We start from the raw sequence: 72,089 nt of genomic DNA on the forward strand, positions 1-72,089 counted from the left end.
GGGTAGTTGTAAATTTGTTGTGTCCATGGGAGGATGTTAGTTCAGAGTCGTCCTATACCACCATCTTCCCAGAAATCTAGTATTTTAATGCAAGCTTTTTCAGGGAATTTTCTCTACTTGTCTTGCTGAGATGTGAAGGTACCCTTCATTTTAGGGAAAGAAGCTGTTCATGGTGTCAAGCTGAGAAGTATTTTCTTGAACACCTTCGTGAGATGAGCATTCTGTTGAGAATAAGAAAGCAATGTTTATTCAGATTTTACTATGTATCTGATCCCATTCTAGGGCTTTACACTTGTCCATTTCTTTGATGATCACTATGAGGTGGGGGCCATTATTCTCTCCTGTTTGTAGATAGGATCCTAAGGCACAGAGGGTTTAGGTACTTTCTGAGGTTATAGAAATGGGAAGAAGCAGAACCAGATTTTGAATCCCAGCTGATGGGTTCTTGGGCCCAGTCCTTGACCACTAGGTTCCACTAACTTACAGACTTTGCAGCAACTGGTTCTATCATTTAGCTGAATGTATTTTTTCATGCAGCTTTTGTGGTAATTAAGTCAATGGGCATAAAAGCACTTTGCAAAACACAAAAGTTATACAATTTTATGTTCATATTATTATTTATTGAGTTTATGTTATAGCAAGTGATTTTTTTTGTACCCTTTAGCTGTTTTTGAGAAAGGCATTAAAGCATTAATTCAGAAATTGTAAGTCAGAAATGAGTGGATCTAAGTATTCATTGAATGCTGTGTGCCAGGCATAATAATCAAAAACATGTCTTCAAAGAGCTAACAATCCAGAAAGAGAGATGGACAAGCAAACTAGTCATTATAATCTCCTGTAATAATTACTGTGGTGGATGTAAGAGGATGCTGCAGGAAAAAAAGAGGGAGTACATCAAAAATGCTCAAGAGGGAGACCATAAGGTCAGGGTTGTGGAAGGATATCAGTTCACCTATGTGGTTCACTGGGAAAACTTTCTGGGAGGGCCTTTTTAGAGAGGCACGGGCAGGGTTAAGGGAGCCAAAAAGAGATGTTGAGGCACCTATAGTCCATCAATCGTGGGAAGTTCTTAATACCCTAGGCTGAAAGGTCAAGAAAAGGACACATGAGCCCATGAGAGCTGGAGCCAGCTAGGGGAAGGGAAGCAGCTATTGCTAGATATCAGATATGAGGTGCTAAAGCAGGGAAGAAATACGTCAGTTTCTTTGTACTTCCACCTTCCAATCTTCTGCTGGTATCTTCCATCAGCAAAACCCAAACGAAAGTCAGCTGTCAAAGGAGCCTATGTGATGCTCTCTGTAGGGTCAGCCACCAGGCACTGAGCAGAGCAGAGGTCAGAAAATGGATCCAGAATGAGGGCAAGTAGAGGATAATCTGCATATCATGGATGGCTTCCCAGAAGAGGTGATTTCTTAATTAGGTTTGAAGTATAAAAAAGAGTTTCCTAGGTAAAGATGGAGGGGGAAGGAAGGGAAGTAATGCCAGGCAGAGTTTCTCTGGTTTAAAGGTGTGATTCAGTCAGGAAACTGCAGTATCTTCGTGAGGAATGGAGTGGGAGGGAGGTGTAAGAAGGGTGGAGTGCTAGATGCCACTGGAAAATTTCTACATCCATAGCTTTTGCTCCAATCGGATCTTCTCCTCACCAGCCTTCTTTCTCTACTTTTAAACTATATGAAAGGATATTTGTTACTGAAAATAAAATCATCTTACTCTTTGAAGGGATCTCAAAAGTGTCCACTCCTGGATTAGACTGACAACTTTCCTAAGCCATCCAGGACAGGTGGCATCTAGAGTTACACATCTCACTCAGTTCTTTCTTTCATTGCAGAACTTATATCACCTTCACTAGCGCGACTTCTTCTACCCAGACTCTAACCTTACAGTTGTCTTAATTCAGTCTTGTGGAAGGCTAAGGTCTCCTAAGAGGAAGGTCAAACTAGACTATCTCTAAGGGCAACTTTCAGCTTAAAGAGTCTATGGATTTGGCACCAACTCTTCCCTAATGCCTTGCAGTTCCTTCCCCTTGCAAATACCAAACCTTGTCCCATCATTCCACTTCTGTGGCAAGAACTTGTCTAGGCCATAACTATTGCAGCCTATGCATGGCCTGGACCAGTACAGCCTCCTGGCCATTCTCTTTCTTTCCACTCAAACTGCTCCCCATCCATTCTAAACCCAGAGCACTGATTATCTTCCTTGAGTATTTTCTTTCCGCCATTTGCCTTTTTAGAATCCTAATGACTCTCAATTACCTCTAACAAATCTAAGTACGTTGCATATATTAATCGTTTAACCATCGCAATAACCTTTCAAGATACTTTCATTATCCCTATTATGCAGACAAGGAAATCTAGGCATAGACTCCTTACATCACACACTCAGGAAGCGTGGAGCTGGTGTGCAACGTCAGGTAGTCCAGTGCATGCACTCTCACAGTCTCGACATCTATGCTGTACCTCTTCTCCACATCGATCACCTCCCACAGTGATCCACTTTTCTGACTTCCCCAGTTTTCCTCCCACATAGGACTGTACATTTCCTTTAGTAGTCCTTCTGAATCATTCAGTACTGCTTCTTGCTTGGGGTACCTTCTTTTCTTCTTCTTTAATGCTACGTCTTGTTGTCTGTACTTCCCCAAGCTCAGGTTAAGCCGTACGTCTCCCCTTATTGTTACCAACTCTGACTCCATTCTAAGTCTTCCCTCTAGCCCTCACTCTGGTTGTCACCAGTGGTGTTTGATTTTCTTGATAAAAGCCTGCAGTGCTGAGTGCCTTCATCTGAATCAGCTGTTTAGGGCTCCCAAGCCGGAAGACCTACTCCTAATTCAAGGGGACACAGCACCAGAGATGAGATGGTCTGGGACCCTGATACCAAGTCCAGGTTACCATGCTCCTTCCCCACCTTCTACTTCAACTGAATGAGGCCTTTGGCACCTGTGGGTCCCAATGGACTAGGTAGCCAACATCCTGGTTTGCCTGGAGCAGTTCTGGTTTATGCTTGTTGTTCTGCTGTAATAATTAGAGGTGTCTTATTTCTCCCAAAAGTGTCCTAGTTTGGAGAATAATCTATGTGGTCATTCTACCTACTAGTACCTCTGTATGAAATAAACAAGTCTATGCTAGGCATAAGAAGGCCTGAGGTTTTGACAACAGAATTATAGATCTAGTGTCAGGCAGCATGTGCTGGCAACAACTGCTTGGCTGTCCTTAAAACTCAGAATGGAGGCAACTCCTGCTCCTCTCTTTTTAGAACCAGATCCAGGTAGTATGATTAAAGACTCAGTCAACTAACAATGACAGAGCCTGGTAATGAATAGATCTATTTAGAGTAGTAGACCAACCAGACACATCTGGTGATGAAAAAGCCTTCCCTCGGTCACTAGTCAGAGGCTGACTAATGGACACAGTGGTGGAATCTGTGCAGTCTCTGACCCTTCATGCTCTATGCATGTGAAGCGTGTGCAGAGCTTCCCTGGAGGGTCAGCGGTACAGCTGTGTTGGGCCTGGACTGTGAAGGACTCCAGGATGCGGCTCAGAAGAAAGGCTCCATTGATTCGCCAGAGCCAAGAGCACATGTGCCATTTGGCTTGGCAGTTCCTGGTTCCTTCTAGGTGAGAATCCTAGGCCTCGCTCTTCTACTCAGAAGCTCACCCTGTGGTCTACCCATCTGTCTAGAACAAAGTCCTGGGGAGCCAGGCCAGAAAACAGAACCAAGAAGGTCCTGCTGGGGGAAATGCTGTAAAGATGCATTTCAGAGACAGCCCTTCCTGGTCTGGTTTACTGACGTATCCCTTAGTGGTTACTAAAAAATTAATTCTTGAAATTGAATTGACTGAAAGGACAGTGAATAAAACTGGAAGCCACGTGTCATTAAGTCTCTGGGGAGAAAATAAAAACAGTGACCCTGTCTCAAAAGCGATTTTAAAGGCTGGATATCCTGAACATGTTGACCTTGTCCCTGATGATTAGAATTATAAAAAATTTTCCTAAGCACAAAAAATTTTTCCTAAGGGGCATAAAACAATAGCCCTTTTTTAAGACAAAAGGATATTGTGCAAGGACTAAGGGAGGGAATGGAGAACGGAAGAAAAGATGAGAATGTTGGTAAAAGGTGACCTGAAAGAGTGAGAACTGGAAATAGATCATTTGGACATTTGGACAAGTGGGCAGCAGGCGAAGCGGGTAGAGGAAGATGAGGGCACATGGGCCGCACCTGTTACTGGAGGGAGAGCCCAGAACTGACCCTGCATGGGGGCAGGCAGTGGCTGGGCCAGGGTAGGGGGCAAGGGGCGACTCCCGACCCTAATCATTGTCCATAAATCTCTAGCCTGGCCAAAACATCCAGACCATTTGCCAGCTTTGGCCATGGTATCAAAAGTGTCTGTTAAAATAAAAATTCAGTTGTTAGCTATGAAGAGTTTAGTGTGAAGTAATGTCTCAAACGGCTTAGTCCCCTTTGTGTAACCTGAGGACCATTTTGGGAAGGAGAGACCTCAGAAGAGATGCAGGGATGGGCACTATCTGAATGTGGTTGAAGGCTCTGGGAACCTGGCATAGAATGGGACTAGGGCCTCCAGCTGTAGGAATGCTGAGGATAAATTTTACCTGCTTCAGCATTTTATGTAGGGTTGACTTAGAGTAGGTGCCACTCATTTCTACTTAGTTTATTTACTTGTTTATTGTGTTCCGCCTGCGTGGCAGACTTGCATGTGCTGTGGGGGTCGAGCGGGGTGTGACCCCTGCAATGGGCTACAAGGAAAGGTCAGAAACACTCTGAGAAGGTCAGAGAACGAGTGAGAGCGAGTGTGCTTCTTCTTTGTTCATTGGTGAGCCAAGGAAGAAAGTGGGCAGTGTCCTGGCTCCATGGTGAAGGTCCATTGGCACAGCCAGCACTGACCAGAGACAGTAAGGCTAATAGTGGTTTAGGCCAAGACCAGGTGTAGTCGATTGAAGAGTGTCCCCCCAAATTCATGTCCATCCAGAACCATAGAATGTGACCTTATTTGGAAAGAGGGTCTTTGCAGATGTAATTAGTTAAAATGAGATTATGCTAGATTAAGATGAACCCTAAGTCTAATGACTAGTATCTTAATAAGAGAAAGGAGAGGGAGATTCAGACACAGAGACACAGAGGAGACACAGGGAAGAAGGCCATGTGACCAGGGAGGCAGGTGTAGGAGTGATGCAGCTAGAAACTAAAGAACGCCGAGGATTGCTGGCCACCACTGAAAACCAGGAGAGCAGCAAGAGACAGTTTCTCCCTCAGAGTCTCCAGAAAGAACCAACCCTGCTGCCAGCTTGATCTTGGAGTTCCAACCTTCGGAAATATGTGAGAATAAATGTCTGTTGTTTTCAGCCACTCAGTTTGTGGTCCTTCGTTATGTCAGCCCTAGAAAACTAGCACATCAGGTTCTGGGGATGCTCTTTACTCCCCGAGATTGGCTCAGGGAGAGCAAGGGGCTACAGAGACAGTTGAGGGCTGAATGCCAGAGCTCAGGACCAAGAGAGCCTCTGAGATCAGGCGGGGCTCACGGCTCCCACGGCATTCTCCAGCAGTGGAGCAGCTGCTTGTGAAGATCCTGCCTGTCTGTGGGGGCTCCAGCCAGTCTTAAGGACATTGGGCTCTCGGATGAATTGCAAGCATGATTCAACTGATTTTGACTATCCTCTTTCTTTGAAAAGTTCCCCTCTCCTTAAAAGAGTCTCTCTTGCTGGCAATCTCCACAGTCACACTTTTTCAGACGCTTTGTGTTGGTGAGAAACCTGTCTATAAGTAAACTAATGGCCTAGAACTTTCCCCAGGATTGGGTCAGTTTCAGGGCTCCCAGGGGGCCAGATTTAGGAGGGCTAACAATTGAGCTTAATTTCTTCAGGTGAAAAGGAAAATCACAGGAAGATGAATTTATAGTTTGTTAAGGCAAAGTAATCTATGGACTAGATCCCTTCTACTCTTTACAAACTCAGGAGTCTTAGGTTATGATACAGAGGTCGACATGGCTGCTGAGGGAACAAGTCTGGTTACCAGGTTGGTGATTGGTGGTCTAATGCCTCATGGAGACTGTGTTAAATTTTCTTTAGAAGAATCTCTCTAAGGAGAACCTGAGCCTCTTTGCATGTGAGTCTTTGCCAATGAATTATTGGAGTCGTGAGCTCTCAGAGAGGCACAGGCATACAGATGGGAAATGTTTAAACTCTCAAAGGGCACTGGAAAAGCCTATTCAAACCTAAGTGACTTTGAATGTGGTGCCCTGATTATCTGCTAGAGGGAATTAGAAGAAGTAAACGGTAAGGCATATAGGGGAGTTTGGAATGGGAATCATCAGAAAGCCCCATTAAGCCTGAGAGGCTTATTAGAGATGCTAACCAATGCTTGGATTCAAAGGTACGCTTAACTAGGCTTCCTCACCTCCTCTTTCTGAGCCTTTACTTGAGCCCTGGAGGTGGAGAGCATTTCATAGCAGGATAGAGTTGTATTTGCTAATTCTCAAGGATTAGTAGAAAGAGTATTAATGAGGTCTTGACCAGTGCCTGCTGTGGTTATGGGGCCCAATTTGGATTTTATTGCCTTTAACAATATTTCTTAAGACTCAGGATTCTATCTAATTTGAAAAATATATATTCAGTGTCTACTGTAGGGCCAGGAACAGGCTTAATATGTTACATTCAAGACACAGTTTGGAGAGGCAAAACTTAAATGCAGACAGTCCTGCTCAGACGGCACTGCCTTCAGACCCAGGTCAGTAGGGCTGTTGCCCGAGACCTTGCGGTCAGGGGACCGCATAGTTTGGAGTGCCCTCCTTGACATTTTCTAAGTCCCTCTCTGATGCCTGGGATAAGCTGGGTCTGGCAGTGTGGTCCAAGCAGAGCCCAGAGAGGGACCCTGCTTACCTGGGTCTGAGGGCAGTCTGAGCAGCTCTTTCTGCATTTAACTTTTGCCTCTCCAAACTGAGTCTTGAAAATTCATTCCAATTGTGTTTTTGGGTTGACCAGATGTCCAGGGAACATTTGTAATTGTCCCACAGTCCTGCGGCTGGGCCTCAGTTTCGGGAGGACGGTATAGCACAGGGATAGCTCCTGCTGGCTGGTGTAGTATTTCTTTCACAGAATCAAGTGAGATTAGGCTGCCAAAATAGTGCTGATCTCAGGTGACCCTCAATCACATCAGACACAAGACGAGTTCAGTGTTCTGGGCTATCAGCAGTCCACCACCAATTTTTTGTTGAGTCATGTGTGTAGGTCAATGCGTTCACCCCATTCGTGTTTTGTCCATAGTGACACCTTTGTTCTACAGGACCCCAGGGCAGTGGGAGTGATGGCAATGGAGAATGCCTACATTTCCCTTCACCCTGAGTTAGAAGATATGACTGGAGACGCTCTTCTTACATTTTTTTATCTTATGACAGTGTGCCCAGATGTAGAGAGGAGTGAGAGAGTGGGAGCTTGGCTGCAACCCTTAGTAGGGGTGATCCTTGTAGGGAGATGTGTGATCTGATGGGTGATGCATAGAAGAATGACTTAATAAGACACAGCTTTGGACTAGTCAGGCAAGTTAGCTTTTGGGAACTCTGAGGACAAGGACTAGGGTCACCAGATGTAGTGCTTAGTTCCAAAGAAAGAAGTACGGTCTTGGAGAAGTTGGGTAAAGCAAGGAAGCGCCCCCAGCAGGGAGCTTGAGTTCTTTGTAGACCATCACAAGTAAGAATTAAAACACATGTAGTAAAAGTAGGTGAAGGAAATATTGGGACTGGGGTGCCTGGTGCATTTTCTGGGCTTAATCTCTTTGGCAAAGTCATGGCTGAATTAGACACGAAGTTGGCTTTTGCTAAACTGCCATTCTGGGACTCTCGTGGAGTAGAGCTATGGAGGCATATGGAGGCTATTTCAGTTACTGGAATGGAGAATGGTGGTTGGAAAGAGCAATGTCTATGGTTCTTTTGCAGCACAAGCTGTTGCCAAGGAGGAAAGGCTTTAGACACAGAAGTGCTCCTGCCACTAGTGATGCAGCCTTCAGGCAAGTCTATTTCATCATGACTCTTGCTGTGCTCAAGTACATCCGGGGAGACAGTGAGCTTTGGAACCAGTCAGGTCTGAGGGCACCTTAACACCTTAGACAATCTCTCCAAACCTCAGTTTATTCATCTAATAAAATGAGGGGGGCAAAACACCTTCCACGGCTGTGGTTATGGAAGGAGCTGATGCATAAAGAAGTGCTTTGCGATCTATGAGCCTCCCTCCACATGCTGGTGCTCCTTGGTTCTTCTCTAAATCTCACTTCCACGTTCTGAGGGCATGTTTCAGCTGCGGGATCTACAAGACCTCTCCCCAGAGCCCTCTCCCTTCAGCACAGACATGTTCCTTCTCTTTTTCTGTTATACAGATCAGTGGAGTCCTTGGCCCTGAGCTGTAGCTCCGATGTGAGCCCTTTGATTTCCTCTTTCCTTTAATGTTCTCAAAGATCAGGAAAATTTCCTCCCCCTTGTGAATGCAGCTCAGCTGCTAGCAGAGAACACAGAAGCAAGTAGAAGCCAGGACCAGTTAGAGCCTAGGCTGACCTAAAGACCTGATTCCCCACAGGGGCCTGGGGAATCTCAAAGTTGGAAGTCTAGGGTGGCCGAGGGCTCTTCAGGACATTTCTTGAGGATGTGGACTGAGGCAAATGGCCTCTTGGGAGAAGTCAGAAGCTGGTCGTCGGCATCTGGTGCCCCCAGATAACCACGGCCAGATCCCACCTGTCCTTGCGTCAGCCCTTGAACACCATTTATGAACAAATCCCCTTGCCTCCTCTGAGTGCCAGTGAGAAAAGACTGGTCCCGAGAGCTTGCAGAGCACTGCGAGCTGGGTGAGAGGTCAGCCCTGGCACCTGGAGCAAGGAAGATGTGGGCTGGCTGCTTGGCGGATAGGTCTCCTGCTCCTTTGGGAGCTTGTACAGCATCCCCTCCCATCTGTGAGAGTTCTATGACGCTATATGACCTAAGGTCAGTGTCAAGGTTAGGTCTGCACTCCTTCCTGTGCATGTTTTCTAGGGTCTCCATGGGCTTCCCTTAGCCTCTGGCATCTGGCACAACTTTGCTTTGTTAAACCTGAACTTAGACTTGAGATGAGAGGTTTTTTTGACTTATGCACCTACAGGTAAAATATATTATTATCCTGCCAAATAATAATATATTGTTAGAATTATATAATGATAATAAAATATATAAATTATTCTGTAGTCTCTGCATTTTTTATCCTTTGAAAGTACCAGTATCTTCTACCAACTTGCAACTAAAAATGTCGCATAATAAAGAAATAAACATACATGCTATGTGTAAACTGCATCAATGTATTATATCTACAAAAAATATACAATAGAGACAGGGACCAAGTTAGAAATGTGTATATCCATGGTATAATTTGCGTGAATATCTGTACGCTTCTATTTTCAACCCACGTGCAAAGAATTAGAAACACTTCTCTATCCTCCTCTCCCCTCCCAGTAGGTATATAGAATTGGGCTGAAGGTCAACTAGAGGACCTAGTGTAGACTCTGACATTGTGATGCCCTTCCTGTCCTCTCGCATGGACTCCTATAGGCTCGGGGGGCATTAGTGCCCCATGTGTGGGTGGATGGGGCTGGTTCTCCAGTGCCTCGTTTGCCGGTACTCGGTCCTGCTAATCAGTCAGGAGGGCTGTGGGGTCCAGGAGAGTGCGGAGAGCTCTCCGGGGGAGATGGATGAACCGCCCAGATGTTGGCAGGGAGGGAGCCCATGGCAGGCTTCCTGATGCTTCCAACTATTTCCTAATGCGGAGTGGGGCAGAGGAGGAGGAGCAGGGGGTCATAGAAGTTGCCCCTTATTGGTCAGCACATGTGATTGGAAATAGAAGGTTTTCCCACCCCTTCAAATTGCATTGTGCCTGACAAGTTACTGGTGCTTTTCTCACTGATATTTTGTCTAAGTGCTTCTTCAATTCATTTGTTTTGCAACTGAAAAGAAAACAAATCTTTAGAAAATTTCCATAACTTCTTATATTTCTATCTATAGAGAAAGCAAAATATGAAAAGCCTTTCAAATTGTGCTTGTAAAATATTTCTCTACTTTGTTACTTATCCATTCCACTTTGTGGCCCAAGAAATGCATCATCAGCAATTGTTTCCTGAGTTTGGACATTTCTACTCTCTCTACGAGAAGCTTCTGTGCATGTTTTCGTTGTATACAGAAGACTTCTTGTTCTATGTTGGATATATGCAATGTTTTTGAAAATAGAGAGCATCGCTCTAATACACTGTAGGTGGCAGTGGAAATTGGCACAAACCCTCTTGTAAAGCAATTTAAACTCAACGTATCAAGAGCCTTAAAATGTTCATTGGTACCCTTTAAACTGACAGTTTCACTTCTTAGCATTTACACTAAAGAAACTCTAAAACAAAAAATGCACGTAAACAAAGATGTTCATGATAGTGTTACCTATGTATATTTGAAAACTGTAAACAACTTAAATGGTCAAGAAGTGAAGAATGCTTCTATAAACTGGTAAATCCATTTAACAGAATGTTATGTAGCAATTAAAATGGTATTTACGGGGCCGGCCCGGTGGTGTAGTGGTTAGGTTCATGCACTCCTCATGGGCCATCAGGGTTTGTGGGTTCAGACCTCAGGCGTGGACCTACACTGCACTCATCAAGCCATGCTGTGGCAGCATCCCATACACAAAATAGAGGAAGATTGGCACAGATGTTAGCTCAGTGACAATCTTCCTCACCAAAATGAATAAATAAATAAATAAATAAATAAATAAATAAATAAATAATAAATAAAATGGTATTCATGAAGACTAGAACAGGGAAACAAGAAAAATGTGACATAATCTAAACGACAACAGCAAGATGTACAATGCTAGTATGTATATGACTATGTGCAAATATGCACAATAAAAAAAAGATGGGGAGGGACCATCCAGCTTGTTAATGGTAATTAGATTTTGATGCTGGTATAATGGATGGCTTCTATATCTTTTATTTTTTCTGCTTTTATGTTTCCTTTTCCCAAAAGCTTCTTTTTAAAGAGCATGGCTACTTTCAGTTGAAAACAAACAAACAAAACCACATAGTGTTCATGTGTTTCTTAGTCAGCGTATAGATAAATCTCTAAAGACTCATAGTAAGCACAGACTTTTGTGGATTACACCTAGATAAGCAATTGCATTTATATAGAAAGTAATGGAAAGAACACTGGCTAGGAATTAAGAGGATGGGCCCAACTCCTGGCTTTATAACTGATGTTGTGACACTGGACGAGTCATTGTTAACCTCTGGTCTGCTGTGTCCTATCTATAAAATGAAGGGGTTGCTCTAAAAGTCTCTATGGTTCCAGGAGCACTCTAAATTTTTGTGATGTAGAAACTAAACGTGTAGAGATTTGAGACCATAACTACAGTAGAACTTAATTGGATGGATCTTTTGCAATCCCATCCAGTGATTTGGGTACCACTTGATATTAAGAATGCCTCTCTTTACATCCTGATCTTACAGTGTCATCTGGTGACAAATTTATCATGGCAATTAAAACATGACTCTTGTATATAATATGCAAACAAAGAAGAATGGAAAGTTGCAAAAATTTCAGTCTGAGCTATGCTGACAAGTTGAATTGAGCTCCCAAACTGGATATTAGATACCAAACAAATATCTGATCCCAGTATTTTACAGACAAGGAAACAAACCCAGAGATGAGAAGTGATTTGACACAGTCACATGGATGGGGAGGAACCAAGACAAGTCTCAGACCTGGGTCTTCTGTCTCTTAGTTCCACGTTTTCCTTCCTGTGGGTATGGTTGTTTGCAGCAAAATCAGATTGCATTCAATTTGTAACTATTGAAGACATGAATAATCAGAAATAAGCATGCTACTTTACATGTATATGGAGCTTTAAAGTTTCTGCAGTGCCCAGCACAAAACTGGTCATCATGATGTGAAATTTGTTTTCTATACAACTAAACTCATTTCACACATTTGATTCTGCAAAGGCCATTGAATATTCCAAAATTCTGTTACTTAAATGATATTCTCCACATTCAAACCTTGAAATAGTGTCAAGTTCCTTTGTCATTCTTTCATTCAACAAATATTTCTTGAGCACAGCTCTCAGGGCTGGAGACACCAGCTGAGCCTGATCCATATACTCATGGTGTTGGAGTTCCCTATTGGACCATGTCTGCCAGTGGAGGGTGCTTCTGGACTTTCCCTGGGGAGGTCAAAGATACATGTATGAAGCAACAAGAGTGTGATAAAAAAGGATCCACCGTCACACGCTGAATGGTGTTTGTAACTCCAGATGCTACATGATTCCAAAGAAAGCAAAACTAAAACAGGCTGAAACAATCCAAATGCAGGTTGAGCTCAGGATGAAGGAATCAGAGGGTCCCATGCAAACGCATGCAAACCAGAACTCAACTGCCAATGAAAGCAAGAGAAAGGGAAAGAAACACTAAGTTTATTAAACACTGACGAGGCTCATGAATCTTACTGTGCATATGTTTTCTAGAGTTAGGTATTATTATCCTCGTTTTATAAAGGCAAGGATGCCAAAACTCAGCAAGGGTATATGAATGCTGAAAAAACCCCACGAAACCTGACATCTCCTCTCCTTCTTTAACAAGCTAGTTCAGGTCTAGCCATTAGACCACTGGGGAAATGTCGAATCTCTAAGAGCAATGGGCGGTGTGGACCATGGCGCGGAGGGAGGGCGTGGGCGAGATGCTGGAAGAAGGAAGACCTGCTGTCAGCATCCTCATGCTACAGGCTCCATCTGTCTCTCAATCCTCAAGCACTAGACTTTCACTTCCCCACCCCACCTCAAAAATATATATTTTATGTTGTCTTTAATAGAGAACTCATGTCATATTGATCCTAGTCTGCATGCTGGCCCTGCAGCATGCAGACTCAAGTGAGACAGAGAAAAAATCAATTTGGATCCCAGAGTGCAGTGCTATTTCCAAGTTTACTGGATTATCTCCTTTTTTCTCTTTCTTTTAAACTATGAAAGGACTGCCCTGTGTCCTAAATTTGAACAAGGGTCATGTGGCCACGGCAGCACTTCCTGCAGGGGGCAGCTATGTCAGTCAACAAGGAAGTCAGGCGCAACTCGTTTCCTGGGTCAGATAGCTCAGGCAGCTCACCATCAGCCATATCAAACGCCATCACATCGTAGGCCAGGAGGTAGTGATTGATGCTGGTGGGCCACCTTCCGTGGAAAGTGTCTCCTGCTTGGACTGCTTCTTCCAAATGCCACAGCCTCCACATCCGAGTGTTTCCTGCCATAATCAACTTAGAAAGAACTCTTTGAGCCCTCAGTGTTCATCACCGCACATGACGTGAAACATAGAGTTATGAGATAAGGCCCTAGTTTTTAAGGAGTCACGCATGAAAAAATTAGAACTTGGTGTAAGACTGTAGTACATTGGCCTACGCAAAATAGGGTGGTATCATTGTGAAATTTTCTAAGAGGCAAGAAAAGGAATAGATCAGTGAGAAATGGAACAGTTAAAGAACAGACCAGTTGAGCTTGCATTTAACAGATGATTAGCATTTGGGGGGTGTCAGTACCTAGATTTCTTCTCTATCCAATTCAGAATTTCCATTGACAAATGCCTCCAATTCAGCTTCCATGCCCATTACTCACTACATACAGTGTGGAGTTACATTCAGCCATTTATTGAGCACCTGCTGTGTGTCAGGGACTGTGCTTTGCACCACAGATACAGAAATGTATAAGACACCATCTCTGATCTAAGGAGATGCTTTTCCGTCAACTAAAGAGGAAATCATTCATTGTGCTGTAGTTATTTGTGTCTAAGTCTTATAAATTGTGATTATATAAAGCATAATGGGGGCACAAATGAGGGACTATTTCTGTAGGAGAAGAAGAGATGGATCAGCAAAAACTACAGAAAGTAGTTGACATTTGAACTTGAACTTGAAAGATGCACAAGTATTCACATGTGGAGAAAAGTATTCCTAGCAGAGGAACTAGACCAAGTAGAAGAGCCGACGTGTGAAAACTCTTCCTGGGATATTGGAGATGGAGAGACGCAGACAGATTAAAATCACATTTAGGAGATAAAGCAATAGTCATTAAAGAGTAGTTGAGTATGGGAAGTGTCGTGTTTGCTGTTGGTACCTCACCAGATCCCCTTTACTTGGCAGGTGCACCTGTCCCCCAGCTGCTGTGAGTGTTGGCTACTAATTCCTCACCATTTCCTCTTCTCTGGAGCATTGACTGTCTGAGCAGGAGCTGTCTCATCTAGGAGATTATGCACCCCTCTCCCCACTGGCAGCTTGTAGCCACTGAACAACTGAGGTGAGGGTACAGAAGGCTGGCCTCCTGGCCTGGGGGGTGAGGCCAGCACTGGGTTGCCGTCTGTGCTGCAGAGCTCCCTGTGGGACCAGGGTGAGGCTGGTCTCCTTGCTTCGCTCACTCCTCTTCTCTGAGAGTACTCTCTCAATAAATCACTTGCAAAACAACCCCCCCTCAGCCTCTGCATTTAGGGAACCCAATCTCAGATGGGAGAGGATAAGAAGGGGCAGTTCAGTATGATTCCCAGGTTATTTGGGGTAAGCAGGTAACTGGAGAAGCAAAGCACTGAGGGAAGGAGTGTGAGAGCAGGATCAAGTTTCTGAGAGGAGGTGAGTTCAGTTTTGTTTACTTGAGAAGCAAGTGAAACATCTGGGAGGCATCTGGATGTCATGGGTCTACAGCCCGGGAAAGAGTTCTGGGCATTGTCGCCACACACGACTACAGGACAATTAAGACTATGAGGTTGCCTAGGAAGGAAGCATATATAGAATGAGAAAAAAAAGAAGGTCCAGGATGAACTCCGAGGGATGTGAACATTACACAGTGAACAAAATGTGGAAGGCCGCAGAGGAGGCTTGCTCTTCTCTTTTTCTTTATTACCTGCAGTGACGTCATGTTTCTATATCCTGCTGTTTTTCTACTAGTGTAGAGGTTTTCAAATTGTGACCCAGTACCTATGGGGGGGGGGTGTCTATAGGTGTATAATGAAAGATGTTCAATGAAATGAAATTTACCCTCACTATTAATTGCATATGTTGTGTTCTAATATTTTATTTTTATAAAACATCTTTATTGAGGTATAACTGATATACAAAGAACTGCACATATTTAATGTGTACAATTTGATGTGTTTGGACACATGCAAACACCCATGGTGCCGTCACCACAATCAAGGGAATAGACAGATCCATCACCTCCCACAGTGTCCTCGTGTCCCTTTGTTTTCTTTGTTGTTGTTTTGTGGTGAGAACACTTAACACGAGGGCTACCTTTGTAGCTGATCTGGAGGTGCCCGACTCCATGCTGCTAACTCCAGGTGCTGCGTCGTACAGCACACCTCTAGAACTCATTCATCCAGGGAACCGAAACTTCCTACCCACTGACTAACAGCTCCCCATTTCTCCCACCCCAGCTCCTGGCAACCACTGTTGTGTTCTCTGCTTCTGTGAGCTGCCTATTTTAGATCTCTCATGTAAGTGGACTCACGCAGCGTTTGTCCTTCTGTGACTGACTTATTTTACTTAGCATAATGTTCTCCAGGTTCATCCATGTTGCTGCAAATGGCAAGATATCTGTAATTTTTAAGGCTGAATAATACTCTATTGTATGTGTGATGCACTTTATCTATTCTGAGCAGAATGCTGGTGTACAATCTACTGAGTTGACTTTTTAAGCAACTCATACATACAGTAACCTATAAACTAAAAACCACACATTTGTTATTTTCTCCCTTGTTGTCGATGCAAAAAATATAACTATGTCTCTTGACTCCTGGCTTAGAAATTATCACGTTTTACTTCTTTTTTCTATTTTCTTTTTTTTTTTTTTTAAAGATTGGCACCTGAACTAACATCTGGTGCCAATCTTTGTTTCTTTTCTTCTTCTCCCCAAAGCCCCCCCAGTACATAGTTGTAGATTCTAGTTGGAGGTCCTTCTAGTTGTGGCATGCGGGACGCCGCCTCAGCATGGCCTGATGAGCAGTGCCATGTCTGCGCCCAGGATCTGAACCGGCGAAACCCTGGGCCACTGAAGCGGAGCATGTGAACTTAACCACTAGGCCACGGGGCTGGCCCCCTTTCTGTTTTCTATTTCCCCATTTTGTTATTGTACTCTGATATTTTATTCTTAGATTATTATTGTTAAATCTATATTTCTGAATTTTATATATGCTGTTAAAATTATCTCTGAAAGTTTCAATACATGTAATATTGTATTAACAACATACACAACTTGTAATATATATGTACATATACATATGGGTTAGTGTATACATATGCAAAAGACAAGAAAGCTATATATTAAGAGACTTATATTATCTCAGAATATTTGTGTTTTAGGGGTTTTAATTTTTTCTTTGTGCTTTTCTAGAATTATTATTTTTTAAACAAAGAGCCAGTGATAATTCTAATCAGTAACAAAATCATGATGAAAAAAAGAAACTAAAATTAAGAAAATTTGCTGATAATATTGTTGTTTATACAATTTTAAATGTTTTTGTCTTCACACTATATTTTACCTGGTTATTTATTCCATATCTTTAAATTTAGAAAGTTCTTTGATAACTGGAAATCAGATAATATCCCCATTTTTTCTGGGTTTTAATTTTTGAGTTTTTGTTCTTGTTGGCCTAGCCATTTTTTATTAAAACTTTTCATTATTGGTTTCTATGATAAGGTATTCTGTTTCACTTTTATTGAGGTCAAATTGCTTTATAACATTATATAAATTTCAGGTGTATATCATTGTATTCCAACTTCTGTATAGACTGCATTGTGTTCACCCCCAAAAGTCTAGCTGCCATCTGTCACCATACATATGTGCCCCTCTACCCCTTTCACCCTCCCACCACACCCTTCTCTGGTAACCGCTAATCTGTTCTCCTGATCCATGTGTTTCTTTGTTGTTTATTTTGAACATATGAGTGAGGTCATATGGTAATTGTCTTTCTTCGTCTGACTTATTTTGTTTAGCATATTACCCTCAAGATCCATCCACGTTTTCACAAATGGCAAGATTTCATCTTTTTAAGGCTGAGTAGTATTCCATTGTACCTATATTCCACATCTTCTTTATGCACTCATCCGTTGATGGGCAGTTAGGGTGTTTCCAAGTCTCGGCTATGGCGAATAATGCTTCAATGAACATAGGAGTACATAGATCTTTTTGAATTATTGATTTCATGTTCTTTGGATAAATACCCAGTAGTAGGATACCTGGATCCTATTGTGTTTCTATTTTTAGTTTTTTGAGGAATGTCCATACTGTTTTCTATAGTGACGGTACCAATTTACATTCCCACCAGCAGTGTATGAGGGTTTCTTTTTCTCCTCTTCCTCTCTGACACTTATCATTTCTTGTCTTGTTAATTATAGCCATTCTGACAGGTGTGAGGTGATAACTCATTGTGGTTTTGATTTGCATTTCTGTAATAATTAGTGATATTGAGCATCTTTTCATGTGCCTCTTGGCCATCTGTATATCTTCTTTAGAAAAAACATCTGTTCATACCCTCTGCCCGTTTTTTGATTGGGTGTTTTTGTTGTTGTTGTTGAGTTGTATGACTTCTTTACATATTTTGAATATTAACCTCTTATTGGATATATAATTTGCAAATATTTTCTCCTAGTGGGTGGGTTGGTGGATTGTCTTTTCATTGTATTGATGGTTTCCTTTGCCATGCAGAAGATTTTTAGTTTGATTTAGCTTTTTAGTTTATTTTTCTTTTGTTTCCCTTGCCTGAGGAGACATGATATTCAAAAAGACAGTGCTAAGACTGACATTAAAGAGTACACTGCCTATGTTTTCTTCTAGGAGTTTTATGTTTTCAGGTCTTACGTTCAAATCTTTAATCCATTTTGAGTTAATTTTTGTGCATGGTGTAAGACAGTGGGCTAGTTTCATTCTTTTGCCTGTTGCTGTCCAGTTTTCCCAACACTATTTATTAAAGAGACTTTCCTTTCTCCATTATAGGTTCTTGGCTCCTTTATTGAAAATTAGCTGTCCATGGACATGAGGTGTTATTTCTGGGCTCTCAATTCTGTTCCATTGATCTGTGTGTCTATTTTTGTGCCAGTACTATGCTGTTTTGATTACTATACCTTTGTAGTATATTTTGAAATCAGGGAATGTGATAACTCCAGCTTTGTGCTTTTCTCTCAGGATTGCTTTGGCTATCTGGGGTCTTTTGTTGTTCCAATTAGTTTTTAAGTTTTTGTATTTCATTTTTTATTCATATAAACTGTAATTTTGCCTATATTGTACACATCTAATCTCCAACAGCAGAGTCAGGGGTTTCCTAGGAAAGCCTGTGGCAATGACCAAAGTGTTGTTTTCCAAAGGGTGACTCTTCAGGTTACCTGCAAATTCCTGGGCTTGGCTTCAGCCCTATGGATTCAAAGTTTCTGGGTGTGGGGCCCAGTATTCTGCATCTTTCACAAGCCTTTTCCCTCCACCAGCACCCCCACATGACTAATATTTATCTTAGACATTGAAATCTTCTTTCCTAAAGGAAAAGAAGCAAAGAGAAATCATTGATTTATAAATGATAAGACCCCCATTGAAGCCACAGTTTGGGCAATGGGTGATTCTATATGGATGGGGCAAACTGTATCACCACTTCTACTTACTTACTTATCTTTGGTGAGGAAGATTGGCCCTGGGCTAACATTTGTTGCCAATCTTCCTCTTTTTGCTTGAGGAAGATTGTCCCTGAGCTAATTTTATGTGGGACACTGCCATAGCATGGTTTGACGAGCAGTGCTAGGTCCATGCCCAGGATCTGAACCTGCGAACCCCAGGCTGCAGGAGCGGAGCACATGAATTTAACCACTACACCACTGGGCTGGCCCTTGGATCACTGCATTTGTTAATAATTTTCTCAACTGTGAAATGATGGAGTTAGATTAAATAATATGTTATCTTTTTTCAATTCTAAACGATTGGCTCTCAGTTCACTGTTTTCTAAAGTGCGAAAGATACATTTGCTCTACCTATGTAACAACCATGTGAGGTTATGAAGTTCAAATGAGTTAATGGTTATTAAATCATTATTACATTATTATTACTGCTATGGTTGCTATTATTTGAAACATTCATTTACTCATCATCCCTTAGAGTGAATAAAACAAACTACCTATTCGTTGGACTCATGGCCTAGCCTGTCTTCCCTTCAGTGATCTAGATGCTCTTTTCAAAGTGCAACATAACTTTTCCTTTTGTCTCGTGGGCAGTGACTATGGAAGTGTTCATTAAGTGTCCAGTAGGCACATAGCTAAACCGTCTCTCCCAGCCTTCATTGTCATTGGGTGTGTCTATGTGACTGAATTCCAGTTAATGGAGTGTGATGGTCCTGAAATATCTTCCATCGACCCTCCATGCTTTCTCTTCCCCCTTCTGCCAGGTCAATGACAGTGCCCACAATGACCTTGAACCACCCTGACTGCGGTTGCCTCTAGCCTTGTATGGGACTTTAAGTGAATAAGAAATAAACCTTCATTGCCTCAAATCACCGAAATCTTGGGAGTTTTTAGTTACATGAGCCAGTTTTTACCTTAACAAACATGCTGTCTCCATTAGGCACAGGGAATATTTGTGTTCATTTGTATGATAAAATAATTTTTTCCTTGCCTAGAAGGTGATCAGATGACAATGTTTCTCAGGAATATGGATAACATACATCTGCTTCAATTACTAATGGTTGTCACTGATGGGAAGCGACCCTGTCTCAGCTCAAATGTCACCTCCTTAGAAAGACCTCCCCAGCCTCTCTAGTCAGTGTTCCACCCCGTGCACCCAGTAAGTTCACCTGATTAGTTCAGGTAATGTTTTTTACGGAATTATTAGTTTCGAGAATGCATCGTATTTTCTGCTGACTTGTTTATTCTCTATCTCTTCCACGAGAATGAAAGCTCCATGGCAGCAGGATTCTTCTCTGTCTTGGTCACAGATATATTCTCAGAGCCTAGGACACATGCTGACACAGAGTTACTATTTAGTTATTTTAATGAATTTCTCTATTATTATTTCAGTAAATTTCAGCCATATTGAGCTCCACAGATTATCTCTTGGTCATCCCATATCAATAACGTTGCACTATGGCTGTAAAGTCCTTGTGCTGTCAGCTTATTTCATAATTTTGCCTGGGCAATTGAGAGATCCTTTTGAGTGAGAAAAGCCAAGTGGAGTGGAGAGAAAGGAGGAAAAGAAGGATAAGGAAGACTCTGGAGAGAGAGGCTAAGAAAAGGATTCCGAGGGAAATGTGTGACTTCGTAGAGAGTGAGAATACACGTTTGTGTATGCATGTGCATGCACATGTGTGTCTGTCTAAGAGAGAGATAAGCTTAATATGTAGGGTTTATTCTCTAACTGGAAGTTTTCTCAATTAATTACTATAAAAACATTGTAAATGCTTTTCTCCCATGAATAAATGTTTTTCATCATATATTTATGCTCTCCATATTATGATAGAGAGCTTTCCCCTGACTAAGGTTCTGTCCAAGTTTGGTTGCTAAATCCTCATCTCTTTTCCCTCCCAGACAATTTCCAGAAAAGCAATTGCCTTCACATTTGGGCAAAACTGGATCTTTAGGAATCTCCCTCCTATTTTCTTCACTTAGTGTTTTTTAGCAGTCTATTCATATGGAAGATGTTGTGTGTTGGAACACTTGGTTCTGAAGCCTCCATGATTTCACGAAGTTCCTAAGCCAATCCCCTAACCCCTTTGAATCCACTTTCCATGTGTTCTAAGGACATCGATCCCTGGCTTGCCCGTTGTTTTTGCAGAAGTTCCTTGCTGGCACCGTGCTATACACGCTTAGGTTTAAAGCTCCAGATTCTCTACCCACATGTCGATGAATTGTCCGTGATGCTGAAATTTTAACAGGCTAATTCTGAGTCTTGGGATGGTCTCTGCCCCAACGTGCACTTTGGATGGTGGCCTGCTGGGGCAGGTTGTTCTACTGCCAATTGCACAGTTGTGGTTCTACACTCCTACCTGGGATGTAGAAATCCACTGCCTTTCCTGTTTTCCAGCTGATAGATGAGCTAATTTGAAAGATGAGAGGTAAGACACAGACTTGGGAGCATTTTTAAAATCTGTGGTTTTGTTCCTGGGTACGTCAGTACCCAACTCATTAAAACTAGACTCTTAAATTCTAACACAACAATATAAAATAAAGTTGAGACACTTTCAAGAAAAATCTAAATTGCTTCAAAACATGCTTGTATAGCTATTTACCTCCAGTCCCATCCAGATGAGCTACTGAGAATTCTAACCCTAAGACTAAGTTCCATTTATTTACTAAGATCAAGCTCACCATTTTATTAGTGAGAGCATGAGGAATGTTCTAATCTCTTGTAGTGAGGGAGTTTGGGATCCCATCAGAGAGCTTTTCCTTGTTGGCCTGACACTGATCTATGGAGAAAATGAGGAAGAAGATAACATAGTGGAAGAGAGTGAGGTAGAATAGGGGCTAGAAAAAGGTTTGGAATTTGTTTAGAGCCTTCCTTTAATCAAAAACTCTTATTATTAATAGGCTATATATGGAAACCCCTTATTGTCCATCTTGCCGTTTTGCTGGCTGAGGCCTTGGAGTGTGTGTGTGTACGTGTGTGTGTGTGTACGTGTGTACACATACCCAAGATTTACATGCTTGAAAGTGTGGGGGAAAAAAGCATGGTTAATGGTATAAACTGGGAACTGGTGTTTTCAGCACCTATGATGAATTTAACCCAGACCTAATTATAATTGAAACATGAATTTTGGATAAGCTAATGTTTGTGCTGAGAGGAAGTAATTTAATTGGCCCTCTGTAAATGGAATAAGTTTGAGGCAGGGGTGGTGGAGCTCCAGAAGCATACTCTGAATGAAATGGGGATGAAGAGAAAAGACAGCAGTCGAGTAACTTAATATGACAGCAGGATGATTTTCTACAGCCTAGAGTGCTCCCCAATCTGTTGGGAATACATTAACTGGCCATCAATATCAAGTGGAAGACAATTGGAAGTAGGAAGCATCCTTCAGGGGCTTTGGATGGAGAAGATAATATGTTACTTTATTCCTCATTTTTTTAGAAGGCGCAACAACAAAAGATTGGGAAGTACTTCACCAGCTAGGGTGGGGCTAAAGTAAGATGCATCACTATCAAATACAGTGTCACCCATTCTCATATGTTTTACAGTTCACCCAGTTACAATTTAGCTGATCCACATAGCAATCCTGAGAGACTGCAGTCTTTATTTTACAGATAAGAAAACTGGGGTTTAAAAAGGTGAAGTGACCTGGCCAAAGTCATGAAGTTAGTAAATTTGAATTTGGAACTGGGATGAAGATCTTTGACCCAGTGCAGCTGGGTCATTACATTGTACTCACTGCTGTTAACTAAAGTAAAATTTTACTTTACCTATCTAAATTTCCCTTCCAGATTTTTTTTGAGGAAGATTAGCCCTGAGATAACATCTGCCACTAACCCTTCTCTTTTTTGCTGAGGAAGATTGGCCCTGAGCTAACATCCGTGCCCATGTTTGTCTACTTTATATGTGGGATGCCCGCCACAGCACGGTTTGACAAGTGGTGCACAGGTCCGTGCCTGGGATCCAAAACAGTGAACCCCAGGATGCCAAAGTGGAGTACGTGAACTTAACTGCTATGCCACCAGGATAGGCCCCCTCCTAGCTTCTTTTAATGGCAAGGACAAACACTTAGCAAAGTGTGTGACTCTACACTGACGGATAAAGAATAATTTTTGAAATTTTAGAGTTCTCCTCTCCCTTTCATCTCAGTCTCCAACCTTGAACTCAGTAATAATAGCTAATTTTATTGAGTATCTACTATATGCCAAGCACTGTGGCAAGTGCTTCATAAGTATTATTCCATCTAATCCTTAACAATAATTCCATGTAGAAGGAGATTTTTATCCCCATTTTACCAAGAGGAAACTGACTTAGATAGGTTTAGTGACTTGACAAGATAAAGTCATTAGTAAAAAGAATAGCAACATTTGCTTTGTACTTGCAACATGGCAGGCGTGGATCAAAGCATATTGCAAGTACTATGTGACTTAACACATTCAGTTCCACAAACAGGGCTTTAGGTTTGTCCAAGAGCATCTGGTTTCCTCCTGCTGCTTCAGCATAATTACCAACGATGCCTCTTTTAATTCTAAAAAGTGTCCTTGTCTGAGGGATGAAAGTCCTGGTTTCCCTATATATGAGGCAGGCACTCTTATTATTTCTCTTTTATGAATGAGGAAAATGAGGAAGGGAGAAGCTAAGTACCTCACACTAGGCATCCAACTAAAAAGCAGCCAAGCCGGGACTCAAACCCAGGTGGCTGATTGATTTTCCTTGTGACTCCCATGTTCTCAGCACTCTCCTCCACTTGCCTTCCTCACCACCATGTCTGTATGGCAGCCGGTTCCTTGTCTGACTTGTTCTTAGACTCTCCCCACAGAGCGTCGTGTGTATCCCGGTGTCTGATCCCCCTTTGTCTTCCAGACAATATGTATTCTAAATCTTGTTTCTTCAGAGCCTTCCTAGAGAACAGGAGATAATCTGAAAACAAGAGGCACTACATAAAACATAATTTTCTTGGTACCTTATATATATTGTCTTATTCAACCTAACCCTTAAAGCTTCTCTATGAGTTATACGTCATTATTTCTACGACCTAAATGAGAAAACAGAGGCTTGGAGAGTTTAAAGAACTAGCCCAGGATCTCATCGTTAGGAATTGTGGGGGCCGGACCTCGACTCACTTCTGCCTCATTCCAAAACTCACACACTTTTGATCCCGGCCCTGAAATCAGTTCCCCTACATTAAGCCCAGCATATGTGGGCATAAAACCAAAGCCCTCTTTCCCTGCTCACTCCCTGGCTCCCTGGTTCCAGAATCCAGCATTAGCCATGGAGACAACTGGCCAAGGACCACCACCTGGGTTCCTTATCATCTCCTCCTCCATCCTCCAAACAGTGTCCCAAGGCCGACCGCAGGCTGGTGGGAAAGCTCTGACCAGCAAGGCCACTGACTCCCTCCGCCTCTCTACAAGCAGCCACATTCCTCACAAACCTTTAAAACCCCTCACCTCTCCTCTTTCAGGGAGGCGAGATGAAACAAGACAAATCTGAGGGCTCACTCTCGTCTCCTGGCTGATGTCACCTGAAATAAACACCTTTTCCTTGCCATAAGCCTGGCATTCCAGTTTTTATTTGTCCTCTCTTGTGTGGCAGGTAAAGAACCTATGTTTGTAGGCAGTAACACTTTCATTTTGGACACTGCTGCCCTCAGCAACAGAGTATTCTCCAAGGTCCTGCCACAGCTCCTCGACTGTCACTCCTTTATCTTAATAATAAAATTCTGTCCAATTTGAAACTCATATCACCTTTTTCAGGTTTAGAGGATAACTTATATGCTTTTAAGCTGGGAGACTCTAATGCTTTCACCCTGCGATAATTTCAGGCATTATGACAGCCTCAACACAGCTGAAGGCCCTTCTGAGTGATGGAGCCCAATCCCAGAGACAATCACAAAGAGATTGAAGATAGGCTTAGGTAAAGGTGCCAAGCCTGGGAGGGGCCCCTTGCCCCTCCCCTGGCCGCCGCCCCTATTATCTCTGCAAGTCCTGATTCAGACCATTGTTGCTGCTCACACTGGCCTGAGATGCGGGTCCTGGGCACCAAATGTGATGCCACCCAGACCAAGTGCTATGCTCATTAACAGGGGATGGTGTGTCTCCCACTTCATACTCCATTAAGAAAGGATGAAGCAGGCCGAGCTTGCAAATGATGACAATAATGAGGTTCCGGTTATCTACCCTGTCTTCCTCTCCCCTGCTCCCACCCGCTGTCTCTCCAGTGAGTCCAAGCAGACTCTGACACGCTGGACGTGCTTCAGCCTCTAGGAGAAGGCTGCTGCTCTTGGAGGGCTGGGGCAAAGCCATTTCACTTGCAAACTCAGGGGCTTGGCTGTGTGACTGCTCTGATCCTGCCTTTGGGAGGGAGACTCTGGGTCCCGCTCCCTGTATTCCTTAACGAGGCAGCCACACTGACGGAGTGATGTGTGTGTGGATTACCGAAGCATAAAAGATAACATGCTCTGGCAGCTAATGAAATCAGAAAGAGAAATGGAACTCACCCAATGTTGAGAGAATAGGAAAAAAATACCCAGATTAATTTTTTAAAAAAATGAGAGTAGCTCACTGAAATGTCAAAATATCTTTGAATTCAGGTTAAACAAAGGGAAGGGATAATGTGGTTTCAGTCGTATTTGTTGGCCAAAAATCTTGAAGCTGTGTTCATCCTATCTATAATTTTTACAGCAATTTTGCCATTCAAATTGCCTATGAAAACTCACATCTGTGTAAGATGTTAACATGACTTATGGCTCAATGTAGAATTGTGCTTATGAGGTAGAACACGACTTGGGAGATACGGAGCTATGACGAGGAGATATATGTAATGCAGCCATGGGGATATGACACGCCAATGATCAAATGCAGGTTGCTTCTCATGGCAAGAACACACACAGCAAATGTGAGAATTGTCTGTCTCAGCTCAACACAGACTGAGAAAGACTCATTTCAGAAATTAGGCCAGGAGAGATCTCGTCAAGATGGCGGTGTGAGCAGACGTTGAACTAGTCTCCTCCCACGAACACAACCAGGTTACAACAATTTTTGGAAGAACTACCCTGGATTGAAAACTGAAAATTGCATTAGAAGAACCCCCATGACAAGGGACAGTTCTGACGAAGGCAGAAGAGGCAGAAATTCCTGCTGGAGAGGAAAAAAGCCACCTTTGGGAGCAGCAGAGCTTCTCAGCTGGCCATGCGGGAGCCACCCTAAGGTACTCAGCCCTCCCTGGAGGAGTGAGGTCCGGAGTGGGGGTGATACTGCTATAAGCATCCTTCAGACTCAGCCCAACTGAGACGGGGGTCTTACTGTCTGGCTTTGCTGACTATTAACTGCAGCGAGGATACCCCTAGAAAACCTATCGGCTGAAAGCCATAAAGACCCGGGTCTTAAAGGGCCCATGCACAAACTCACTCATTGCAGCAACCTAAAACCACCAGAGAGAAGGCCAACAGTCCTTTGGTGAAACGAGACTCACCTGGTGGGCTCTGGGGGCATCTTGGTGAGAGGAGGGACCTCTCTGGAGACTGAGACATTGGTGGGGGCCATTGTTCTGAGCTGGTCCAGGCATGCTGATATGGACACCGGTGGGGGCCATTGAGGTTCATCCCTTGGGCTGTTAGCCCAGGGGTCTGCCACGCCCACTAGAGCACAGATTTAATCCAGTTCAGCCAGAGCAGGCAACCCACCCCAGGGATTGGTCCTACCTAACAGCAAGCCTCAGGCTACTTTTCAGCCTGCATTGACTGGGTGCCTTGATCCTCTACAGGCAGGCAAGCGTGTCTGCCTCTGTGGGGCAGGGCCTGTGTGAGGACCAGGTGAACTGTGGGGGGCATTGGTGGAGAGGTGGAGGCCTCTGCAGTGTGGCGTCGGGGTACGCTCCAGGGGGTTGAGAAGGGTGCACGGATCAGGACTGTGTTGACAGTGTATGTGGTCTTGTGGGGGGTGAGGCTTATCTGCAGCAGAAGACCTGTGCTTCACTAATAGCCATAAGAAGGATCAGCCCCACCTTCCAAAGCCTGAAACAATTGAGTGCCCCCATGCCAAGGGCTAGCCCCACTCAGCTGCACTCCTAAGAGAACTGACAGCAGCCTTGGCCTGAGGCCTATCACAACTGTACACCCCGGAGCCTAGCAACCAGCTACACTGGGTACCAACCCAATTAAGAGGAAAACTGCAATAGGAGTGTGCAGATAGACTTTGTAGCTGACAGTGCTGAGGCTCCCCAAACCAGATTTACAAACAACTGGCCAGGGAAGGAAAGACTAGACTCCCTGGGTACCTGCAGTGGGAGCAACCCTGCCACAGCAGAAGGACACAAGTAGCCCACAAAAGGGTCACTCCTGGTTCTTATGGACTGGTGACAAGAGGGAAGCATACTGCTGGGCCTCATAAGGCATCTCATACATAAGGCCACTTCTCCAAGATCAGGAGACTTAGTTGACTCACCTGATACAAAGAAAATAGCACAGAGAAAGAGCCATAATGAGGAGACAAAGGAATACTTTCCAGGCAAGGGAACAGGACAAAACCCCAGAAAAAGGACTAAATGAAACAGAAACTAGCAACCTACTCAACAAAGAGTTTAAACAAAATATCATGAGGATGCTCACAGACATGCAGAGAAGAATGGATGAACACAGTGAGCGCATCAGCAAAGAACTGGAAGATATAAAAAAAAAATCAGAAATGAAGAATACAATACTCAAAATGAAAAATTCACTAGAGGGACTCAATAGCAGGGTAGAGGAAGCAGAAGAACGGATTAGCAAGCTAGACGAAAGACTAGAGGAAATCACCCAAGCAGAACAGAAAAGAGAAAAAAGAATTAGACAGAATGAGAACAGTGTAAGGGAACTCTGGGACAATATCAAGCATGCTAACATTCAGATTATAGGGGTCCCAGAAGAAGAGAGAGACAAAGGGGCAGAAAATTTATTTGTCGAAATGATAGAGGAAAATTTTCCTAACCTGAGGAAGGAAACAGACATCCAAGTTCAGGAAGCACAGAGAGCTCCAAACAAGATAAGCCCAAAGAAGCCCACACCAAGACATAGTATAATCAAAATGTCCAAAATTAAAGACAAAGAGAGAATCCTAAAAGCAGCAAGAGAAAGGCCACAAGTGACATATAAAGGGAAGCTCATCAGGCTGTCAGCGGACTTCTCAGTCGAGACCCTACAGGCGAGAAGAGAATGGCACGACATATTTGAAGTGCTAAAAGGAAAAAAACCTACAACCAAGAGTACTCTATCCATCAAGGCTGTCATTCAGAATGGAAGGAGAGATAAAGAGCTTCCCAGACAAGCAAAAATTAAAGGAGTTTATCACCAAGAAACCAGTTCTGCAAGAAATTCTGAAGGGACTTATTTAAGTGGGAAAGCAATAACCACAAATAGAGATAGAAAAAAAATTATCAAAAACACCGAAAACAACAACAACAAAAAAACCAGGCAATAAAATCACTTGTAAGGTAAAAATATAGTAAAGGCAGCAGATCAACTACCTGTGAAGATAATATGAAGGTTAAAAGACAAATGTACTAAAATCACCTATTTCAATGATAAGAGGGTAATGAATAGACACACGCTAAACAAGAGACTATATATGATGTGAAAAACATATAATATGGGAGGAGGGGAGTAAAAAAGTAGAGCTTTTAGAAAGAGGTCAAGCTAAAGAGTCTATCTACTCAATATAGACTGTTATAAGCATAGTATATTAAATAGGATCCACATGGTAACCACAAATCAGAAACCTATAACAAGCAGGAAAAAAAGTAAGACAAAAGAAATCAAGCATATTACTAAAGATAGCCATCAAACCACAAGGGAAGAGAGCAAGAGAAAAAGAAAGGAACAAAGAAGAACTACTAAAACACCCAGAAAAAAAAGTGACAAAATGGCAATAAATACATATTTATCAATAGCTACTTTAAATGTCAATGGACTAAATGCAGGGGTAGCAATACTTACATCAGACAAAATAGACATTTTCAAACAAAAACTGTAATAAGAGACAAAGATGGGCACTACATAATGATAAAGGGAACAATCCAAGAAGAAAATAGAACACTTGTAAATATCTATGCACCCAACCTAGGAGCACCTAAATATATAATGCAATTATTAACAGACATAAGAGGAGAAATAGACAGTAACACAATAATAGTAGGGGACTTTAACACTCCACTTACACCAACAGATAGATCATCCAAACAGAAGATCAATAAGGAAACACTGGCCTTAAAGGACACATTAGACCAGATGGACTTAGTAGATATATACAGAACATTCCATCCAAAAGCTACAGAATACACATTCTTTTCAAATGCCCATGGAACATTCTCCAGGATTGATCACATATTAGGCCACAAAACAAGTCTCAATAAATTTAAGAAGATCGAAATAATACCATGCATCTTTTCTGTCCACAAAGGTATGAAACTGGAAATCAACCACAGAAAGAAAACCAGAAAAGCCACAAAAATGTGAGATTGAACAAAACGCTACTGAACAATGATTGGATAAATGAAGAAATCAAAGAAGAAATCAAAAAATTCCTGGAGACAAATGAAAATGAAAACATAACATGCCAAAATCTGTGGGATACAGCAAAAGCAGTTCTATGAGGGAAGTTTATAGCAATTCAGGCCTACCTTCACAAAGAAGAAAAATCCCAAATACACAATCTAAAATTGCATCTAAAGGTACTGGAAAAAGAACAACAAACAAAGCCTAAAATCAGCAGAAGGAAGGAAATAATAAAAATCAGAGCAGAAATAAACAAAACAGAGGCTAAAAAAATATATATAAATTAATGAAACCAAGAGCTGGTTTTTCTAAAAGGTAAGCAAAATTGACAAACCTTTAGCTAGAGTCACCAAGAAAAAAAGAGAGAAGGCTCAAATAAATAAAATCAAAAATGAAAGAGGAGAGATTACAAGGGACACCTCAGAAATGCAAAAGATGATAAGAGAATACTATGAAAAGCTATACGGCAACAAATTGGATAATATAGAAGAAATGGATAAATTCTTAGAAACATACAACCTTCCAAAACTGGACCAAGAAGATGTAGAAAATTTGAATAGACCAATCACCAGTAAGGAGATCAAAACAGCAATCAAAAACCTCCCAAAAAACAAAAGTCCAGGGCCAGATGGCTTCCCTGGTGAATTCTACCAAACATTCAAAGAAGACTTAATACCTATCCTTCTCAAACTCTTCCAAAAGATTGAAGAGGAGGGGAGGCTTCCTAACTCATTCTACGAAGCCAAGATCATTCTGATACCAAAACCAGACAAGGACAACACAAAAAAACAAAATTACAGGCCAATATCACTGAACATCGATGCAAAAATCCTCAACAAAACACTAGCAAATCGAATACAATAATACATTAAAAAGATCATACATCATGATCAAGCGGGTTTCATTCCAGGGATGCAGGGATGGTTCAACATCCTCAAATCTTTCAAGGTGATACACCACATTAACAAAATGAAGAATAAAAGTCACATGATCATCTCAATAGATGCAGAGAAAGCATTTGACAAGATACAGCATCCATTTATGATAAAAACTCTAAATAAAATGGGTATAGAAGGAAAATACCTCAACATAATAAACACCATATATGACAAACCCACAGCAAATATCATTTTCAATGGAGAAAAACTGAAAGCTATCCCTCTAAGAACAGGAACCAGACAAGGATGCCCACTGTCACCACTCTTATTTAACATAGTATTGGAAGTCCTAGCCAGAGCAATCAGGCAAGAAAAAGAAATAAAAGGGATCCACATTGGAAAAGAAGAAGTGAAACTGTCACTCTTTGCAGACGACATGATTTTATATCTAGAAAACCCTAAGGAATCCACCAAAAAACTTTTAGAAATAATAAAGGAATACAGTCAAGTTGCAGGATACAAAATCAATGTACAAAAATCGGTTGTGTTTCCATACACTAACAATGAAGTAGCAGAAAGAGAAATTAAGAATACAATCCCATTTACAATTGCAACAAAAAGAATAAAATACCTAGGAATAAACTTAACCAAAGAGGTGAAAGATCTGTACACCAAAAACCATAAAACATTGTTGAAAGAAATCGAAGAAGACACAAAGAAATGGAAAGATATTCCATACTCTTGGATTGGAAGAATTAACATCGTTAAAATGTCCATGCTTCCTAAAGCAATCTATAGATTCAACGCAATGCCTATCAAAGTTCCAACAACAGTTTTTGCAGAAATAGAACAAAGAATCCTAAAATTTATATGGAACAACAAAAGACCCCGAATAGCCAAAGGATTCCTGAGGAAAAAGAACAAAGCTGGAGGTATCACACTCCCTGATTTCAAATTATACTACAAAGGCATAGTAACCAAAACAGCATGGTACTGGCACAAAAACAAACACACATATCAATGGAACAGAACTGAGAGCCCAGAAATAAACCCACACATTTATGGACAGCTAATATTCGACAAGGGACCCAAGAGCATACGATGGAGAAAGGAGAGCCTCTTCAATAAGTGGTGTTGGGAAAACTGGACAGCCACATGCAAAAGAATGAAAGTAGACCATTCCCTTACACCCTGCACAAAAGTAAACTCAAAATGGATTAAGGACTTGAATGTAAGACGTGAAACCATGAGACTTCTGGAGGAAAACATAGGCAGTACGCTCTTTGACATCAGTCTGAGTAGCATATTTTCAAGTCCATGTCTGACTGGGCAAGGGAAACAAAAGAAAAAATGAACAAATGGGACTACATCAAACTAAAAAACTTCTGCACAGCAAAGGAAACCATCAACAAAACGAAAAGACAACCTAACAATTGGGAGAAGATATTTGCAAACCATATATCAGATAAGAGATTAATATCCAAAATATGCAAAGAACTAATATAGCTCAACAACAAAAAAAACAACAATCCAATTAGAAAATGGGCAAAAGATCTGAACAGAGATTTCTCCAAAGAAGATATACGGATGGCCAACAGGCATATGAAAAGATGCTCAACATCATTATCTATCAGGGAAATGCAAATCAAAACTACAATGAGGTATCACCTCACTGTGGTCAGAATGGCTATAATTAGCAAGACAGGGAACGACAAATGTTGGAGAGGATGTGGAGAGCAGGGAACTCTTGTTCACTGCTGGTGGGAGTGCAAACTGGTGCAGCCACTATGGAAAGCAGTGTGGAGATTCCTTAGAAAATTAAGGATAGATCTACCATATGATCCAGCTATTCCACTGCTGGGTATTTATCCAAAGAACTTGAAAACACAAAGGCATAAAGATACCTGCACCCCTATGTTCATTGTAGCATTATGCACAATAGCCAAGACTTGGAAGCAGCCTAGGTGCCCATCAAGGGATAGATGGATAAAGAAGATGTGGTATTTATACACGATGGACTACTACTCAGCCATAAGAAATGACAAAATCCGACCATTTGTGACAACATGGATGGATCTTGAGGGTATTATGCTGAGTGAAATAAGTCAGAGGGAGAATGTCAGATACCATATGATCTCAATCCTAAGTAGAAGATAAAAACAATGACAAACAAACACATAGCATTGGCGATTGGATGGGTGGTTACCACAGGGGAAGGGGGGAGGGGGCGAGGGCAAAAGGGGTGATTAGGCTCACATGTGAGGGGATGGACTGTAATTAGTTTTTGGTTGGTGAACATGATGTAATGTACACAGAATTTGAAATATGATGTACATCTGAAAATAATTTAAAAAAAAGAGAGAAATTAGGCCACAAGTTCCACACCTGGAAAGTTCATGGGCTTCCAGCAGTGGAACAATTTATGAGGGATTTCCATCTGAAGGAGTGAACTGAAGTTCTTCCTATTTATCCCCGCACTGGCCTTTTCTGGCTTTGGGCAAGATAAAATCTCCCTTGTTACTCATTTGCTGTCCTTCTCTTTGTCTGACTTCTTGAACTTCTGACCTCCATCTAGACTACTCCTGTCCTTCCTTCTGCAACTTTGCTCCACAGTAAATAAACTTTAAAATATTTTCAGTCTCTCCTAAATAAAGTTAGGCATTGTCCTTGATGATCCTGTTGTGCTTGCAGCGTCTCAGGTGGAACTAGTTGATCCTTTTGAGACCTTGGTCACAGAGTCTGACACATTGTTGACCATCCAGTCATCCCTACGGCCACAAAGCTTTGCTTCTGCAGCCTCTCGCTAAAGCTTTCCCCAGAGGTGTATGTTTTCAGCCATAATCTGCCCCACGTTTCTCACATCTCCACTAACCTTCATGTTTAATCCTTCATGTTCTTCAAGGGTGATGACATCTGTCCGAGAATTTTCCTCCACACCCCCTTCTCCTTCATTTCGAATGACTGCAGCCCTTATATTGTAATTTCCTGACCTCCTCAATTCAGTGATTGGTACTCCAACTCCCCCGTCACAACCCCCTCCCATGGACACATGCCGACAGGTTCCACTTCTGCAATATGAGACTCTAACACCCTACGCTCTGTCCACAGCTTCCTTTTCCTCCACTTCGCTCAAGCCTTCACTCTGACTGGTTTCATCACATTATCTTGACCCTGACCCCAGGAGTCTCTAACTTTCTCTAAATATAATACCCCTGAAGGCAGTCTGGCAGAGAGCCCCTGGACCTCCTCCCTAATTGCCAAATCCTCCTCTTCCTCGTTCTATTTGATCTCTCATTTGAACTTGTAGTTCACACTTTCTATATGAAAATGTCTTCTTTGGCCTTTGTGTTGTATCTTACATATTTATCTTCCTGTCAGGTGGCTTGAATATCTCCCCTCCTCACTCCGTACAGAGGAATGCTCTCAGTTATTTTCTGGCTTTTCTTGCTTCTTAATCTACATATCCCCTGAGCACTTTCAGTTATTTTCATGACTGTAACTTTCTCTAGAAAGGCCTTTCTCTTGAGGTCCAGTATAACACATCCAATAGCCTGTTACATGGCTCAAAACGGCCCAAATGAAAAATGTTCAATATCGAACACCAAAACTATTTCTCTTCCAGTATATGTTTTCCTGATGAAAGGTCACAGTATCAAATCAATCATTCAAACCTAGATCCTTAGTGTCATCCTTGTTTTCTAACTTCATCCCATCCAACCAGAGAATGAGTCATTAAGTTGTGTCAATTCTAGTTCTTAAAGAGTTCTCAATTTTTTTCTCTCTTCATCTGCACTGACACCACTATAGCTTCAGCCCTTACCATCTTTTTTCTAGATATTGCAGCAGACTTCTAACTGGGTTTGAATCTATCCTTTGTACTACCACCAGAGTCAATTTCCTGAAGCATAAATTCCTTTATGAATTTTCCCAAATTGAAGCCCTTGAATACCTCTTCCCCCATCACTACAAAGTCAAACTTCAGAACATGTCTATCAAAATGCTTTATGATCTGATCCCTGCCTACTTATCTGGCTTCATCCTTTCCCACTTCACTAAACATTCCAGTGACACCAAACCATCTGTTGTTACAAAAACATGGCGTGGAGCTTTACATGCACACACACCTTTGCACACGCAGCTTTCTTCCAGTCTGAAATATTCTTCTTTCTTTGTCATACCAAGAAAGCTCTGTCATTCAAGACCTAGTTGGAGTATTACTTCCATCCTCAGCTTACCTCTTTAGCATCGTCTAGCAATATTCTCCTTCTCATCATCTCCATCTCCATTCATGGTGGAGTTCCTATATTTCCCCCAAATGTGTCATGCTCTCAGGGCTTTACTGTTTCCTTTGCTTTTGCTATCCTTTTTCACCTGGCTAATCCCCTACACAAGCTTCACATCTAAGCTTAGATGGCATTTGGGCATTTCCTTTGAGAGCACTTTATGGCCCCAATTCCCAGTATAAGTTAAATCCTCTTGTTTATGGTTCCACTGGAGCCTCTGTCTCCTTTTTGGTAATAAAAGATATACAGAGGCTCCTTTAATATCTGACTTCCATGAAGACATTCCAGAGGGTAGGAACCTAGTTTGTATTTTTAATATTGCTACAACCTCAGAGTGTAGCACATTGCCTAGCACATATTAGATGCTCAATAAATATGTGCTGGATTTTGACGGAATTAAATTTATTGATGATACCTGTGTGGAGTTGACCACAGCCCCTTCTGACCCCACCCCCACCCCTGATCCACAACTGTACTTTCATCCACCAGTGTACTAATCACACATGTCATGTCTGCACTCCCCTCAACAGCTGTGACTCATGGCACTGCTCTGAGCTGTGGGTCCTGGAACACGGGCTGGGGCTAGGCAGACTCACATGTGGCCGATCACCGAACTAGGAAGTTCTGAAAGGGTGAGTTGGACGTCAAATTGGAATTAAAAAAATAATCCAGCTCAATCATCAGTCTGAAGGAGTGCCAGTAGTCAATGGAATGGGAACCAGAGGCACGAGAACTGGCCAAGAAACATGGTCAAGAGGGCTGGTGTGATCCCTGAGACCCAGGGCAGCCACAGGTCCTCTTCCAGGGCACACGTAAGAGTTCTGAAAGGTGCCCAGCAGGCTCACACACATTACAGCTTGTTGCTGAAGTGTTGGTGGTAGTGGTAGTTGATGTGTCTTTACACGTCAACCTCCTCTTCTAGACTTGGGACCCTGTGAAGCAAGGGGCTTTATTTTGATCAGTTCTGTATCTCAAGCCCTCAGTACACTTTGTTCTTAGTAAACATCTGTAGAATGAATGTGTATAAAGTTATTCTTCTCATCTAAAAGCTGGTTGTTTACAGCTTTGTTTACAAATAAAAGCTGATTCCTTACGCCTTGATTAGAGGGGTTTGTGTAAGAATGTGCTGAACTTGGCATATTGTTTTGAAATGCAAGCTTTGTGAAATTCAATTTATAAACTCTAAACACAATTTCAGCCTATTAGGGTCTTGTAATCAAGAAATAACCTGCTAGTTAAACGAACCATTAGTTTTGGAAATCAAAGCATAAACACACAAACTTGCTGTGTGTGCTTTCCTGCTGTGGCCATCAGCCTAGGAATTAGCTGGGAAATCAGGTTCTAGGCTGAAGGAATTGACAGAACTTCAAGTGGAAGTAACTCCTAAGGCCGGGGAGCACTCTGTCTTTGGAAGCGCGTGTAGCTAAGCTGTTTTGCATGGTGGAAGTTGGCTACTGGTATCAACTCACTCCTCTTCTGCGCCATCAAATTGGTTTTCCCATGAGTGTTAGCCCAAGGTATTGGGGGGCAGTGGTAGTGGTCTACCCTGGGTAAAGGCAATAATGGAGTATTTTGTCTGTAGATAATTTAAAAATAATAATGACACTGACTGAAAATTGATCAACATTTTGTTATTATCGTGCATTGGCAATTCTAACCAATGTCAGTGATAAAATATTCTTTCCTCCAATAATTCTTTTGTTGGTCTACAGTCTAAATAATTGTTGCAATTATTACTGAGTTTTACTAATGTATATGTGAGCTTCAAATTGGCATGTTTATTACTTTTCTTTTAACAAGCGTTACATTCATATGGAAGTTAATTTGTAGAACTCCCAAGTTGTATAGTCAGCCCCTGACACATGTGGACTGAGTACCCCTGTTTATTTCCACAGTGACTATTTAACAGTTATGAATCATTGAAACTTGTTCCCAGTACACAGTTGGTGGTGGTACATAATTTTGTGTTTAAACAGTGGATGAGAAATAAACAATAACAGCACTGCAATTGTAAAGATGAAGAAACATAGCTTGAGCCAGTTCAATGCTGTCATTCTATGTGACCCCTTGGAATTTTTGTGGTTATAATTAAGTAGTAAAAGCAGGATGAGAACTGGGAGATTCAGGAATTTTTATTTAGTGAGTCCAAACTTTAATTCAAACATGAAATATATTCATTTCATCCCATTATAATTACTGAAAATGACTTTGTTTAAAGAGAAGGATGTCAAAACACAACCTCTTTTATCTGTTTGTCACATATGCTAGGCTTCCCGGAACTAAGATAGGTCCCGCACACACGAGATCTCACCTTCCTTTGGGTCCTTCGTTACTCAGAGAGAGGCAGGGCCAGGCCAGGGAGACTGGTGAGCAACTCTGCCTTAGGGAGTTACTCAAGGCTGTCTACACTCCCATTCCGTATTCCCATCCTAAGCTTACTGTCTTCAGCTTTACACCTCTGCCTCATATATTTGCATTGATTCCTTCCGTTTTTCTCCCATGTGCCTTGTTCATTCTCTTATATCCCCTTGTCCACATCCTTCTGTCCATCTAGAATTTCCCCTCATCTCCTCAACCCCTTACCAAAATCATTCACAAATCCCCCATGAAACCCTTCCCGACTGCTTCGTCCCAAATCTTTCTCAATTCTCTAACCTCCCACGTTGTTTAGTATTTGGATTGCTCGTGTTTCTGTTGATTGACAGGTTTTTAAAAAAAATTGTGGTGAAATACATATAGCATAATATTTACCATCTCACCATTTTTAAGTGTACAGCTCAGTGGCATTAAGTACATTCACATTCTTGTGCAACTGTCGCTACCATTCTTCTCCAGAGCTCTTTTCGTCTTGCAAAACTGTAACCTGTACCCATTAAACAATAACTCCTCCTTCCCCTCTTCCCCAACCCCTGGCATCCAGTATTTTATTTTGTCTCTATGAATTTAACTAGTTTTGATTCTTCATATAAGTGGGATAATAAATATTTATCTTTTTCGACTGGCTTATTTCACTGAGCATAATGTCCTCAAGTTTCATCTATGTTGTATGCAGCATGTGACAAGATTTCCTTCTTTTTTAAAGCCAAATAATATTCCATTGTACGTACAAACCACAATTTGTTGATGGACGCTTGGGTTGCTTCCACCTCTTGACGACTGTGAATAGTGCAGCTGTGAACATGAGTGAGCAAACATCTTTTTGAGACCCTGCTTCCAATTCTTTGGATAGATAGCCAGAAGTGGAATTGCTGGAACACATGGTCATTCTATTTTTAAGTATTTGAGGAACCGCCATACTATTTTCCATAATGGCTACACCGTTTCACATTTTACCAGCAGTGAACAAGTGCTCCAGTTTCTCCACATCTTTGCCAATACTTGTTATTTTCTGTTTATTTGATAGTAGCCATCTTAATGGGTATGACGTAGCATCTCTGTGGTTTGACTTACATTTATGAAGTGATTGGTAATATCGGCCTTCTTTTCCTGTACTTATTGGGCATTTGTATGTGTCATTAGAGAAATGTCTATTCAAATCCTTTGCCCATTTTTTAATTGGATTATTTGATTTGTTGTTGAGTTGCAGAAATTCTGTAGATATTCTGGATATTAACCCCTATCAGATATATGACATGCAAATATTTTCTCCAATTCCGTGGGTTGCCTTTTAACTCTATTTATAGCATTCTTTGATACACAGACATTTTAAATTTGACGTAGTCCAATTTATTTTTTTCAATTGTTCCCTGTGCTTTCAGTGTCATATCCAAGAAATTCTTGCCAAATTCAGTGTCATGAAGCTTTTCTTCTATGTTTTTTCTAAGCGTTTTATAGTATTTTCTCTTACTCTTTGATACATTTTGAGTTGATTTTTGTATTTGTCACAAGGCAAGGGTCTAACTTCATTGTTTTACAGGTAGTCAATTTTCCCAGCATTATTTGTTGAAAAGCATTATTTGTTGCCTTTACCCTTTGAATGACATTGGAAGCCCTGTTGAATGTCATTTGACCGTGTGTGAGGGTTTATTTCTGGGCTTTCTATTCTATGCCGTTGGTCTGTACGTCTGTCTTTATGCCAATACTACACTGTTTCGATTATTGAAGCTTTGTAGGAAGTTTTAAAACCAGGAAGTGTGAGACCTGCACCTTTGTTCTTTACCAAGATTATTTTGGCTATTTGGGGTCCCTTGATATTCTATATGAATTTTAGTATAAACTTTTCTATTTCTGCAAAAACATCATTAGAGATTTTGATAGGTATTACATTGACCTGTAGATTGCTTTGGACAGTGTTATCATCTTAACAATATTAAGCGTTCCAGTCTGTGAACATGGCATATCTTTCCACTTATTGGTGTCTCCTTGATTTCTTTTCGCAATGTTTTATAATTTTCAGTGTGCAACGTCTTTCACTTCCTTTGTAAAATGTATTCCTAAGTGTTTTATTCTCTTCAATGCTTTAGCAAATGGAATTGTTTTCTTAATTTCCTTTTTGGATTATTCATAGTTAGGGTATTAAAATGCAACTGATTTTGCATGTTGATTTTTTTCCCTGCAAATTTGTTGAATTTGTTTTTGAGTTCTAACAGTTTTGTGTGTGTGAAATCTTTAGGGTTTTCTGCATGTAACATCATGTCATTCGTGAACGGAGATCATTTTGCTTCTTTCTTTCCAAATTGGATGCCTTTTCTTTCTTTCTTTCTTTTCTTTTCTTTCTTTTTCTGCCTAATTGCTCTGGCTAGATTCCAGTACTATGTTGAATACGAGTAGTGAAAGTGGCATCTTGTCTTATTCTGATCTTACAGGAAAAGCTTCCATTTGCTGTTGAGTGTGATGTCAGCTGTGGGGACAGTTGTTTTTAATAGAGAGATCTTCAAGGGCTCACATTTGTATGACTCACATTTATTGAGACCTAAATGTCCTGATGTAGACCGACCCACTTCATATGTTGCTCGTTAGACCTCACAAAAACTCTGTGAGGAAGTTTTCCCTGCTTAGCAAATGGAGAAATCAAGATTCCTAGAAATCAGGTACTTTGCCAAAGTTTATGTAATTAGTAAATGACAGATCTGGGATTTGAATTCCATTTTATTTAACTTAAAAGTCCACATTCTCTCCACTTTACCAAGTTGTTCCTTTGAGCTCTTTCTGGCCTTACATTTCATTTTCTCTTCTGTAGCATCAAGCAGAACTGGGCCCGTCTAAATGATCAATATCTCATGAATGGACCCACTGCCAACGTGAAAATCCATTTCTAAATGCCCTGAGAGCTTTCTTTGTCCTTGTTGAAAAGTGAAGCTGGATCTCTCAGGCAGTTAAATATACTTTCATTTTGCCAGACGTAACGGTTGATATGGGCAACAGGCTCTCTCACTGGGCCACTAAGCCTGGCTTCCACACTAGGTCTGGCATCCTCCAGCCTGCGTCCACAGCTCTCCTGTCCCCAGCAATTACAGCCACTTGCATTTGGACTCCTACTGCCCGACTCGCAGTGGCAGCAGTGCCTCTCTGGCTTTTTTCTCCTTGTTTGTGCCTGGGGGGTTGCTCCAGCCCCATCACTAGTGGCACATTGCCCTGGAGAAACAAGAGAACCTGCTGAAAATTCATTCTTCCCCTAAGACTACCTCCCTTCTTGGCCAGAGTGGAGAAACACAACCCCTGGCAGCCAAATTGATTACATAGTCCAAAGGAAGGGCTAAAAGTTATTTCTCAGACCAGGTCCCAGTTCCCAGAACAGACATCGTCAAAGTGTTCCCAGCCTTGGGGCACAGGTGGCCTGGGAAAGAGACAACGCTGCCCTTGAGTTAGCCCCCTTGGGCGCTGAACTTTGCAGAGGGGCAAAGCAAGGCCTTAGAGGAAAAGCTTTCCTCTATAGGATAACTCCATATATCCTCGCTTCCAGGGACATCTTGATTGCAAACAATTCTGTTCACGTGCCCTAAGACAGAATGACTGCCATATGTTGGGCCATTTGTTTTGCTTTTTGGTTCAAAAAAAATGGTCACTAGAAATAATAGGTACTTTTCCTACTATTCCATTTATTTTTATAAACAAAAAAGTCAAAAGAGTTTTAAGACTACAACTCTTATCACAATCCTCTGTGGGAATGTATGTGTGTGTGCCTGCAAGTTTGGAGTGCATGTGTGTGTGTGTGTGTTCTGTGACTACATCTTCTGATGCTGATTAAAATTTAAGTCCATGGGGAGCAATAATCTTTAACCTCCACCAGCTTCCCCTAAACACACACACTCTTTGAGTTGGACTGTTGGAGCTCTCAGATCCCCTGAGGCTCGAGAACGAGCACATGGGTTGGAGACAGCACTTCCTGTGAGACTCCTGCCTGCGCGTGAATAGGAGATGGTAGAGAGGGGCATGTCCTGGCCTCCATCTGGGAAAAGCCAGGCTCCCTCTGAGAGCTCAGAGAACTGGCTGCAGCCGCCGAGAGTCTAGTTCTGTTGTGTGACACCTGAAACTTCCACTCTGGCTTTTTGCCTTTGCCTCCTGGTTGGGAGGGGAAGAGCTCTGAGGCAGCTTGCGGTTGGACAGCATGCCGCCGTGGACATGTGGAGCAAGCAGAAGATTTTAAGGTCTGAGGTGTAGAGGAAAGGGCCTGGGCTTTACGTCAGGCAGTCCTGCTTTAGCCACTTAATACTTGTGTGACCTTGGCCAAGTTACTTAACTTTCTCATACTCAGAATCCTCATCTGCTCATTGAAGATAGTTCTTTTCAGGGTCGTTATGAGAATTAGGAAGAACATATGTAAAGTGGTTGGCACATTGTATGAACTCAAGTAATGGTAGTCATTACTATTATTGGAGTTGATCTATTTGTCAATGTTGTGGAGATGGGACTATCGCAGCCCAGGAGAAGTAAAACCACTTGTCAGTGTCACGTAGCCAGTTCATGAGAGAGCCAGGACTGGAAGCTAGAGATTCTCTCTCTAAGTCGCATTGCCTCCTAAGATCTGTAGCAGCGAGAGATACTAGAACTAAAACATACTCTTGCTTCTCTTGAGACTCTGTAATCCAGTGAAAGGCAGATACAAAAACCCACAAGGTACTTAAATAGGAAATGGAGAAACACATGCTTGCATGTATATTTGCTCAAACGCACAAAGTGGCAGGAAATCTGAGCAGTTACTAGACAATTGAGGAGCCGTGCAGCACTGGATTTGGCTCTTGCTTCTAGGTAAGAGAAGTGGTTTATTTTTCTGTTTCAAGTTTCTTGGAATTTATAAAGCCTATGATTGTAGAAGTCGTTTTGCCTCGCCCTCTATGTGAATATGTCCACTTTATTTTTTTAAATAAAGAAAATATTCTCTCAGCGGATTCCTGGACAAGCTGTATGGAATGTAACTGGGCTTGCTGGGCACACACTGTGTCCATCATGGAGAGGACATGATTCCGACTGTCATGAGGAGACCAGGACTCTCCTCAAAGGGTTAAGTAAGCAGATGGACAGGATCAACATCTCTTCCGTTTGCCATCATGTCTCCCATGGCACAATTCCTGGCACACTGTAGGAGCTTAATAAATATTGCAGCGACAAGTTCCATGTGGATTGGGCTCCCCTGTACCCATAGTTCGCAAGGACTTCTCTGCTGCAGCCAGGGAGACCCGCACAGGAAAGCTTTATCTATCATCTGTTTTAGGTAAGACATGGACAGCCTTCACCAGGCGATGGCCATACTGAAAATCCCTCCTTTCCAGCCTGGCTAGTCTCCTCAGGACCGCTGGGACCTCTTTTGCATTTTCCCAACTTCAAAGACCTCCTCGCAGCCTCATCAGCCAATATGACTTTACAGGACTGAGATGAAGTCTAGCCTTCTTCAGGGACCTCCTCTGACCATCAGACTGTCTCTTGTCTCCCCTTCCCAAGCAACTTGGACCTTTAGTGTATAACTACGTGGCACTTTTGTGTTATGCTCATTCTCATCCCATGTGTTTAGGTGTGTTTTCTCCACAACTAGGCCTATTAGCAGCTCAAGAGCAAGGACTCTTATCCTCCACCCTCTGGATCCCTCGCAGACCGTCACACAGTGCATGTGGCTTGTAACAGGTGCTCCACAAGCATTGGTTTCCAGAGCCTTCTAGTTCTTGGAGGGCATGGATACTAACATAAACTAATCATGCTGTAAGTGACTTTATTTCCATTTATGCTTTTCCTTCAAAGAAGCTTAGAGCCAAATGTATGGTCTCTAGCTAACAGCTGCACAAGACCATATAGGCTTCACTTTGCATGATAGTACCCTTGCTTCTTTTTTACTCTTCTACACTTATTTTTCTTTCACCTATTTCTCTCTGTCTCTCTTTCTCTTTCTCTCTCATATGTAAGCTTATGTAAAGAGGTTGTAAATGAGTAAATATGAAATACAAAGTAATCAATTTGAAAGTATCAATGGTTAAAAGTGACCTACCGGTCGTAGGTTGGTCATTTTGCACTGAAATAAGAAAAACGAGGCATAATGGAAAGGAATATACCTCCAGCAGTGGAAGTTCAGATAACATGGTGGTTGAATTGGGCCTCTTGGCATCTTTCCAGTTTCCCACAAATGTAACTGCCTTTTGCACATGGAATTGGGTTGCAGATGCTTGGAGTAGAGAAGTTACAACTGAAGTTTTGTCTTTCTTTATTTGCCTATATCCTATGAATCAGCCTTTTAGCCTCTTGAGAGCTGTCCCTAGGCTGAGGTTTAAGACTACCCACAAAACTGCTCATATCTGTCTCCCCCGAGACCACACAGTGGGGAAAGAAGAGCTCTCCAGTGGAGGAAGTGAGTCGTAAGGTTTGGTCTTCCCAATCCTTTCCCATCTCAGGAGCCCAGACAGAGGAAGCAAAAAGGTATTCGAGCAAGGGGAAAATAAAATGCAGCAGACAGGTGATGTCATGACAGTAGAATCCCAAAATAGCAGAACTGACACTCTCATTTTACAGATGAGTAAAACTGAGGCTTAAAGAGAGGAGATGACTGACCCGATGTCACGTGGTCATCCGTTACCAGAACCAAGGCTGGTAATCACCTTTTCGGAAGACCCAGGAGCCCCCTGTAGCCCTACAGCTTCTCTTGCCTTAGAATTCCACTTCTGGACAGAATCCTCATCCTGCTCCTGCATAGCCCCTTGTCTGTGCCCTTGCTGTTCATTTAAGGCCAAGACCCAGCTCTCTACCACCTCATTAAGGACACTATAGCTGGGTTCTCCCCTCTCCTTCGCGGCTGGAAGGCAGAATTTCTCCAAGTGTGATCCGAGCACCACCAGCACCTGAATCCCTTGGGTGACTCTTGATGCCCTCTGAGACCTATTAAATCAATGTCTAGGGCTGCATTTTGACAAGCACCCTAGGTGATGGCTGGGCGTGTTCAAGCCTCAGAACTGCAGGTCAAGGGGAAGCACCACTGGCAGCCAGCCATAGGCCCTCCATCTCCCCACTACCAGCAGGGTCCCAGCTGACCTCTCACCGGTGGCCGGATGTAAAGAGAGGGACGCCCCCCAGCACCAGAGGTGTTTTGCAAACAAAACCTGTACACAACCATATGTGTTGAGAATAGCTTCATTTCTTCACGTTTGGTGAAAAAGCCCAGTTTCTTTGTGAACTAACATCAAGTCAAAACTGTCATTCCTCCTTCCCCCACTTCTGCCGTCCCCTTCCCCAACCTCAAGACTCCCTTTTACACATTTCTAACCAGGGATGACTTTGAGTCCTTTTCGCTTCCTCTTAATTGCCACTCAGAAGGCCAGGGCTGTTAACACTTCCTCTCATGGGTAATACAGAAATAGTGATAACACTGACAATGGGGTGGCAACATCCCAACACTGGTTTTGGTGAAGCCTTGCAGCGTTCACCAGGGTACACCTATTTTCACTTGCCCGAGTTGCTTCAGATTATGAAACCAAATTTTTCCTCCTTTCTTCAAATCAGTTGTCCCTCTCCCTGAGAGGATGTCCTTTACCAGGTTTGGCCTCTGATGGTTTCTGCAAGGCTAGTTCAATAACACAGCATGCCAGTCATGCTCATGCAGGCCCCACGCCTGCCCGCAGAAGCGTGGTCTCTACGCGGCGTCTTATGGGGGAGAGAACGAGGAAGAGCATGAGTACAGTGGAGAGACAAGTGGTGAGTCAAAGACAGAGAGAAGCCTCAGTTTCTTTTCTGAGGCTGATTGTGTAACGTGGAAGAGGAGAAGCTCTTGTCAGGGGGAGACAGATGCACAGTGAGTTTGAGAGCCAGAGAGCCCCGGCTTCCTTGGGTCATCACCTGGTGAAGAGTGGAAGGGTTTGTTTTGTTGCGATTAAGTGAGAAGAAAACCAGCGAAGTGCTGGCAGCAGGGGAGGGATAACCAAGTGATGGCACTGGAGCTGTTTCTTTCTTAGGTCCAGATGTAATTATCTCTCTAACAGCGACCTTGATAAGCCCATGTAGATAGATAGGTATCACGCAAGGTCTATGTATCACATGGGTTGAAGGATTCAGCATACACAGGCAGACATACACATGGAAACATTTATGCACGTGTGTGTGCATGCATATATAAATACACACATATATTCCACTCACACAAATTGGCACAAGAACAAATGCAGTTACACTCAGTCATACAAACATAAAGATACACAAACATAGATATAAATTCTCATATATGCAACTGTATACATATATGCATGTGTACATGCAGTCATGCCAGAACACATCCATCCATTTCAGTCCTATACACGGGTGTGCACAGGAGCATTAACTTATACATACAAATCAGTAAAAAAACAGAAAATGTGCCTATGACACGGTGACCACGTGACTTGGAGATCACACTGAGCCAAGGACGAGGCTCTAAGGACCGTGAGGGTGGTGAGCACTCCTGGTCCTCAGAGCACTCGAGTGCTGGTGCACAGTGGGTGTGCGCTCAGGTCTTACTGACTGGTGGGCTCTGCGGCCCGCCTGACTTCTGCCAGGACCTGATTCCGAGGCCATGAGGAAGCTGTCTCCCTCCTCCCCGCTCATGTGAATGCCTGGAGGGGCTGGGAGCTGCTCCTTGGCTGAGATTACGCTGAGCCTTTGGAGACTCTCCTTGGTGCCCCGACTCTACACTCCCAGGACCCCACCTTACAATTTCTTTCCCATTCCTTCTCAAAAGAAAAAGACAAAACCACACCAGTCAGTGTGATCTGTATTCTTTGGAAAATAGAGCACAGCGCTGGCATGTGGGGCGGCATCCCCGTCTGTGATCTCCAGGGGTTTGCTTTGGGGTTCTCTGTGGCATACCTGGTGTGTCAGACAGACTTCCCTGGGGAGGATCCTTGTCTCCCTCCTGGTGAGAAGGAAGCCTGAGGTGTCACGATGGGGGCCAGGCAATGATTGCTGATACACCTGTGGGTTATTCCCAAAGTGTGCATCATCCTGATCGTTCATTGCTACTGTTAAAAAAGAGTGCACATTCTATGTTGGTTTGCTTGGTCCGGGTGAAGCTAAATAGGTCATGCGCTTTCTGGGTCACTGGAAGGAGGCGGTGCCTGCACCCCTTGCCTTAGGAGTCAGCACCTCTGCTTAAGCAGCAAGAGGCCTGTTGTCCCGGATGAAGGAGCCCCCAGACAGTCGCCTGTCCCTGCGGAGCTCCTGATGGTCGTGAACTCGTCTCCGTTCCCATTGCACCTGTTATTGATGCTGGCTTATACTACTGAGTGTGTGAACAGGAGGCAGAAGGAATTGGGTTGCTGATTTTGAACTTTTAATTCTATCCTATGGCTTTTTCTCCTTCAGGAACTTTCTCTACTTTTTTTCCCTATTTGTTCTCCCTTCTCTTTCATTCCATCCCAGAGACCAACGGGATAGCTGGAGAGCAGCTGCCTTTGCAGCCACACCTTAAAGACTTGGAGTTCCAAGGCCTATGGCACCCCTCCCCTTTGGCACCCCCAGCCTCTGGAGGGGGGCTGAGGTTGTGGCATCAGGCACTCTCAGCCTGTAGCTCTGGGTGACTGTATTGACAGTTTGAAGGGAATTGATTTCTAGATCCTCGACTCCCACAGTTTCCTGGTGTCATATAGTTTCTCTCTGTTCTCCCTTCTCACTGCCAGTTTCATAAAAGCCCTTTTCCCACCGTACAGAACCAAGGCACTCAGGCTTCCCAGATTTTACTCTGATACACTGTTCTAGGGTGTAAACACCTTCATGAAGCTGTGGGGGACTGGAATTGGCCACCCCAAAATGTGTCTCTTTGGCATGAGGATTATTTTGGGCTGGTTACTGTAAAAACTGCGGACATGAGAGAAACTCTGGAAAGTAGAATTTACTCACCCTGTGCAAGAAATATTTACATTTATAAGGGAAATCTCCATCTGTAAAAGTGTCTCCCTCTCCGTACGAGGAAGAAGGGGGGATGACCTTGTCTCTAGAAACTCTTATCAATGTGGAAGGCAAGGACTTAAATCTGCATAATAACCTGACTCTTATTTACTGTGCTTTTCTGGTAACCTCCCATAACTGACTCCCCCCACCCTCAACATCCTCCTTTGTAGCTGAAGATGGTATTTAAGGTGAGAACTTCCACCATTTTGGCAAATTACTCAGTTTTCCTGAGTCTTCCCCATGTATACATGTTATAAAGCTTTGTTTAATTTTCTCCTGTTATTCTGCCTCATGTCAATTTAATTCATAGTCCAGCCAGAAAGACCTAGAGTGGGTTGAGGAAATGTCTTCCCCCCTACAAAGCCAAACCTCCTTTATTAATGAAAGCACTAGAAACCCATGGGATGGCTTCCTCTTCTACGGATTGTATGTTTTTCTTTTAAGGATGAAGTGTGGTGACAAACGCAGAGTATGCCAGCCCTTTGGGGAGGGTATAGACAATGGGAGTGACGACAATTCTGTCTAATGACCTCACCTCTCCCAAGCCTTGGCTTTTGTCAGAGAATGCTTTGCTATTGTGGGAGAAAATGGTGAGAGCAGAACAAAGAGAATTGGTAAGAAATATTGAATGCTAAAACTGTCTCTTTTTTCACAAATTTAATCACAAGCAATTATGTTCAGCTATTCTCAATATCATCCTTGGGAAATGTCATTTTCAGGAAAGAAAAGCACCTTGGAACAGCTGAGACCGTATAGGTTAGTGACACAGATTCCATTAAATGTAGTGGGAATGTTTTCGAGGGCTACCAAATGATAAAACCTGTGGAAAAAGCCTTACTGGATGTCTTTTAAATTCAGTGTGTGTTATTCAATATGTTACTTAAAACCTGTTTTATCAAATGGTATCATGAAGGCTTTATTCCATTTAGTCAGTTCTCAGCTTATTTTTTTCTTATGAAATCCTTAATATTTTCTAACTTTATTAATAAAAAATGAAATGATATTTTAGCTGCAACACCAGTTTGTTTTACCAGTGTATACCTTTCTCTTTCATTAAATATATGGGAAAAATCTTGATTGATCATAATGTCTCAAAAAATTAATGGCATTATTTCTGAAGTTACATACATAATTCTTATTTTAATGATTTTCCAGAGGTGAAAGACAGATTCCATGCACGCGTGTACACACATTTCTCAAAGGGGTTTTATACTTCTTGCTTCACAAATAACACATTTTTTTTCTACAAATTATATTGCATTATTTCAGATTAAGTAATGAGAAAGAGCATATAGATTTATTATTATTTTTATAAATTATAAAAATAGGCTATATTAGCCTTATATCAGTTTAATTTTGGTTTGATTGCATTTAGTAATCTATCTTTTAAAAGAAAACAAATTCCACAGTATATTACTCAGGGATTTTTAATAATATTCCTGAAATGTATATTAATTTACTCATTTGAATTGAAAACTGAAGTCAGACCTTTTATGACAGAAAGTGAGGCAGATCGGTCTGATGGTGTGACAGCAACAACTGACATTTCTAATCAGGTTATGTGGCAGGCATTCCCCCTATGATGAGTAAGCTAAATCTAAGCTTAAAGCACGTGATGACACAAAAGCAGTTTATAGAAAAATATTGTATTGTCAAAGACGGATTGAAATCAGCAATATTTTTAATTTTTCCAATTCTGAATATATCGTGCTAAACAATATGCAAGTAGAACAAATTAATGGGTATAATTAATAGTCATCTAATAAGTGTTAGCAGTCTTTTTGATATTTTTCCCAAATATTGAGAAAGCGAGTGATTTTAATAAATTAAAAAATAAAAAAGTAAATAAATAAAAATTTACACACATGCCCACGTTCCTTTTCAGTTTAGGTGGTTTCCAATCCTTTGCTTTCAGCAAAAGTGAAGGAGAACCTGATCACACTGTCAGTAAAAGTGCCACTAAACTGATCACTGAAAATGATTTTTAAAACAGATCACCGAGTGATTTTTAGCCTATAGGAAGAATTCAAAACACGCTTTGACGTTGCTGTAACAATCCCACCTCCTTCAAGTGAATAAATATTCCTAGGCCTAACGTTTACAGGAACATCAGACACAAATGGAAAGTGCAAAGCATGAATACGAGTCTTTTAGGTGGCATGCGAGCACGAACATTTGAACACGACAGGCCCGAAAGGCCCCTCTCAGCTCTGACAATCTGTGGCTGTCCCTCCGGGTCTGCGCGCCTCCCCACCTCTTGGCCTCCCTTCTCCTGTCCTGAGAGTCCGCGGGCCGCGCCAGGCCCTCCCCTGCACTGCCAGGGCTCACCTGGCTTGCCTGCCTCCAGGAGAACCATGCTCCATTGTGTTCCTGAGCCATTCCATCTTTTCGTCAGACCACTGTCCTCTCAGCACAGCCTCTTCAGCTTGTTCTCTAGCCCTTTGCATGTTAAAGAGAAGAGGCTGTGTAACTTACACCTCCCCAGACCTTCCCCCTTCTTTGTAAGGATTGAGAGGGAGCCTCCATACCACTCCTACCTGCCCCCAACACAGGACAGGCCACCCGCATCCGCCCTGACCCCATCCAACAGCCTGTTCAACAGTGACGCTGACTAGAAATAGCCATCTGAGCATGTCAAACGATCATGTCTTCCCAAAGCCTTCTTCCCACGTTTCTCCCTCAAAGCTCACAGCAACTTCACCCTTTTATTTGGGCAGGCTAAAAACCTTGTGTCATCCTTGACGCCTTTCTCTCTCACTCCACAGCCTACATGTTATGAACTCATGTAGCTCTTTAAAACACATCCTGCATCTGGCCCTTCTCACCAACTCTTCTGCTGCCATCCTGACCTTGCCTGGATTTTGTGATAGATTCCTCATGGCCCCGTGCTCACATTCTTGCCTATTCCCTTATAGTCTATTATCAACGCAGCAGCCAGACTGAGCTGCTCTTGTGCTCGAAGGTTCAAAACCCTCCAGTGGCTCCCCAGCTCCCTCCAAGTAAGAGCCAAGGTACTTACCACGGCCTACGGGGCTAGGAGTCTGACCCCTTACTTCTCTGACTTTATCTCCATGACTCTCTCCTCCTCTCATTCTGCTCCACCCCCACTGGCCTCTTCATGGCTGTTCCTCAAATGGTTCAGGCCTCTGGGCATTTGGACTGGCTGTTTCCTCTGCTTGGGGCACTCCTCCTCCAGGTATCTGCAAGGCTCTTTCCCTTCAAATGTTTATTCAAGTATCGTTCTCTCATTAAGATGCACTCTGACTACCCAATTTAACATTGCACTCCCCCTCCCCTGCTTTTATAGCAATTATTGCTATAATTTCTATAGCAATTATTGATGTGGATCAAGGCTGCCCCAGGGACAGAAGCCCAAGGCCTCCTGCCCTACATACTGATCTATATCGTCCTCCGGGAAGTATAGGACGTCCTGAACTGATTCGACCTGATTCGTGTCCAAAGTTATACGACCACCCGATAACCAGACCCCACCTGCGCTGATACCATTTTAACGACTATTTGACATGATCTCTCCTTTGTCTGGTGAAGAAATAACTCACATATATGCCTTAGAAATTTAGCCCTACCCTCAACCTGTTGCAGCTCTTCACTGCCCGGGGGTTCTGTCCCCATCCTATTCTCTGAATAAAAGAGCACTACCACCAGACCTTAAGAGTCCAAGAAATCTTTCTTTCGACTCCTCAGTCTGCATCATTTTCACATGTATTATATTTATCGTCTCTCTCCCTCCCTAGAAGGAAGAGTGTATCTGGTTTTGTTTATTGCTGTAACCTCAGTGCCTAGAAGATTGCCTAGAAATAAGAAGTGCTCAGTGAATACAGTTGATCTTTACAATTCAAATATTCTGCATTTGCAAATTCACCTACTTGCTAAAATTTATTTGCCATCCCCACATCCACACTCATGGCACTTATGCAGTCACTCACAGACATGCACAGAGCAGTGGAAAATTTGAGTTACCTGATGTCCACGTTTCCAGCTGAGGCTAAACAAGGCAATTCTCCGCTTTCTTATTTCAACTCTTGTACTGTAAACAAGTGTCCTTTTTGTAGTCCATGGTGCCACACTTTTCACAATTTTGTATTTTTTTGTTAGTGATTTCGTTGTTGAAAATGGAATTATCCCTTTATTTTCTGGCATTAGATGTTGCTCTGGAGAAGTCTGAAGGAAGCCTGGATATTTTTTCTTAATTTAAGAAAATTTAGCTTTAACAATACCTTGGAATAATTTTCACCTGCATTTTTTTGGCTCTCTGTGTCAAGAATACTTTTTACCCATATGTTGTATCATGGCTGCCTGCCCTCAATATCTATTCCTTTATCTGTAATCATTTTATCTCCCCCTTTCTTCCCCTTTGCATTCACTCAGGAAGGACTTCCATTTTAAGACTTTAATTAAATTTTCAGCCATGTCTATTCTGTTTTCGCCTGTTCCAGTTATTAGTTCTGTAATGATATTGTTTTCGTGTTCTGTTAGTTCCCTTAGTTCTGCGATCGCTCTTTTAATCTCATTTTGTTCTTTTCACATTTTGTCCTTAACCTCTTGTTGAAAAATAGCATCATGTTATTATCAAGTTGTTCCATAGCCTGAAGCGCTTATGGGGAATCTTCTCTGTTCCTTGGGTTGTGTTTTCTGTCACCTGAATTGTCTTTCTGTCTCTTGTAGCCGTGCTTTCTTTCTCGGTCTTTCTGTGAGAGGTTTCCAGTCTCCATGACATGCCCATGCCATCCCCTTACCCATGCCAAGTGTAGGCAACTCAGACTGTCATGGTGACGTGTGGGCCAATTCTTCTTAACACCTTTCTCACCTTATGGAGATGTTTTTGGTTTCCCCTCTGAGCCAAATTTGAGAGAGATCATGTTCTTACGACTTTTCAGGACCTTGGTGGTTGAAAGTCAATAAGTAAAAAAGTTCCGCTGTAGCAGTGTGAAGGTTGTTAGATGGCCTGGCCTCTCTTCTGTCTGCTGAGATTTAAAGAAATATCCTATGTTAGAGATCACCACTTGTGATCAAGGATGTATCTCACTCTTGTGGGGAAACACCCTTGTGTTTTACATCATTCCCCTGATTTAGACTGGAATTCTGAAAAATGGTGAATCCACGTAGTTTTTTTGCCGTTGCTGAGGTGGAATAATGGTTAGGATAAACTTGCCCTGGCTTCCTTATGTACAACATGCAGGTAATAATATGAGACTTATGAGTCTCAAATAGAATGCTGCGTTCACTGGCTGACGGTCAAGCTGCGGCAGGTCCTCACCCTGTGTCAGGTGCGATTATCTTGGTGCAGTAACAGATGGAGGTTCTCTTCCAGAGCATTTCTGTACCTTTGCCCAGGAAGCCTGCTCACACTTTAATTCTGCTTCTTTCCAAATGAGGTTGCAGTCTTGGGATTTTATTAACTTACTAACTTCGCCTCATATCACCTGTTGGATGTGGTTGGGGGAAAAGCCTTTTGATGAGCCACACCCAAATATTCTATTGATTTCCTTGGGAAGCGCTTTTAAAAGTTTATGACATGAGGTCATATCCTATTCATTTCTGCTTGGTGTTGGCAAAAATCTCATTTGTTACTCACGTTAGTTTCGATAGATTGTAAGGCAGGACGTTGTTTATCTTCTTCCGTTCATCATGTCTACCCAGAAGTTCAAACAGGATTAGAGGCAGAGGGCAGAGAGGCGGTGCTAGGAGCAGGGGCCTGAGTCAGGGAAGGAGCAGAGGTACAAATGAGCGAGAGGAGGTGTCAAAAGGCAGGGGCTGGTTAGCAATGACGGGAATGTGGATGACGAACCATGGTAGAGGGAAGCTAGACTTTAACAGCTGGCTGGAGGATTCTGGAGCCCAGGAAGAAGAACTGAGGTTAGTGGTGCAGCTCAGACTAAGATGTGGGCTGTGGATCCCCTTCAGTGCTCTCCTGCGAGGTCACCTATTGGCACACTGTCTCCCCTGAAGTGAACATTCCGCAGCCACAAGCCCAGAGCTTCTGACTGGGGTGAACATGCACCTCTTGCTCGTTAGTGAAACAGAGACCCCCAGGCAGGGAGATAGATGCATAAGACGCCAGAGTTCTGTTCGCTTGTTATGTCAGATTCCTGTTTTGCTAGGGATAGATATAGCTAAGAGGTCACCTGGTCGTTTAGTCTAAATTTTATCTGCCTCTGGAATTTGGGGACCAGCTAGGTCCAGGAGCCACTTCTAAGGACATACTCATAACTCGGGCTCTAACACTGGTTTGGGCATCAGAGAGAAAGACAAGTAATTCACGACTCCATAAGGACCCTGACTTTGTTCACTAGTCCTGTTAAGACTGCTCACTAATCGAAAGCTTCCAAAGTCACTGACCATCTGTGTGTGTCCAGAGCCACTGCTAATGCTGGCAGAAGAGATGCGCCTTGCTTAAATGAAGAAAAGGTAGATAAGTTTGACAGCACTCCAGAAGTTGGAGAATATCCTTTGAGTCTGCTTCTTCCCTCCCACCTAATTTCTCTCTCTAATTTAGCATCTTCTTCCCAAGGATCTTGACTCTGCTACTGGAGTAAGGAATCATCCAGCAGGCGGGTTATTTTAAATCTTTAATAGACATATTACCTTACATTACAGCTTCATCATCCGCCCCTCAGTGTGAGCACAAAGAGAACATCCATCACAATTAGTGTAACATTCCAAACACATAAAAAAGATGAAAATGTGCAGCTAAGTTGTGTGTAAGGGACCCCAGTCTCTCTGACTGGCTTTCTGTTAGACCGTGGACACACAGCCTGGCCTGGATGCAACTCTCCCAGGGCCAAGAAGGGGATCAGGGTATGCTCTGAGCCCAGAGTGCTGCTCTTGTCTATCCTTCTCCAGAAAGGGAGAGCCCTCCGTTGCTGAGCTGAAGCTGGAGCTGTCCTTTACAAAGCTCTGCTCTCACTTCTCTTACGGCCTGAGCAAATGTCCCTGGTGAAAACTTGGGGTCCCAGGTCCAAGGCAATCAGAAAGGGATATTTTATTAAATGGACCAAATACTATATTAGATTAGTTCACTTATTTTAGCTCATGGAAGCCCTATGACCACCATGTGAAGTAGGTAGTATTATTCCCCTTTTTACAGAGAAGAAAACTGAGGCTCGTAAAATTTCTGTGACTCTTTCCAAAGAAAGTCTCTTTCCAAAAGTTATTCTCATGGAATGTGGTCACTGGACAAGACAAGGGTAGGAACAACTGAAGCGAGGAGAAGGTGGGGAGACGCCGCTCCAAGTTTGGAGGCAAGAATGGTTCACTACCTGGGTGTGAGGGTGTGAAACCTGGTGTCCTTTTCCTGCTCCTCTCCTTTGCCCTTTGCCTGCATGTAACCCTTCATACTGCCCCACAAATCACGGCTTGCCTTCTTTATTGTTTGCATGTATTTATGTACATGTGTAATTATTTCCCTCTCTTTTGGGTTCGTGCAGACTTGAGTTAATCATATACTTCAGCTCTCAGCACTATCTACCTCATTCAGCACAAGGCCCCCCTCCCACTTATTTTCCCTGATCTTCACTCCCATCCACTTCACCTGCCTGGATACCTAACTCTGCTATACTGGGTACGTGTCCTTTTAATGTTGTGTGTGGGCACGTGCTTTTGGTTTACATGTGTTATTTTGTTATAGACCTCATTTTGCCTCTCATTTTTTTCCTTAATGTTAGGCTTTTAGATATACCCACGTTTGCTCGTTGGGCATCTGGCTCACTACTTTTAACTCCTGTGTGCTGTGAAGGTATATATTCACACATTTTGCTCATCCTCATCCCCAGAGACAGACGCTCCAGATAGCCTTCAACTCCTGGCCACTGCACATAATACAACGACTCGACAAACACTGGCATCCTGTCACCTTGAGATCTGCACCAAACTTTACCTGGCCAGTCCCCATTCTTTGCCTTCCTACAATCATCTCACTTGTTCAAGTCCTTGTCATCCCTTGTCTGGGTTCTGCCTCTGACCTCTCTTGACACTAATTCAACACACCCTTCAATGCTCAGAGAAGCCAACTGGCCCACCTGTACTTGCCCTTCTCTCAACTTCTCTATCTTGCATTTTCTGTGCCAGTCATTTCGTGCAGAAGCCACAATCCAAGATGATAGATGCCTAACTATTGCAGGTACAGGAGTTGTCTATGGGTTAGGTTTTGAAGTCTCCACTGCAGCAAGGAGGAGCTGTTGCCTACTCGTCTTATCACAGAGCCCAGCACCCTGTGTAGTACACAGACGATGTGCTCAAGAGCTTGGCAGTCTCACACACTGGGGTCTAGGTTTGTGGTTAATAGGTACCCTCTCCTATGTACCAAGAAAGAAATTCCTCCTGGAGGGTCTGGCTTAGCAGCAGTGGAGACTTATCACCAGCAGACAGGCAGGGGTATGGGGAGTGGGGAGAGTGCATGAAGGTGTAACAAGCCCAGCTAATTCCTGGTGACCTAGCTGTGTATGCATGTGTATCTGAGCCTGTGCTTTAATGTGTGCATGTCGGGGGTGGGCAGGCAGGAAAGGGGAAGAGGAGGGAAGTGGGAGGCTTGGGAGCACTGGTCCATGGAGAACTGGCCTGGGTGTTGTCCCTCACACAGCCACTTGCCTCCTTCCCTGAGTCATCCTGAGGATGGCAGGAACAGCTGGAAGAATCATATAGTGGTCCTGCCTTCAAAGAGGACGAAGCCAAGTGTTGGGCAGTAGGGCTAGAGGTGTGAGGCAGGACCTTCTTGCGCTGTCAGTTCATTTGTGTTTTACCCCTGGCTACAACATATCTTTCATTTTCTGGTCATTTTCCCAAATCCCAAAATTTCTTCATTCATTTTTTTCACTCCCTAAGATTGCCGGAGTTCATTCACCTTCTCTCTTCCTAAATGGGTTACTGATCTGGAAATTTCTTACTTATTCCTGATCCCATTCTCCTGGTCTCTCTTTAGCAGTAGATGTCAATGTTATAGCAACCCAGCTAACAACGACATATTCTATGCTTTTTGAAGCTCATGTGGCCCGTGGGATCACACGGTCAATGAGGAATGAACAAGAGTGGTGTGTGCCCCCTCTGAGTGTGTGATTCTAAAGGGAAGGGTTGCTCGTGCCCTCCCTCCGTTATCTACGCTCCTCTTTCCGTGGGCTGAAATGTGCAGCTGTTGATGGGACCTTAATTAGCCATCTTAGGCCACAAATGGGAGCCATAAGTTGAGACTGACTGAGCAATGACATAGAAGGAGCCTGTGTCACTAACTGTAGATTTGCCATATGAGCCCTGGCATGCTTGTGCTAGGCCTGTTAGTGAAAGACAAATAACTTCTGATTTGTTTCAATCCCTATATTTTAGCCTCTGTTGGAACAGCCAAACCTGTGTTCTATCACCCAGACCCAAATTGTCCACAGTGACCAGGTGTGCCTGGGTCTGGGGACAAGTCTCATCATGACCAAGTCTTATGGATGCCAAATCTGTGATTTCTAAAGAGCCGAGGCTGGCAGTAAGTTTGAAGTTGTTGGAATATTTCATGAAATTGCAGCAGGACTGAGGATTAGTTAAACAATGCTTAGAAATTGTCAGTATGTCTTATGATTTTATTAATTGATTTATACAGGTTTATAGACACATTTTTGAATCAACATAAACCACCAATATAAATATACAGAAATATATTTTCTTGGTGACTATATTTGCTCAAAGGTGCTGGGGTCTCTAAAAAGATGAAGTGTTCTCAGAGATTCCTTTGTGAGAGGTGAGAAATCCACAGCCGCTTGGCTGAGCGGCGGGAGCTGGAGGCCAGAAACCTGAAGGAATGAAGATGACTCCTGCTCGTTTTTCCCCTAAGCGGCTGAGCGACTCTTGCAAGTAAAATAAATACGTCATCTGTAGCATCTCTTTCCTCTATGAACTTCTATGATTTTATGACTTGGAATCTGAATGCCAAAACCAGGAGAGAGGTCTCCCTTACCACTTACTAAGTTTTCATGAGTGGTTAACTCCCTGAGCCTTAGTATCTTTCTTTTAAATGTAGATTAAAAACCTTTACCAGAGTAATTTCATAAAGAAGCTATAAGAAGCAAGTGGAATCGCGGATGTGAAAGTGTAGCTGTACATGAATGCACAACATCATCTGTACTCCTTTTAGTTTTTGTTTCCTCTTAATTTCTTCTTCCTTTTCACATTAATCATCGGGAAAGGATTGGCTCTTCTGTTACGTAGTGCTCCGTTCCCTGGTCCTGCATCTGCATATACACACACCTTCTTTTCTATTCTCTACGGAAGAGTCTTTGCTAGCAGGTCCCTAACTCTATTGTGATACTGTGATGGTGAATCAAGAGCAGAGTGGAGGGAGACTCGGCCTGAAAGAAGAGAGAGAAAGGGTTGGGGGTAATAGAGAGGCCAAACTGACATAGGAGGAGGAGCCGAGAGAGAGGAAGAGGAGAGAGGGCAGGAGCAGCCCGGCGTGGGCTCCGGGGGAGTGCTGGGCAGTGCTGTGAAAGGCTCTGGAGCAGCTGTGGGATGTCAGAGGACTTGGGAGTGGACAAAGGGGTGTTGAAAAGAGCTGCTGTAGCTCATGAACTAGATCCCCTTTCACATTCTTCAAGGGACATACAGAACGTTTGTGATTCCTTTTTAATTACTATTGGTGGCAGGATTTGCCTCTTTACAGATGAGTTTCTACAGAGACTGTGTAATGTAGCCAGTCATTTATCACATGATGGATTGAAAACCGTTGAGATTTTTTTGATGTCTGCAACTCCGTGGAAGATTCTGTGGAACACCTCAAAGGGAAGATGTGTGGTGTTTGGGGATGTGCAGTCAGGAGGGCAGGGCCTTTGGTCCTTCTTGCTTGGGTCTCTGTGCTGGCTGGATGCCACACCAGGAACCAGCCACCTGTGCTTTGGGCCTGGGCCAACTCGTGGGGTTCAGCCGAGGGTCTGTTGCCAGCCGTCAGTGTTTCCAAGGACGCATACTGAGCAGCATGGCTGGGGCTTGGCCAGCTAAATGATACCTGGATGCTGTAACCATGAGAATCAGGGAGGTTCAGTAGCAAGGGATGCAGGAGGTAGTAGCTTTGTGGAGTGATGACGCAAAGTCTTAAGCCCTATTCTACTGCCGTGCTGTAGTCAGAGGGGTACAGATGATGGCCAACGACATTGTGGAAGGGGAGGCTGGTGAGTGAGTGATGATGCTCTGATACGGTCCAGTGATATCGAATCCCTATCAGTTGTCAGAGCAGGAGGTCAGTTCTTGAGCTGATGCTCTGGTCTACACCATGGGTGGCCATCTCTGAACCTGGTAGGCAGTATTAGGATGTCTTCTACCCTGGAGAAACCTGAGCTCTTTAGGCTAAGCACCCTCCCTATCATACTGCTTTCCTACAATCGTCCTCCAGTCCTGAGTTTTCATGAGGATCGTGACCAGAAGCTAATTGAAGCAGACATCAGAAATGATGTGTGTAACTGTCTGTAGCATTTTTCAAGGATGAGCAGGTGGCGGATCTGAGATGGCCTGGAATTGTTTTCACTAGCCCCTCGCATCCTTTCGCCTTGCCATCCTCCTCCGTACCCTCCTGCATCAGATGTCAGTAACACTTGAAAGGTCTTCCGAGGTGGTCCTCAGTCTAGTCTGCACTTTGTTGAGGGCATGTAACAGATGTCTGTTCTAACTCATGGTACAGCATAAAACAGTTAGGAACAGGGATTTTGGAACCAACCTGCTTGACTTTAAATCCCAGCTCTGCCACTTACTAGCTGTGTGATACTGAGAAAGTTACTTAATTTCTCTGGATCTGTAAAATTGGGTTAATGAGACTATTAAACTTATAGTGTTTGTTGTGAAGATTAAAAGAGCTCATACTTGTAGAAATAGAAGACCCTTGGTACACAGATAGGTTTGAGAAATTATCATTGGTACATCCAAGGGTAGAAGAATGCTTCTCAAAACGTGGTCCCAGGACCACCCACATCAGAGTCACAGTAGGGCCAGGAGTGGGGAGCCGAGCTGTTAGGTGTGAAAATGCTTAGGCTCTGCCCCAGACCAGGGGAACCTGAAACTCTAGGGGTAGGGCCACGCGTTGGCACTGTCAACAAGCCCTGTGGCAATTCTTAACTAAAGATGAACACACAATGTGGGAGGCAGAATTCTGCAGATACATCCCCACACCCCCAACATACACACACACAAGATGACTGCTGTCCCCTCAGTATTCAGACACTAATCTAGGTGTTTCTGTGAAGGGATTTTGCAGATGGAATTGAAGGCTCTAGTCAGCCGACTTTCAGATATGAAGATTAGCCCAGTGGACAAAATCTTTCACAGGAGACCTTTAAAAGGCAGAAGCTTTCAGAGAGATTTGGCAGAAAAGGTTATCCTAACCATTGCTGGTTTAAAATAGAGGAGGCTACATGAGAAGGAATGAAGGCAGCCTTAAGAAACTGAGAGAGAAGCCCTTGGTTTCTCTCAGGGACCTCAGTCCTACGACCACAAGGAACTAAGTTCTGCCAGTCATCTGAATGAGTTTGCAAGCAGCTTCTTCCCCAAGTGGGTCCAGAAAAGAAAGCAGACGTGCTGACATCTTGATGTTGGCTTTGTGAGATGCTGAGCAGAGGACCCAATTGAGCCTGCCTGCGAGACTTCCGGCCTACATAACTGCCAGGTAATAAACAGGTGCTGTTTTAAGTTGCTAAGTTTGGTAACGCAGCATACGCTTGCACCTATTAGGACCAGAGACAGAGGGGAAAGGGCACGGCACTTAGAATATTTTACTAGATGTATATCCTCTGGCAAGTTACTAAACCTCCTTTTCTTCATCTGTAAAATGGTGATAATAAATATGTAGTTCACAGAAGTGTGGTGAGAATTAAGTGAAATGAGATCTACAAAAGGGCTTTTGCAGTGTAAAATACTCTTTTTACAAAATAGAAGTTCCTGAATTTTTCATTTTCAAACATATTCTTTCCTCTGGAGCTTATTCAAGACACTAGCAAACAATCTTCTGTGCAAACCAAGGGCGCCCCCAGCAATGTTCTGTGGTTCTGAAGCTGAATGAATTGTTGCCCCCGGTTTAATGTGCACACCTTTAACACTGCCTGGGGCCATGAGCCTTGGGGCCATTTCTGCCCTGAGGCCCTTGGTCCCTGAGAAGTTGTTTCTGTGCCTTCTGGAAGGGCTCATTCTCATTTTGGGGGCATTGTCTCCACATCCCAGAGCGTCAGCAAACACTCCTGAAGCAGATGCTGCTTGCATTTCTGGTGGGTGTGAGTGAGCCACACGCTACTACCAACAGCAGCAGCTCCACATCCTCCTTTAAGGGACATGTGGGTCTTGTGTGAATATTTTTTTTTTTTTTTTTTTTTTTTTATTAATGTTATGATAGATTACAACCTTGTGAGATTTCAGTTGTACATTTTTGTTAGTCATGTTGTGGGTACACCACTTCCCCCTCCGTACCCTCCCCCCACCCCCCCTTTTCCCTGGTAACCACCAATCAGATCTCCTTCTCAATATACTAATTTCCACCTATGAGTGGAGTCATATAGAGTTCGTCTTTCTCTGACTGACTTATTTCGCTTAACATAATACCCTCGAGGTCCATCCACATTGTTGTGAATGGGCCAATTTCGTCTTTTTTTATGGCTGAGTAGTATTCCATTGTGTATATATACCACATCTTCTTTATCCAATCATTAGTTTCTGGGCATGTAGGCTGGTTCCACGTCTTGGCTATTGTAAATAATGCTGCAATGAACATAGGGGTGCAACGGACTCTTGAGATATCTGATATCAGGTTCTTAGGATAGATACCCAGTAATGGGATGGCTGGGTCATAGGGTATTTCTATTTTTAACTTTTTGAGAAATCTCCATACTGTTTTCCATAGTGGCTGTACCAGTTTGCATTCCCACCAACAGTGTATGAGGGTTCCTCTTTCTCCACAACCCCTCCAACATTTGTCGTTCTTGGTTTTGGATGTTTTTGCCAATCTAACGGGGGTAAGGTGATATCTTAGTGTAGTTTTGATTTGCATTTCCCTGATGATTAGCGATGATGAACATCTTTTCATGTGTCTATTGGCCATATTCATATCTTCTTTTGAGAAATGTCTGTTCATGTCCTCTGCCCATTTTTTGATCGGGTTGTTTGTTTTTTTGTTGTTAAGCAGTGTGAGTTCTTTGTATATTATGGAGATTAACCCTTTGTCGGATAAGTGGCTTGTAAATATTTTTTCCCAATTAGTGAGCTGTTTTTTTGTTTCAATCCTGTTTTCCCTTGCCTTGAAGAAGCTCTTTAGTCTGATGAAGTCCCATTTGTTTATTCTTTCTATTGTTTCCCTCAACTGAGGAGTTACAGTGTCTGAAAAGATTCTTTTGAAACTGATGTCAAAGAGTGTACTGCCTATATTCTCTTCCAAAAGACTTATTGTCTCAGGCCTAATCTTTAGGTCTTTGATCCATTTTGAGTTTATTTTGGTGTGTGGAGAAAAAGAATGGTCAATTTTCAATCTTTTGCATGTGGCTGTCCAGTTTTCCCAGCACCATTTGTTGAAGAGACTTTCTTTTCTCCATTGTAGGCCCTCTGCTCCTTTGTCGAAGATTAGCTGTCCATAGATGTGTGGTTTTATCTCTGGGCTTTCAATTCTGTTCCATTGATCTGTGGACCTGTTTTTGTACCAGTACCATGCTGTTTTGATCACTGTAGCTTTGTAGTATGTTTTGAAATCGGGGATTGTGATTCCGCCGGCTTTGTTTTTCTTGCTCAGGATTGCTTTAGCAATTCGCGGTCTTTTGTTGCCCCATATGAATTTTAGGATTGTTTGTTCAATTTCTGTGAAGAATGTTCTTGGGATTCTGATTGGGATAGCATTGAATCTGTATATTGCTTTAGGTAGTATGGACATTTTAACTATGTTTATTCTTCCGATCCATGTGCAAGGGATGTCTTTCCATCTCTTTATGTCATCGCCTATTTCTTTCAAGAGAGTCTTGTAGTTTTCATTGTATAGATCCTTCACTTCCTTGGTTAAGTTTATCCCAAGGTATTTTATTCTTTTCGTTGCTATTGTGAATGGGATAGAGTTCTTGAGTTCTTTTTCTGTTAGTTTATTGTTAGTGTATAGAAATGCTACTGATTTATGCACGTTAATTTTATACCCTGCTACTTTGCTGTAGTTGTTGATTATTTCTAATAGTTTTTCTGTGGATTCTTTGGGGTTTTCTATGTATAAGATCATGTCGTCTGCAAACAACGAGAGTTTTACTTCTTCGTTACCTATTTGGATTCCTTTTATTTCTTTTTCCTGCCGAATTGCTCTGGCCAGCACCTCCAGAACTATGTTGAATAGGAGTGGTGAAAGTGGGCACCCTTGTCTTGTTCCTGTCCTCAGAGGGATGGCTTTCAGCTTTTGTCCATTGAGTATGATGTTGGCTGTGGGTCTATCATATATGGCCTTTATTATGTTGAGGTACTTTCCTTCTATACCCATTTTACTGAGGGTTTTTATCATAAATGGGTGTTGGATCTTGTCGAATGCTTTCTCTGCATCTATTGAGATGATCATGTGGTTTTTGGTTTTCATTTTGTTAATGTAGTGTATCACGTTGATTGACTTGCGGATGTTGAACCATCCCTGTGTCCCTGGTATAAATCCCACTTGATCATGGTGTATAATCTTTTTGATGTATTGCTGTAATCGGTTTGCCAAAATTTTGTTGAGGATTTTTGCATCTATGTTCATCAGTGATATCGGCCTGTAGTTCTCCTTCTTTGTGTTGTCCTTGTCAGGTTTGGGGATCAGAGTGATGTTGGCTTCATAGAATGTGTTAGGGAGTTCTCCATCTTTCTCAATTTTCTGGAACAGTTTGAGGAGAATAGGTATTAAGTCTTCTTTGAATGTTTGGTAGAATTCTCCAGAGAAGCCGTCTGGTCCTGGACTCTTGTTTTTGGGGAGGTTTTTGATTACCGTTTCTATTTCCTTACTTGTGATTGGTCTATTCAGATTCTCCATTTCTTCCTGATTCAGTTTGGGGAGATTGTAGGAGTCTAGGAATTTGTCCATTTCTTCCAGGTTGTTCAATTTGTTGGCATATAGTTTTTCATAGTATTCTCTTATGATCTCTTGTATTTCATTGGTATCTGTTGTGATTTCTCCTCTGTCATTCCTGATTTTATTAATTTGCGATTTCTCTCTTCTTTTCTTGGTGAGTCTGGCTAGGGGTTTGTCAATTTTGTTAATTCTTTCGAAGAACCAACTCTTTGTTTCATTGATCCTTTCTATTGTCTTTTTTGTTTCAATATCGTTTATTTCTGCTCTTATTTTTATTATTTCCCTCCTTCTACTGACTCTGGGCCTTGTTTGTTCTTCTTTTTCTAGTTCTGTTAGGTGTCGTTTGAGGTTGCTTACGTGAGCTTTTTCTTGTTTAGTGAGGTGAGCCTGTATTGCGATGAATTTCCCTCTTAGGACTGCTTTTGCTGCATCCCAAATGATTTGGTATGTCGTGTTCTCATTTTCATTTGTCTCCAGATAATATTTGATTTCTTCTTTAATTTCTTCAATGATCCATTGTTTGTTGAGAAGCGTGTTGTTTAGTCTCCACATTTTTGCACCTTTCTCTGCTTTTTTCTTGTAGTTGATTTCTAGTTTAATAGCGTTATGATCAGAAAAGATGCTTGATATTATTTCAACTCTCTTGTATTTATTGATGTTTGCTTTGGTTCCCAAAATATGGTCAATCCTTGAGAATGTTCCATGTGCACTTGAGAAGAATGTGTAACCTGCTGTTTTTGGATGAAGTGTTCTATATATATCTATTAAGTCCATCTGGTCTAATTTTTCATTTAATTCTATTATTTCCTTGTTGATTTTCTGTCTGGATGTTCTGTCCATTGGTGTTAATGGTGTGTTGAGGTCCCCTACTATTATTGTATTGTTGTTGATGTCTTCTTTTAGATCTATTAAGAGTTGCTTTACAAATTTTGGTGCTCCTGTGTTGGGTGCGTATATATTTATAAGTGTTATGTCTTCTTGGTGGAGAGTCCCTTTTATCATTATATACTGTCCCTCTTTGTCTTTCTTTATCTGTTTTGCTTTGAAATCTACCTTGTCTGATATTAGTATAGCGACACCTGCTTTCTTTTGTTCATTATTAGCTTGGAGTATTGTTCTCCATCCCTTCACTCTGAGTCTGTGTTTGTCTTTGGGGCTGAGGTGTGTTTCCTGGAGGCAGCATATTGTTGGATCTTGTTCTTTGATCCATCCTGCCACTCTGTGTCTTTTGATTGGGGAGTTCAATCCGTTTACATTTAGAGTGATTATTGAGACGTGGTGGCCTACCACTACCATTTTGTGTCTTGTTTTCCGGTTTTCTTCAGTTTCCTTTGTTTCTCGTCCCATGGTTTAATCTGTTCTGATGTAGAGCTGCTACTCTCTGTTGTTGTCCTTCTACTTATCTCCTCTGCTCTTGGTTTTGTAGTCCCTTTCCTTTTTTGGATTTTTCAGGAATGAGGGTTTTCCTGAGGATTTCCTGAAGAGGAGGTTTTGTGGCAATGAACTCCCTTAATTTTTGTTTATCTGGGAAAGTTTTTATTTCTCCATCGTATTTGAAGGATATTTTCGCTGGGTAGAGAATTCTCGGCTGTAGGTTTTTGTCCTTCAGATTTTTGAATATATCATTCCACTCTCTTCTAGCCTGTAAAGTTTCTGCTGAGAAATCTGCTGATAGCCTGATGGGGGTTCCTTTGTAGGTTAGTTTCTTTTGCCTGGCTGTCCTTAATATTTTCTCCTTGTCGTTGACTTTTGCTAGCTTCACTACTATATGGCGTGGAGTTGGTCTTCTTGCATTGATAAAGTTTGGAGATCTATTGGCTTCTGTCACCTGAAGATCCATCTCCCTCACCAGATTTGGGAAGTTCTCAGCCATTATTTCTTTGAATAGGTTTTCTGCCCCTTTCTCCTTCTCTTCTCCCTCTGGTATACCTATAATCCTTACGTTGCATCTCCTAATTGTGTCTGATAATTCTCGGAGAGTTTCTTCATTTCTTTTAAGTCTTGCTTCTCTCTCCTCCTCTGCCTGCAACAATTCTATATTGCCATCTTCCAAATTGCTAATTCTTTCCTCCATATTATCGGCCCTACTGTTCAGAGCATCTAGATTTTTCTTAATCTCCTCTATTGTGTTCTTCATTTCCAGTATTTCTGTTTGGTTCTTCTTTATCGTATCAAACTCTTTTGTGACATAGCTCCTGAACTCGTTGAGTTGTCGGTCAGAATTCTCTCTTAACTCAGTGAGTATTTTAATGATGGCTGTTTTGAAGTCATCATCATTTAGGTTATATATCTCATTTTCTTTGGGATTGTTTTCTGTGTATTTGTTACTTTCTTTCTGTTCTGGAGATTTGATGTATTTTTTCATATTGCTTGATGATGTTGATTTGTGCCTCCGCATGGAGATAGAGTTTAGTTGCTCCTTTCACTTGTTTCAGCTGCTGCGGTGGGGGGAGCAGCTGTTTATACTTCACCAACCAGGAACCCTGTCCGTAGTTGCTAACTGGGCCTGGGCCCCTCTTCGTAGCCACAGTGGCCCTTTGGATTCCCTCCTCTGCCGTGGGGGCCGTCACGGGGGGCTTCAGACTGCAGGTGCCTACTGTTGTTGCCCACCTAGATGCGCTCTCTCCTTGGGGTCTGCAACGGTGTTATGGGCTTTTCCAGCGGCCAGGGGTGGGATCACTTTTATTTGTCGCTCGGTTGCTGTCGGCACCCACCAAATCTCACTTGTCCTCTATGGGTCGCAGGAGAGCTATTGGCATCTTCTACAGTCTGTGGTTAGTACACCTAGCTATGCTGCTTTTGCCCTGGGGTCTTCCAGCCTTGTGGCTGGCGGCTGGGTGCCTTCTACTGGTGCTGTGCCGAGGCTTTCCCTAAGGCTTCTGTGAGCCTGTAGGGTTTCCCCCTAGGCTACTAAGCTGGGTCTCTGGAACTCTCTCCAGCCCCAGTCCTCTCCGAGATCTCCGGCAATCCCTAGCCTCACCTGGTGGGCAACGGCAGCTGGGGGTCGCCCCGCCCTCTGGGCTTCTCTCCGGGCCTCTGCCGGGAGCTCTGAATGCTCAGCGTGGCCCCTCTGCTACCGGCAGACAGAGAGTTTTGTCTGCTGCCCAGGCGGAGCTCCGGCGCTTCTCCACCGGATCGCCGGACCCGCCTTTGAAAGTTCCCCCGCCCCGGTCCTCTCCGAGATCTCCGGCAATCCCTAGTCCCACGGGGCGGGCAACGGCAGCTGGGGGTCGCCCCGCCCTCTGGGCTTCTCTCCGGGCCTCTGCCGGGAGCTCTGAATGCTCAGCGTGGCCCCTCTGCTACCGGCAGACAGAGAGTTTTGTCTGCTGCCCGGGCGGAGCTCCGGCGCTTCTCCACCGGATCGCCGGACCCGCCTTTGAAAGTTCCCCCACCCCGGTCCTCTCCGAGATCTCCGGCAATCCCTAGTCCCACGGGGCGGGCAACGGCAGCTGGGGGTCGCCCCGCCCTCTGGGCTTCTGTCCGGGCTTGTGCCGGGAGCCCTGAGTGCTCAGCGTGGCCCCTCTGCTACCGGCAGACAGGGAGTTTTGTCTGCTGCCTGGGGGAGCTCCGGCACTTCCCCTCCGGGTCGCCGATCCGGCCTTTGAAAATTCCCCCGCCCCGGTCCTCTCCGAGATCTCCGGCAATCCCTAGTCCCACGGGGCGGGCAACGGCAGCTGGGGGTCGCCCCGCCCTCTGGGCTTCTGTCCGGGCTTGTGCCGGGAGCCCTGAGTGCTCAGCGTGGCCCCTCTGCTACCGGCAGACAGGGAGTTTTGTCTGCTGCCTGGGGGAGCTCCGGCACTTCCCCTCCGGGTCGCCGATCCGGCCTTTGAAAATTCCCCCGCCCCGGTCCTCTCCGAGATCTCCGGCAATCCCTAGTCCCACGGGGCGGGCAACGGCAGCTGGGGGTCGCCCCGCCCTCTGGGCTTCTCTCCGGGCCTCTGCCGGGAGCTCTGAATGCTCAGCGTGGCCCCTCTGCTACCGGCAGACAGAGAGTTTTGTCTGCTGCCCGGGCGGAGCTCCGGCGCTTCTCCACCGGATCGCCGGACCCGCCTTTGAAAGTTCCCCCGCCCCGGTCCTCTCCGAGATCTCCGGCAATCCCTAGTCCCACGGGGCGGGCAACGGCAGCTGGGGGTCGCCTCGCCCTCTGGGCTTCTGTCCGGGCTTGTGCCGGGAGCCCTGAGTGCTCAGCGTGGCCCCTCTGCTACCGGCAGACAGAGAGTTTTGTCTGCTGCCTGGGGGAGCTCCGGCACTTCCCCTCCGGGTCGCCGATCCGGCCTTTGAAAATTCCCCCGCCCCGGTCCTCTCCGAGATCTCCGGCAATCCCTAGTCCCACGGGGCGGGCAACGGCAGCTGGGGGTCGCCCCGCCCTCTGGGCTTCTGTCCGGGCCTCTGCCGGGAGCTCTGAATGCTCAGCGTGGCCCCTCTGCTACCGGCAGACAGAGAGTTTTGTCTGCTGCCTGGCGGAGCTCTGGCGCTTCCCCACCGGGTCGCCGGACCCGCCTTTGAAAGATCCCCCGCCCCGGTCCTCTCCGAGATCTCCGGCAATCCCTAGTCCCACGGGGCGGGCAACGGCAGCTGGGAGACCTCCGTGCCCACCGTGTCTCTCTCTGGGACCCTCCGGGCGCCCCGAACACCAGGCCGGGTCTCCCCGCCAATGGCGGGGAGAGACTCTCCCCGCGGGCTCAGGTGTGCAACTCCAAAGTTTCCCTCTGCGTTTAGGAGTAATTGCGGGGGGTTTAAGTAGGGTTCTGGTCACCTGTTTCCACCGTCGCTCCTCTGTTGTGTTCTCGCTCCTGCCCTAGATGTGTGTGGATCCTCTGGGGGCGTCCGTTGGAAGAAAGCCGCTTGCGGGTACTAGGCTGCCCGTCGGGGTCGGAGAGTTTTCACCTATTTCCACATCCTCCCGGAGGAAAGTCCGTCCACCTTCCGATGTATAGTCGCGTGGGTGTCTCAGACGTCCTGAGATGCTGTCTGGATATCCTTTGTCAAGCGATAAGTGTCCAAATAATTGTAGACTCGAAGGGCGAGAGACAAAGAGGACTACTCACGGCGCCATCTTGGAAGCCCTGTGAATATTTTGATAAACTCTTCGGGTGGAGGGCACCCTAAGGATGTGAGAATCAAAGTCGGGAAGTCTCCCTGAGCAAATTAGTGAGCTTTTTATTAGCAGCCTTTTAAGGTAAAGTCCAAAGCTGATGGAATTATATAATAGAAATGATGTTACAAGTTGCTGTCTAAAGGGGAAAGGACATGAGACATCGCCAGTAGGGAAGGCATTTCAGGGAAGTACCTGCAAGAGGCAAGGCTGGGAGGCCATGCCCTGCACATCACCACAGTGTGCCATTCATGTGGATTGGGCTGTGCACCATTCCCAGAAACATCTGATGGGAAATTTCATCACAGTTTGCTATTTTGTGTGCCATGTAAAACTTTCTTCTTTCCACGTGAACTCTAAGTGAAATCTGCATGACGTTCTATGAGGTGTTTTGGAGGGATATGGGCAGGTACGATATACAGGTTCAAGTTGGGGATGATAAAAAAGCAAAGCCTAGCATAGTGAAGCCAGAAATCCAGGGCAATTCTTGAGGACCCACTATGGGTCAAGCACTGAGCTGGGATGAACATATTACGTGCATACAGCAGTATGTTCACGTATGTATATAGATACTATATGCAAAATTTTAAATCATCACAATAATCATGCAGGGCATTATTATTCCTAGTCAGCAGGAGAGAAAGTCAACAGGTATCCAGCGATGTGTCGATACAACATGGAAGGCTAAGACTGGACCCCAGTTCACACGCTTCCCACTGCACCACGTTGTCTGCTTTAAAAATGAAATGAAATATGGGCAAAGGGACTTACCATTTTCTCATTTCATCAATAACTTCCAAAAATCCTGATACTAGGGAACTTAGGGGAGAGTCAAGCCCCAGGGAGCTCAGGCTAACTGGCTTACCAACGTCATTAATCTTAGAAGGGGCTCAGGCTGAGAGAGCGAGGCTCACCTGCTGAGCGACATTGTCAGGGTGGTTTGGGGAAAAACATTCCACTTTCTCTTCTTAATACTAACAGAGGGAAACAAATATCTTCACCTTTCCGCCCTTTGACAGAGAAGTCTATGCCCAGAATTTTCAAACAGCAGTTCAAGAAACAAATAACCTTTGTCCCACTAATTTATCATTTTCATAACTCAATAATAGGGCTCTTCCAGCTGGGCCTCTGTGTTATAATGAAGCGTGTCAGAGAGATCTTGAAGCTTAATGAATATAAAGAAACTAAACTCCCAAACCTGCTGATTTGAACAATCACCACTGCCCACCCCCATTTCCTTTTTTGGTATATTTCTGAGCCATTAAAGAAACTAACTACTTTCTCTTCCATTTGCCCAACGACTGAGGTCAGACTTGAATGTGTAAACGATAAATGGTTCACCCCTTTGGCTTTACATCAGCACGGGTAGAAATTACCTCTTGTGGTGATGAGGCTTTCTCTCCCCGCTTTCTTGCTAAAGACACACAGCATTTTATAGAAACATCAGGCACAGACCTGCCTTTATGATAATCATATGACTTCGAGCATAACTAAATAATAAAAGCCTGGGAATGAAAGGGAAGGAGCAGTACTGGGGGCCTCTACTGAGCGTCAGGACAGAGCGTCTGCAGACAGAGCAGCTTGATGGCCAGAGGGAAATGATGGCAGGCAGGAGAGACGAGAAGAGCGGTGTCTGGTCAGGGGCATGTTGGGAGCAGAGAGGAGGCCAGCCTTTTAGATACTTGGAAGTAATGAGAAGCATCCCCTGTGGGGTTGATGAAAGCATTCTCATGATTAATTGTAACACCACACTTTTGGTGGGGGGGCATGGGGAGGCCAGCTGGCCAAGAGAGTACCTGAGGGGCAGCGGGGGACAGCCTGTGAGGGGCCCAGAGCAGGCCCCGTTCTCAGGCAGTCCTGGAGCACCTCCTGCTCACTTGTGGTGAGACCTAGGGTAGGTTGCTACACATCTTCGTTTCTCCATCTATAAAGTGCGCATGGTCGCTCAGTAGGCTTTTTATGAGAATTAAATGAAACACATCAGTGCTTAGCCAATGCCTGATACGTAGTAGGTTGTCAACAAATAAGAGGTAGATTTATGATTAAAGTAAATTCCAGTTACTGATGGGATGATGGAATTCCAGAGTAAGGAGATTAAGGGCTGCCGCCACTGTGCACCTCAGCTATCGCCCTCGTGAAGACAGGAGATGAACCAGATTCTTCAAGTCAGATGATCAGAGGGTCCCTAAGGGCAGGGGCCCATGACTCCAACTCTCCTTTACCCAAGTGTTTATGGCTTGGAATGTTTAGGCCAGGCCAGGGAAGAGGCGAGGTTGGTGTCATGGAGGGCACTGGTCTTGGAGCCAGGAGTTCCAACACCAGCCGTTCTTCCCACTCAATATGGGAGTTTGAGAAAGTTATTTGTTCTCTGGAGAACTCTATTTCCTCGTCTGTAAAAACTAGGGTGAAAGAGACTGAACTATCTACCCCCTTAATCTCTTCCAGCTGTGATATGTAAGAATTCCAAGTACAGAAGATCAGGCCCCTGGAAGAAGTGGCATCTCATTGCTTCCTGCTAAGACCCACAATTTCATCCCTACAGACTGTCATCTTCCCAGCACTCTAGGTGTAAGGGCTCTTTCCTGGACTCGGTTTGCTTTGCCAGCTCCAAACACCCACTCAGGGACCCTGGCCATCCCTGATATCCATAGCTGACTGCCCTGGAGAAAGACGGAGGTCAGATGCCTTCAGTCAATTTTTAATCATAGATGGCAGATGCTGAAGCCCTGGATTTATGAATGCTTTTCATCTTAACCAGCATGCTGCTAGCTCCCGATGACTCTCTCTCACCTGGCCTGCGTGATTCATACATCTGTCATCCACCACAGTAAGCCAGAGGCTGAGCTGCACAATTTCTAGTTGCCTCATTCCTTCTCAAATGCATCCCAGTGCTCTTGTGCTGTAATAATAAACTCATTTGCTGAAAGAAGTCTTATAGCATGGCACCCCACAGCTCACCAGCGTTCCCCCCTTCATAATCCGGAGCTCTCCCGCAGCCCCTAATGCCTTGGGTGGAATCAAACTCTGCCCCTCGCTTGGCCCTCTGGAGGATTGTGGTTTCCTTTAATGAATAAGTAAAAATTATTATTATTTATTATGTTGTGGTGGAGGAGACTACAGGTCAGGACGATCAAGGACTTTGCCTGGAGTCACACAGCCAGTAAGCACTGGAGCGAGGCTCAGAGACCGGCCTGCCTGGCTTCTCTTCCGGGAGGTTGGCAGGCTGCCCTGCTGCCAGGCCAGGCCGCACAGAGCCAGGCAGGTGGGAACGCTTCCTCTCCCTACCTCCTCCCACGCCGCAAGGCTTCTAGGACTTTATGAATCTTTCTACGAGGTGGCCAGATTTGACCCCCTAGTACTTGAGAACGCCAAGAGCATCTATAGAAAAATGTACTTGCCTCTGAGTCATGGTGCTTGCTATGGCTCATTCAAATGTGGCTTTTTAAGTCCCAAAGAATGTTAATTTTTCTTTCCCTTTTACCTTCTTATTTTGAACTAAGATAATCATTCCCTGGCTTTTATGTAAAAGGAATAGAGTCAAATTTCCAGAGGTTCCAAGTGAACAAATACACAGAATTGAACTAGATTTTCTTGGTTGCCCAGTGGATGTGGAGCTTGAAGGGGGCTGTGGAATTGGCCTTTATTGAGCTTCTGTGATCCGGTGAGATGGGAATTTTTTACAAACGAGAAAATTGAGTTCAGAAAGGTTAAGTTACATGCCCAAGGTCACGCAACGCCCAAGGTCACGCAATGCCCAAGGTCACACAATGCTCAAGTGATAGAGCCAGGATCCGGCTCCTGGGCTGCCTGACTTTAAACCCAATACTCTCCCCACTGCACACGCTACCTCTGAATGTTACGGAAATTTGTCTGTGCTAATAACGTTAACAAAATGGCTGAGAAATTCTGCTTTTTTTCAGCAAAAATTGGCACCTGAGCTAACAACTGTAGCCAATCTTTTTTTTTTCCTTTTTCTCCCCAAAACCCCCCAGTACATAGTTTGTATATTTTAGTTGTGGGTCCTTCTAGCTGTGGTATGTGGGATGCCACCTCACCATGGCCTGATGAGTGGTGCCATGTCCGCGCCCAGGATCCGAACCAGTGAAACCCTGGGTCACCTCAGTGGAGTGGGGCCACTGGGCCACGGGGCCGGCCCCAAGAAATTCTACTTTTGAATTGTGCTGTTTCATTGGGCCAGAAAAAAGGAAGGTAAAATATGCTCTGGATTAACAATATAATATGGACTTTGTATACATAAA

This window comes from Equus caballus, chromosome 2, assembly GCF_041296265.1.
Source record: "Equus caballus isolate H_3958 breed thoroughbred chromosome 2, TB-T2T, whole genome shotgun sequence".
NCBI lineage: Eukaryota > Metazoa > Chordata > Mammalia > Perissodactyla > Equidae > Equus > Equus caballus.